The following is a 72,089-nucleotide window of genomic DNA, read 5'->3' on the forward strand; positions in this document are numbered from 1 at the left end:
ACTTAACAAAACAGGAAATTACCATTTCATTCACTGACGATGAAGAAATGCTGCCAAATGTTAAGTAAACACGCACATACACACACACACACACACACTTTTTAATAATACATTCTAAACATGTTTACTTTTGAAATAAAAACAACAAAAGTGCTACAAGCATAAAAACGTTAAAGGCAGACTCTTTTCATATAACTACCAGAAAGGCCAATTCAAAACTGTACATGTACAATGTTTATGCCTCATCAGAAGAAAACCCCTGCAGACCCAGAAGCTAATGTACAGGTTCTGCACAAATGTTGACAGCCTGAGTCTCAGTTGAGCTCATTTAGCTTAACAAGTCTCTAGTTACAGTTCACAGTCAGAAGCAAAGATCAATAAAAGCTCCATAATGTTTTTCCATTAGTCTCCAGGCTTTCTTTGCACAAAATGATACAGGATGAACAAGGGTCAATAGTGTGGTAGACATAACCCATGCCTGCCTGCTCATTAGAGCTCACTACAGTTACCAAGGCAGGCAGCACTTTTTGGGGGGGTTCTATGTTTTTCTGAGGTTGTTTTAAGAGAGATTTTTTTCCTCCCTTGGTTTGTTACCAACCCCTTGATATGAAAGAGTCCTTTAAAACTTCTTGGCTTAACTTCCTGTCAGCATATTTTGCAAGAACCTTTCCTATGAAGTTCTTAGAAGATGTAAATATGGCAATCATCCAGATAGAGATGAAGACAAACTTTCAAGACTTCTCTCTGACAGAGTAACATTATCTGGCTCCCTGGCCTATTCCTCATGTGACATGACGATTGTTTCAAATGAACCCTTTAAAACAAAGGAATCTAAAACAGCTTTGAAGGGAGCCAAGACTGCTCAAATAATTAATTTACCACCACAAAAATAAAAGCTCCATGAAGAGAGGAAGTCAGCCTGTGTTTGCCACCACTGTATGCCACAGCCAGCACAGCTGGACATAAGGGCTCAATAAATGTGCCTGGATAAATTAGTCAATAAGTGAGACTCAATTTGTAGCTATAATACCATTTTTGTAACTTTCCAGAATTACTCTAAATAATATTTTCTATTGCTGAGCATCCCATGAGGCTGCAAAGACACAAGTTTTGGCTTCAGATCATAAGCAACTGTGTGTTGTACCTAAAATACTTGACAGTGATACCAAGGGAACACTTCAAAATAGCAGAAAAAACTAAAAGTATGTTAAGCCATAGATGTAAATATGATACATTAATTGTTAGTGTTGTGAAATTCTTTGAATTTTTACTTTTAGTTGAACCCTAACAAAGCTCTCTCTATATACAAACATGAAATTTACTCAGAAAGCAAATTGGAACCTTAGCTAACTCATTTAATCTTGGATTGTAACTTTACTAGTTAAAATCTTTCACTATCAACTTCACTGTTAAAGAAGAAAAGTAATAACCACTGAGCACATGTTATGTGCAAGGCAATTGAAAAGGCTCCTTTGCAAGCATCAATCTTATTTATCACATTTAAGAGGCACTATATCCAGGTAGCCTAGATATCTAGATCTCCATTGAAATCAAGAGGAAGCCAATCTGGTAATTTGTGTATTAAATTTAAATTAAACAATGTAACAGCTATAAAGTTGAGAGAAATCTCTGACACCTAACACAAGCCTTCATACATGTGTTAAGTGACTAAAATTGGAGAAAATAAACATTGACTTCAGTAGATAGGAGTGGGAAGGGTATTTCCACGTCTAGTCGGGAATACTATTTGAAGTAACTGAAGAGTGACATTTCAAAGGACATTGAGTATTTCCTCATGGACAAAAGTCAATCAAAAGGACTGCAAGTGACTTTTTGGTAGGTTACAGGGAGGGTAAGGATGGTCATGCCACCCTTTGCAGAAGGTCAGGAAGTCTAAACCCTCCCCCAAAGTACAAAGAGGGCTCAAATAAGAGTGTAATGCTTACCAGAATGGTTAAAAAGCAGAGTAGCACGTGAGCTCATCTGCCACTAAATACTCACTGCCATCTCTTATTCTCTCGTCTGTCTCTCTCCCTAGCTAAGCAACTTCTTATTCCTCTTTTTATTCTGAAGGAGAAAGATCTGTTTTCATCTCTTCTGGTCTTTTGATGTCCCATATTCTTCTTTCTTCTTCCTTTTGCTTCCTCTTTCTCCCTCCTAGTGACCATAATGAAGAATACAAGTCCTCAATTTTATATAGTTCTTGATTAGAAAATTCAATAGTTCTCTCTCAAGAATTTCTTAGCTTTTGTATATGCTTCAGTCTGGCTTAAAACTTCCAAATGTTATAATAAATAAAATTGTCTTGAAATCTGCTATGTGCAGTAAATCTTTCTCTAGGCCTTCCTGAAAGATGACAGTAAGATAGACTCATGAAAAGCATGCATTTCACAGACCTGTGAAAGGAGCACACACTGCAAGAGGGATGTATCCAGGAATGCATGGCCACTTGTAAAGCCAATCACTGAATTTAAAAAAGACACTATAAAAGAAAAATCTCTAGAAAATTTGGTGCAGATAAAATATACTACCATTGAGCTGTAACGTGACTCTTTCCTCAGGCTGATATATTGTTTCAGCATAAAGAACAAAAACATAAGGAAGAAAAAGCATTTTTAAATAAAAAAATTTGTCTTAATATAGAACATTTTTCGAAGGTAAACAGAAATTTCATCCAGAGTAATCATTTTGTTTCAGCTACTGATCTATCTGTTAATTGCTCCTTCTGTTGTTAATATTGATTTCAGAATCAGAAAGAGGGCTTACCATTTCTTCATTCGTTTATCCCTCAAATGCCTGTGGGGAAACAGAAAACCAAATATCACATGTTCTCATTTATAAGTGAGAGCTAAATCTTGGGTTCACATGGACATAAAGATGGGAACAACAAACACTGGAGACTCCAAAAGGAGAGGAAGGGGGACAAGGGCTGACAAACTGCCTGTTGGGTACCATGTTCACTATGTGGGTGAACATGGTACCCAATAGAAGCCCAAATCTGAACACCACACAATATACCCTTGTAGCAAATCTGAACATATAACCCCTGAATCTAAAAAAAAAGAAATTAAAATAAATAAATAATTAAAATGATAAGTCATTTTTTAAATGCCTGTGGGGAATAGGGGCTGATGGGGGAGAAGGAAAGGATAGTATCTGCTTGTCCCTGCAGCTTCTAAACTGAAAGACAGCCAAATGTCTCAAAACAAAGGACTTAAATGTTGATGTACTGCTGACTGAAACTACTTGCCCTGCTTATAACTGTCAGAGAACAGAAGCTGTGCTCCAAGGTTCCTTCCAGCTTCAGGGTCACTATCAGATCCTGCTATGGTTCCAAATTCACAATTTAGTTAATTGATTCTCAAAATTAAGTCCTTTATTGCTAAATCCCATAAGAGCAACTCCCGCTCTGTTCTTCTGAAACTTTAAATAGTCTTAGTCCTCAGAAGGACTTAAACTCACGTTGTCATTCTTACAGCCTACAAAGACCTCTCAAAGATACTTCTCAGCATGCCTTCCACTAAATTGTGTTGCATCCAAACAGCCACTGCGGAAAAATAGCTTTCACCTTGAAAATTGAAAGCCACAACCTTGGAATTGATCAGATATTATTTGCTAACGGTTTGAGGAAAATGCCTACGTAACTTATTCCTCAAAATTGCATCTCAATTTTCTTAACAACAGCAGTGATCTAATTCCTTTCAAGAAGCTATGTGCCTACTTGAAACTAAGATTAAAAATTAAACCCTTCCAATTTTTATTTAATTTTCTCCTGAATTAAATTTGGATACTTACTATGGAAATACAGTTTCATGACAAAAGCCTTCCTTTCTACTATCTGCTACCTCTCAGAAACTTTTAAATAGAAATGTGAAATCACTCTATTTCCTCCAAATAAACTGAATTATCAGTGTTAACGGGAGACAGGAATAAGGTGAAATAAAGCTCAAGTAATTAAATTATTTTATTGTAAATATTCATGTTACCTCCTAACTAATTTTTACTAGAGGTGCTGGCAAATTCAAAACACATGAAAAATTAGTTTCAGATTACTTCTTATTCACTAGCTAGGTGACTTCCTAACCAATCAACTTGCTCATTCTCACATCAAATTCAGAATTCAAGCTTGTGTCTCAGCAAAATTACAAATTTAACGGACCTCTACAAGGCTTTAAATATAGTGGAACCACAAATGTTACATCCATGTGTGCCAAGAATTTATTTCAAGGGCTTCATCACTTAATGATGATGTCATTGGTTTGACTCTCAGACAACCGATAGGATAGTAAATATGTAGTTAACATTAGTTCAACTCACACCTCATCTGAAAGATCTTTTGTTTCACTCCCATTTTAGAAGTTCTCTGCCCCTCTACCTATATTTCCTACAGGTTTTAACCTGGCTCCCATAAGGAACACGTCTGGGGGTATTCAGTTATTTCTTTTTTAACCATTTATAATAGAAAATGTTATGGGTCTTGAGTCCAGGCAGCCATCATCATTTGCCCAGTTCAGATCTAAAACGTTTCAGTCAACCACAGCAGCTCCTGCAGGCACAATGTCTGATACCCTTGATAATAAGCATCTCTCTTCTTGCACCTCCTGTTTTCAGCATCAAGAAATTCTCAATAGGCCTCATTTTCTCCTGTGAATGAGAGTTGCATAATCAGTAACATCTAGCCAGTATAGCACCCACCTCTTGGTCCATTTGGTTGCCTCACTTTGACAATGCCTTTCTGCTTTATAAGTGTTCTCAGTAAATGCTAGTTACCCTTACCCTCCACTCCTTTCAATCATGGTAATTTAACACCAGTTTCACCCCCTCAGGAGTTTCTCTATTAAGCACCTTGTCAGATGTTTAACTGGATGCTCAATCTAAATCCTGAAGCACAGACCACATCCTAGGAAGTGTTATCTCATTAAAGAGATCCCTACCTTTGAAGCACAAGTGGAAAAGGGAGTTTAGAAAGTTTGCTACATCTGCCGGGCGCGGTGGCTCAAGCCTGTAATCCCAGCACTTTGGGAGGCCGAGGCGGGCGGATCACGAGGTCAGGAGATCGAGACCATCCTGGCTAACATGGTGAAACCCCGTCTCTACTAAAAATACAAAAAACTAGCCGGGCGTGGTGGCGGGCGCCTGTAGTCCCAGCTACTCGGAGGCTGAGGCAGGAGAATGGCCTGAACCTGGGAGGCGGAGCTTGCAGTGAGCCGAGATCCCGCCACTGCACTCCAGCCTGGGTGACACAGCGCAAGACTCCGTCTCAAAAAAAAAAAAAAAAAAAAAAAAAAAAAGAAAGTTTGCTACATCTTTAGCTTCATCTTTGGGAGTCTGACCTTAACTTTCACTAAGTCAAGATTCTGGTATATTCATGTCAATGCCATTGATATGTGGCATGGAGATAATTCTTAAGTCTCCTTTTCAAACACTTAGCTAATTTAGAAGTTAAAGGAAAAAAGTACATTTCCTAACTGAAAGCCTTTTTTCAGCCATAAAAAAGGTGGATGATATGACAATATACATTTTTATATGATCCAATAAAAATCACTTAGTTCCACCCCCTTTTTTTCTCTGTATCTTTGTCATGTCTTTCTTGGCTTAAAGGCTTTTAGAATTAATGCATCACTGGGAGAAATGTTGAATTGTGGTCAAATTTTATATTTGACATTGACTGCATATCTTTGGCTATGTCAGTTAACCTTCTTGGCTTTAATATATTATCCATAAGTTACCATTCTTATTAAATGGCATTAATATATGTTGTTTTCTTAATGGAATGCTGTAATAAAGAGGAGATGATACTGTCAACTTTCTGTAGACATGAAAGATATTTTTTGAACTCGCCTTGATAAGTACAAAGATTGCCAACCACAATTCAAGACACTAATGCCGATACCAAGCTTGGTACAATGGATGCAGGGTTCACCAAGACGTACTTCCTGGACACCACTAAGCTTCATTTACATTTGGGGTTTTAAAAAACTTTTAACAAAAGAAGTGCAAGACTTGTACACGGAAAACGACAAAATACTATTGAAAAAGATAATAAAGAAGATCTAAATAAATGGAAAGCCCTCCCATGTTCATGGATCAGAACATGTAATATTGTTAAGGTGGCATAATCCTCAAATTAATCTATAAATTAGATCTGTATTAAAGGATAGTAATACCTATCAAAATTCCTGCTACCTTTTTCACAGAAACTGACAAGATGATCCTAAAATTTATATGAAAATGCAAAAAAGAAAAAACTGCCAAAACAAGATTTAAAAAGAAGAACAAAATGGAGGATCAACACTACCAAATTTCAAAACTTATTAGAGTAAAGCTATAGTAATCAAAACAGTGTGGTACTGGAATAAGGCTAGATAGATCGATAGATCGATGAAATAGAATTCAGTACCCAGAAATAATTCCCTACATTTATGGTCGATTGATTTTGGTAAGGGTACTAAGACAATTCAATGGAGAAAGAACAGTGTTTTCAACAAACAGTGTTGGAACAGTTTGATATCCTCATGCAAAAGAATGAATTTGAATACCTACCTGACACCATGCACAAGACAACTGAAAACGGATCACACATCTAAATGTAAGAGCTAAAACTCTAAAATTCCTAGATGGAAACTAGAGGAAAATCTCTATAACTTGGGGTTCGGTGATAGTGTCTTACATAAACACCAAATTCATAACAGACCAAAGAAAAAAAGAGATAAGTTAGACTTCATCAAAATTAACAACTTGTGTGTTTCAAAGGACACCATCAAGAAAGTGAAGACAGACCATAAGATGGGAGAAACTCTTTGCAAATCATATATCTGACAAGGGACTTGTAACCAGAGTATATTTTAAAAACTCTTACAAACCTAGGTAATACCATTCAGGACATAGGCATGGGCAAGGACTTCATGTCTAAAACACCAAAAGCAATGGCAACAAAAGCCAAAATTGACAAATGGGATCTAATTAAACTAAAGAGCTTCTGCACAGCAAAAGAAACTACCATCAGAGTGAACAGGCAACCTATAGAATGGGAGAACATTTTTGCAATCTACTCATCTGACAAAGGCCTAATATCCAGAACGTACAAAGAACTCAAACAAATTTACAAGAAAAAAACAAACAACCCCATCAAAAAGTGGGCAAAGGATATGTACAGACATTTCTCAAAAGACAACATTTATGCAGCCAACAGACACATGAAAAAATGCTCATTATCACTGGCCATCAGAGAAATGCAAATCAAAACCACAATGAGATACCATCTCACACCAGTTACAATGGCGATCATTCAAAAGTCAGGAAACAACAGGTGCTGGAGAGGATGTGGAGAAATAGGAACACTTTTACACTGTTGGTGGGATTGTAAACTAGTTCAACCATTATGGAAAACAGTATGGCGATTCCTCAAGGATCTAGAAGTACCATATGACCCAGCCATCCCATTACTGGGTATGTACCCAAAGGATTATAAATCATGCTGCTACAAAGACACATGCACACGTATGTTTATTGCGGCACTATTCACAATAGCAAAGACTTGGAATCAACCCAAATGTCCATCAGTGACAGACTGGATTAAGAAAATGTGGCACATATACACCATGGAATACTATACAGCCATAAAAAAGGATGAGTTCATGTCCTTTGTAGGGACATGGATGCAGCTGGAAACCATCATTCTCAGCAAACTATCACAAGAACAGAAAACCAAACACCGCATGTTCTCTCTCATAGGTGGGAACTGAACAATGAGATCACTTGGACTCGGGAAGGGGAACATCACATACCGGGGCCTACCATGGGGTGGGGGGAGGGGGGAGGGATGGCATTGGGAGTTATACCTGATGTAAATGACGAGTCAATGGGTGCTGACGAGTTGATGGGTGCAGCACACCAACATGGCACAAGTATACATATGTAACAAACCTGCACGTTATGCACATGTACCCTAGAACTTAAAGTATAACAACAACAACAAAAAAAAAACTCTTACAACTCAACATAAAAAGACAAATATTCCAATTTAAAAATGGGTAAATAATTTGAATAGGCATTTCTCCAAAGATGTATAAATGACCTATAAACACATGGAAAGATGCTAAATATAATTATTAATTAGAAAAGTATAAATGAAAACCACAATGAGATACCACTTCACATCCATCAGAATGGCTAAAATCACAAACAATAACAAGCATTGGTCAGGATGTGAAGAAGTGGGAACCTCATACATTATAGGTAGGAATGTAAAATGGTGCAACCACCTTGAAAAATAACTTGGCAGTACCTCAAAGTTAACACAGAGTTATTATATGACCCAGCCATTCCACTATCATTTCTCATATACCTAAGAGAAATGAAAACATACGTCCACACAAACTGTTCTTAGCCAGATTACTCATAATCACCCCAAAGGGAAAACAGCCCAAATGTCCATCAACTGATGAAATGGATAAACAAAATGTAGGTTAGCCACACAATAGAATACGATTCAGCAATAAAAAGGAATGAAGTACTAATACATGTTACAACATGAATGAACAGAGTAGGGAATGGATCCACTCACCTCCCAACTCCAAGCATGAAGGTATAAATGTTTCCATTTCTTATTCTTCATTCTGTAAATATTTTTTGACCACCCACTATGTGCCAGGTGCCCTCCTCAACAGTGAGCAGAAAATATTATGCTAAGTAAAATAAAACAGTCACAAAAGGCAACATATTGTATGATTTCATTTATATAATATGTCCAGAATAGACAAATATGTAGAGACAGCAAATAGATTAATGACTGCCTAGGATTGACAGTGGGGGTGGAGGAATGAGAAGTGACTGCTAAGAAGTATGGGGCTTCTTTTTCAGGTCAAGAAAATGTTGTAGACTTAGATAGTGATGATGGTTGCGCAACTCTGTGAATGTACTTAAACCCAGTGAATTCTGTGGTATATGAATTATGTCTCAGTAACGCTATTTTTAAAACACCTGGTAGAAGAGTATGACAACTATTTACAAAATAAAAAAGCTGGCAATTAATATAAACTTTGAGTTGCTAGTTGTGGTGAGATTCTATTTTAAATTACATAGATGATGGCATGTTGTGAGCTCCCGGGTTTTTAAAAGTCTAGTCCAGCTGGGAAAAACTTCTTAGGTTATTATTATGTGGCTTGTGAGATGCTTCTCTAACCTCCCCAATGCCTCCCACCAAGTCATGATATAAATTTAACGTACACATCACTAGATGAGATGAAGACTGGGACAGAATTATCCATGAAAGACCATGGTTTTACTTCCAGTTGCCACTCTGTTTCCATGGGCTTCTTTTCCTGTTGTTGAATCTTGACATCTGAATTGTCTTGTTGCCTTGTTTTCTTACTTCTTACTTTCATTCCAGATTTGCTCTTTTCAGCCCTAATAGCAACCCTGACCTGAAAGTTTAATTTGACAGGAATTAAAATAATACCTTCACAATGAATGCCAAATTCTCCACCACAAAATGTCACTACACTAGAGTTGCTATGAATTTTCATAATATATAAGAGAGAAAGATGTTTTGCTGGAGGTGAGTGACAACTCACCCAGTGGAAATATAAAATGATGGGGTGGCTTCCTCTCCATCTCATTACACAGCTACTCATCATAGCTGAAGAGTCTTACTCCAAGTGATTCAAGATAAGAAAACTAGTTAGGGAAGATGGTTGCTAAATCAAAAGCCTTCAATGAAGCAATAAATCTCTCAGCAAGGACAGGCAAAGTAAGTTTGTTCTGGGCAGAGACGTGGTCACATGTCAAAAGCAAAGTAAGATGGTTGGATCATCAAAAATGTGGCTCAATCTGTAGTTCAAATATAGAGAGTTCTATCATTATCATTAATCTCTCTCTTTTTCATAAATTGGGATGTTTTTTCTTTTTAAACTAATCTCTACTTTCAAAACCTTAAGTTCTTTTTTAACAACCACTGTTTTAGTAAAAAGTCTTTTAACGAGATGGGGGAAATGCAGTGTTCTCCTCTGACTATGTGATGTTGAAGTAAATGTATTTTCTGTTGGTCTGAAACATTAGGGTAAATAAATGGATTTCCATGAAAAATAGCTCATAGAAAATACAATTGCAGACTGGGCCCAGTGACTCATGCCGGTAATCCCAATACTTTGGGAGGCCAGAGGCAGGTAGATTACATGAGGTCAGGAGTTTGAGACAAGCCTTCCAACATGATGAAACCCTGTCTCTACTAAAAATACAAAAATTAGGTGGGTGTATTGGTGCACACCTGTAATCCCAGTTACTTGGGAGGCTGAGGCACAAGAATCACTTGAACCCAGGAGGCAGAAGTTGCAGTGAGCTGAGATTGTGCCACTGACTCTAGCCTGGGAGACAGAACAAGACTCCGTCTCAAACACACACACACACACACACACACACACACACACACACACACACGTCATAGCCACTTGTCACAAAAGGGAGGTAGGAAAGACAAAAGAAAGAGAGAAGGGGGAAAAGGGAGCGACAGAGTGAAGGGGAGAGGGAAGGAAGAAGATGCTGATTGCATTCCTGAAAAACTACTTTAAAACTATTTATTATATAAATAAAACATATTTAAAAGTAAAGAGATGCATTAAGCATTTTCTAGGGGTCAGATACTGCCCTAAGTGCTTTACAGATGTTATTATCTGAAACTCTCAAAACAATAGTAGTGAACACTTACAGGGCATTTACTCAACGCCAGCTACTCTTCTAAATGCCTTCGGTAAATGAACTACAATAATTCAACACTGGTTTTATCCTTCACAGAAGATAAAGAAACTGAGGCTGAGGAGAGTTTAAGTAAGTTGTCCTCATTCATACAGCTAAGTGATAAAGCTAGGATTTAAATCTGGTAGGTCTGGCTCCAACATCTATTCTTTTAACTAGCACAGCACAACTATCTTCTCTGAGAAAAATATCAGGAGAAGTGATGCATGAGCAGTCATGGAGAAATCATTTAAAGTGAGTTAACAGAGTAAAGGGTAAAAAAACAGAAAAAAAAAAAAAAAACAAACTCAGGCTTTGGTATCCAACTCGTAAAGTTGTATCACTTTAGAAGGGTTATAACCTCTCTGATTCTTGGCCTACAAAATGAGATAAAAAGCTCCTACCCTCCAAACTTGCTGTAAGATTATTTGTGAAAATTTTGTGATAAAAGCTTAATAACTGATGTCATTATCATCATTATTATTATCTACATCAATATTATTCATCTTCTTTTGAGCCTGACAGAGTTCAAACACTCAAGCCCCTACCAATTTCCTGTTTTGTTTCTTTTTTCTTTTTCTTTTTTTTTTTTGAGATGGAGTTTCAGTCTTGTTGCCCTGCCTGGAGTGCAATGGCGTGATCTCAGCTCACCACAACCTCCATCTCCCAGGTTCAAGCAATTCTTCTGTCTCAGCCTCCCAAATAGCTGGGATTACAAGCATGCGCCACCACATCCAGCTAATTTTGTATTTTTAGTAGAGACGGGATTTCTCCATGTGGTCAGGCTGGTCTTGAACTCCCATAGTGATCCACCCATCTTGGCCTCCCAAAGTGCTGGGTTACAGGCGTGAGCCACTGCACCCCACCTGTTTTGTTTCCTTTAATCTAACGGGAATAATTAATGAAGAAAATAAAATTCTATTTTGATACAGGAAAATTAAAGCAAAAGAATTGATAGTAATGGGGGATATCATATGCATCTTTGTAACAATATAGCAATGAAGGGAAAAATATTTTCCGTTTTACAGAGAAACAATTGCCCACTTATTTTGAGGAAAATAAAAAGATAACTATCAGATTATTAATGGGGCTTTCCTTATACCATCCAGAAGGAAAGTGAGATTGGTTCCTTTATTGATAAATATATTCCAGTAATTTACTCAAGATCTTAGGTTTAACCATTATATGGTCCAATTATGTAGGTACCTGGAACAACCTCTAGCTCCAGGCAACCAATTCATTCACTGATGCATCACTGAGCATAAGAGTGCAACATAATGCACAACAATAGATGAATGGACAAGCAAAATGTCGTATACATATAATGGAATATTGGCCTTAAAAAGGAAGGAAATTCTGACATAGGCTATAACAATGGTCCCTAACATTTTTGGCACAAGGAATCTGTTTCACGGAAGACAAATTTTCCTCAGACAGCGAGGTGGGTAGGGGAGGAATGGTTTCAGGATGAAACTGTTTCACCTCGGACCATCAGGCATTAGTTAGAGTCTCATAAGGAGACATTCTACACATTCTAGATCCCTCACATGCGCAGTTCACAGTAGAGTTTACTCTGATGATAATCGAATGCTCCTGATGATCTGATGGGAGGCAGAGCTCCAGTGATAATGCTCACCCACCATTCACCTCCAGCTGTGCAGCCCAGTTCCTAACAGGCCACAGACAGGTACTGGTCCAGGGCCAGTGATTGGGGACCCCTGTGCTACAACATGGACAGACTTTGAGAACAACTTTCTAGTAAAATAACCAGCCACAAAAAGACAAATACCGTATGATTACACTTATATGAAACAGTTAGAATAGTTAAAATCATGGAGACAGAAAGTAGAATAGGTGGAGGCAGGGGCTGCATGGAGGGAGGAATGGGAGGTTGTTGTTTAATGGGTACAGAATTTCAGTTTTATAAGATGAAAATAATTATTGAGAGAGGTGGTGGTAATGGTTGCAGAATGTTATGAATGTATTTAATACCACTGCACTGGCCATTTAAAAATGGTTAGGAAGTTAGCTAATGTACCTGAGGTGCATAGCTGCTTGCTGTTAGAGCACGTAAACTCCATTAACACATGACAATTCCTTCAAATACCCTTCAAATTCTACCGAATGTTATGAAGAGTTCTACTCTGGGGGAGTACTAGTATCTTTATGGCATCAAAATAAATAAATAAATAGTCTTAATATAACAAGGTTTAAAAGAAATAAGCAAGGGTTAATCTGCACCTTATGAAAGCAAACCAAAAAAAAAAGTAAAAAAACATTGCTTCAATTTCTGTTTATACTTTCAAATATCCTCATGGATTACTCATTTTATTTCTTTTTTCCCCTCTGAAAATGAGATCAATAATAAAGGATAAGAGTTGCTAAGTAGGGATATCACCTAATATGATTAAGTGGAGCCTCACTCTTGTCTCTTGACTTTCCATTATCTTCTTTGTCTTCCCCAAATAGATATAGCTACACCAAAATGGATGCTGTATGTAATCATAATGTAATATAGAAATAATGTTTTAGGTTGTGCCCAAGATGGCCGAATAGGAATAGCTCCAACCTCCAGCTACAGTGTGAGTGACACAGAAAACAGGTGATTTCTGCATTTTCAACAGAGGTACCAGGTTCATCTCACTGGGGAGTGCTGGACAATCGGTGCTGGTCAGCTGGTGCAGCCCGACCAGCAAGAGCTGAAGCAGGGCGAGGCATCGCCTCACCTGGGAAGAGCAAGGGGGAAGGGAATCCCTTTTCCTAGCCAAAGGAAACTGAGACACACTACACCTGGAAAATCGGGTAACTCCCACCCTAATACTGCACTTTACCAAGGGTCTTAGCAAATGGCACACCAGGATATTATATCCCACACCTGGCCGGGAGGGTCCCACGCCCACAGAGCCTCCCTCATTGCTAGCACAGCAGTCTGAGATCTAACTGCAAGGCAGCAGCAAGGCTGGGGGAGGGGTACCTGCCATTGCTGAGGCTTAAGTGAGTAAACAAAGCCACCGGGAAGCTTGAATTGGGCGGAGCCCACCACAGCTCAAGGAGGCCGGCCTGCCTCTGTAGACTCCTCTTCTGGGGACAGGGCATAGCTAAACAAAAAGCAGCAGAAACCTCGGCAGAGTTAAATGCCCCTGTCTGATAGCTTTGAAGAGAGAAGTGGATCTCCCAGCATGAAGGTTGAGATCTGAGAACGGACAGACTGCCTGCTCAAGTGGGTCCCTGAACCCTGAGTAGCCTAACTGGGAGACATCCCCTACTAGGTGCAGATTGACACCTTACACCTCACACGGTGGGGTACACCCCTGAGACGAAGCTTCCAGAGCAAGAATCAGACAGCAACACTCGCTGTTCAGCAATATTCTATCTTCTGCAGCCTCTGCTGCTGATACTCAGGCAAACAGGGTCTGGAGTGGACTTCAAGCAAACTCCAACAGACCTATAGCTGAGGGTCCTGACTGTTAGAAGGAAAACTAACAAATAGAAAGGACACCCACACCAAAACCACATCAGTACGTCACCATCATCAAAGACCAAAGGCAGATAAAACCACAAAGATGGGGGAAAAGCAGTGCAGAAAAGCTGGAAATTCAAAAAATCAGAATGCATCTCCCCCTCCAAAGGAAGGCAGCTCATCGCCAGCAACAGAACAAAGCTGGGCAGAGAATGACTTTGACAAGTTGAGAGAAGGATTCAGTCAATCAAACTTCTCAGAGCTAAAGGAGGAGCTACGTAACCAGCACAAAGAAACTAAAAACCTTGAAAAAAGAATGGATGAAAGGATAACTAGAATAATCAATGCAGAGAAGACCTTAAAAGAACTGATAGAAATGAAAACCACAACACGAGAACTACGTGACAAATGCACAAGCTTAAGTAACCGATTCAATCAACTGGAAGAAAGAGTATCGACGATTGAAGATCAAATGAATGAAATGAAGTGAGAAGAGAAGTGTGGAGAAAAAAGAGTAAAAAGAAATGAACAAACCCTCCAAGAAGTAGGGGATTATGTGAAAACACCAAATCTATGTCTGATTGGTATGCCTGAAAGGGACAGGGAAAATGGAACCAAGTTGGAAAACACTCTGCAGGATATTATCCAGGAGAACTTCCCCAACCTAGTAAGGCAGGTCAACATTCAAATTCAGGAAATACAGAGAACGCCACAAAGATACTCCTCGAGAAGAGCAAGTACAAGACACATAATTCTCAGATTCACCAAAGTTGAAATGAAGGAAAAAATGTTAAGGGCAGCCAGAGAGAAAGGTCGAGTTACCAACAAAGGGAAGACTGTCAGACTAACAGCGGATCTCTTGACAGAAACTCTACAAGCCAGAAGAGAGTAGGGGCCAATATTCAACATTCTGAAAGCAAAGAATTTTCAACCCAGAATTGAACATCCAGCCAAACTAAGCTTCATAAGTGAAGGAGAAATAAAATCCTTTACAGACAAGCAAATGCTGAGACACTTTGTCACCACCAGGCCTGCCCTACAAGAGCTCCTGAAGGAAGCACTAAACATGGAAAGGAACAACCAATACCAGCCACTGCAAAAACAAGCTAAATTGTAAAGACCATCAATGCTAGGAAGAAACGGCATCAACTAACAAGCAAAATAACCAGCTAACATGGTAATGACAGGATCAAATTCACACATAACAATATTAACCTAAAATGTAAATGGACTTAATGGTCCAATTAAAAGATACAGATTGGCAAACTGGATAAAGAGTCAAGACCCATCAGTTTGCTGTATGCAGGAGACCCATCTCACATGCAGTGACAATCATAGGTTTAAAATAAACGGATGGAGGAAGATCTACCATGCAAATGGAAAACAAAAAAAAAAGCAGGGGTTGCAATCCTAGTCTCTGATACAACAGACTTTAAACCATCAAAGATCAAAAGAGACAAAGAAGGCCATTACATAATGGTAAAGGGATCAATTCAACAGGAAGAGCTAACCATCCTAAATATATATGCCCCCAATACAGGAGCACCTAGATTCATAAAGCAAGTCCTTAGAGACTTACAAAGAGACTTAGACTCCCATACATTAATAATGGGAGACTTCAACACCCCACTGTCAACATTAGACAGATCAACGAGACAGAAAGTTAACAAGGATATCCAGGAATTGAACTCAACTCTGCACCAAGTGGACCTAATAGACATCTACAGAACTCTCCACCCCAAATCAACAGAATATACATTCTACTCAGCACCACATTGCACTTATTCCAAAATTGACCACATAGTTGGAAGTAAAGCACTCCTCAGCAAATGTACAAGATTAGAAATTATAACAAACTGTCTCTCAGACCACAGTGCAATCAAACTAGAACTCAGGATTAAGAAACTCACTCAAAACTGCTCAGTTACATGGAAACTGAACAACCTGCTCCTGAATGACTACTGGGTACATAACAAAATGAAGGCAGAAATAAAGATGTTCTTTGAAACCAATGAGAACAAAGATACAACATACCAGAATCTCTGGGACACATTTAAAGCAGTGTGTCGAGGGAAATTTATAGTACTAAATGCCCACAAGAGAAAGCAGGAAAGATCTAAAATTGACACTCTAACATCACAATTGAAAGAACTAGAGAAGCAAGAGCAAACACATTCAAAAGCCAGTAGAAGGCAAGAAATAACTAAGATCAGAGCAGAACTGAAAGAGATAGAGACACAAAAAACCCTTCAAAAAATCAATGAATCCAGGAGCTGGTTTTTTGAAAAGATCAACAGAATTAATAGACTGCTAACAAGACTAATAAAGAAGAAAAGAGAGAAGAATCAAATAGACACAATAAAAAATGATAAAGGGGATATCACCACTGACCCCACAGGAATACAAACTACCATCAGAGAATACTATAAACACCTCTATGCAAATAAACTAGGAAATCTAGAAGAAATAGATAATTTCCTGGACACTTACACTCTCCCAAGACTAAACCAGGAAGAAGTTGATTCCCTGAATAGACCAATAGCAGGCTCTGAAATTGAGGCAATAATTAATACCCTACCAACCAAAAAAAGTCCAGGACCAGAAGGAGTCACAGCTGAATTCTACCAGAGGTACAAAGAGGAGTTGTTACCATTCCTTCTGAAACTATTCCAATCAATAGAAAAAGAGGGAATCCTCCCTAACTCATTTTATGAGGCCAATATCATCCTGATACCAAAGCCTGACAGAGACGCAACAAAAAAAAGAGAATTTTAGACCAATATCCCTGATGAACATCAATGCAAAAATCCTCAATAAAATACTGGCAAACCGAATCCAGCAGCACATCAAAACACTTATCCACCATGATCAAGTGGGCTTCATCCCTGGGATGCAAGGCTGGTTCAACATATGCAAATCAATAAACATAATCCAGCCTATAAACAGAACCAAAGACAAAAACCACATGATTATCTCAATAGATGCAGACAAGGCCTTTGACAAAATTCAACAGCCCTTCATGCTAAAAACTCTCAATAAATTCGATATTGATGGAACGTATCTCAAAACAATAAGAGCTATTTATGACAAACCCACAGCCAATATCATGCGGAATGGGCAAAAACTGGAAGCATTCCCCTTGAAAACTGGCACAAGACAGGGATGCCCTCTCTCACCGCTCCTATTCAACATAGTGTTGGAGGTTCTGGCTAGGGCAATCAGGCAAGAGAAAGAAATCAAGGGTATTCAGTTAGGAAAAGAAGAGGTCAAATGGTCCCTGTTTGCAGATGACATGACTGTATATTTAGAAAACCCCATTGTCTCAGCCCCAAATCTCCTTAAGCTGATAAGCAATTTCGGCAAAATCTCAGGATACAAAATCAATGTGCAAAAATCACAAGCATTCTTATACACCAGTAACAGACAAACACAGAGCCAAATCATGAGTGAACTCCCATTCACAATAGCTTCAAAGAGAATAAAATACCTAGGAATCCAACTTACAAGAGACGTAAAGGACCTCTTCAAGGAGAACGACAAACCACTGCTCAGTGAAAGAGGACACAAATAAATGGAAGAACATACCATGCTCATGGATAGGAAGAATCAATATTGCGAAAATGGCCATACTGCCCAAGGTAATTTATAGATTCAATGCCATCCCCATTAAGCTACCAATGACTTCCTTCAAAGAATTGGAAAAAACTGCTTTAAAGTTCATATGCAACCAAAGAAGACCCCACATTGCCAAGACAATCCTAAGCCAAAAGAACAAAGCTGGAGGCATCATGTTACCTGACTTCAAACTATACTACAAGGCTACAGTAACCAAAACAGCATGATACTGGTACAAAAACAGAGATATAGGCCAATGGAACAAAACCAAGCCCTAAGAAATAATACCACACATCTATAGCCATCTGATCTTTGACAAATCTGACAAAAACAAGAAATGGGGAAAGGATTCCCTATTTAATAAATGGTGCTGGGAAAATAGGCTAACCATAAGTAGAAAGCTGGAACTGGATCGTTTCCTTACTCCTTATACAAAAATTAATTCAAGATGGATTAGAGACTTAAATGTTAGACCTAAAACCATAAAAACCCTAGAAGAAAACCTAGGCAATACCATTCAGGACATGGGCATGGGCAAGGACTTCATGTCTAAAACACCAAAAGCAACAGCAGCAAAAGCCAAAATTGACAAATGGGATCTCATTAAACTAAAGAGCTTCTGCACAGCAAAAGAAACTACCATCAGAGTGAACAGGCAACCTACAGAATGGGAGAACATTTTTGCAATCTACTCATCTGACAAAGGGCTAATATCCAGAACCTATAAAGAACTCAATCAAATTTACAAGAAAAAAACAAACAACCCCATCAAAAAGTGGGCAAAGAATATGAACAGACATTTCTCAAAAGAAGACATTCATACAGCCAACAGACACATGAAAAAATGCTCATCATCACTGGCCATCAGAGAAATGCAAATCAAAACTACAATGAGATACCATCTCACACCAGTTAGAATGGCGATCATTAAAAAGTCAGGAAACAACAGGTGCTGAAGAGGATGTGGAGAAATAGGAACACTTTTACACTGTCAGTGGGACTCTAGACTAGTTCAACCATTGTGGAAAACAGTGTGACGATTCCTTAAGGATCTAGAACTAGAAATACCATTGACCTAGCCATCCTATTACTGGGTATATACCCAAAGGATTATAAGTCATGCTGCTATAAAGACACATGCACATGTATGTTTATTGCAACAAAGACTTGGAATCAACCGAAATGTCCATCAGTGATAGACTGGATTAAGAAAATGTGGCACATATACACCATGGAATACTATGTAGCCATAAAAAAGGATGAGTTCGTGTCCTTTGTAGGGACATGGATGCAGCTGGAATCCATCATTCTCAGCAAACTATCGTAAGAACAGAAAACCAAATACCGCATGTTCTCACTCATAGGTGGGAATTGAACAATGAGATCACCTGGATGCAGGAAGGGGAGCATCACACACAGGTTCCTATTGTGGGGAGGGGGTAGGGGTGAGGGATAGCATTAGGAGATATACCTAATGTAAACGACGAGTTAATGGGTGCAGCATACCAACATGGCACATGTATACATATGTAACAAATCTGCACGTTGTGCACATGTACCCTAGAACTTAAAAAAATAATAATAATACTGTTTTTAAAAGACTGCTTTAGAATAAATGATGCAGAAAATCTTTTGTTAAACTGGTCTTATTGCTACTCCTCAGCTCTCTAGTGGTAGACGGGAATAGGCTTGTTAAGGCCAAAACTCTTGCCTATTCTGATAAATCTCTTATTTTTGTTAGTGCTAATGGGGACATCAACATTAAGTTCCTTAATGGAATGCTGTTTTTCCAAATTTTAGAATAAACTACTGACTGTCATTATGGATCATTATTAACATGATCTTTATTCTAATATTACATTTTACAGTGTTTCAAGGTTAGGGTCTTTCCCCAGTGAAGGACTTCAGTCTAAGCGTGTGCATACATGTTAAACAAGAATCAGTGAGTTGGGGAATGTCAGTCTTGCATAGTTTCTTAAGAACTCAAAAATTGTGGTAAGTAAAAATAAAGGGGAAGCAGGCAGGAAGGAAGGAAAGAAAGAAGAAGCAGGCCTCATTTTTGCCATTTACACCTTGTAAAAGAGGGGTTATGTTATTTTTAGATTTAAGAGGATCTTTCCAAAGCATCCCAAGGGTACTCAGTAATGATGCTTGGGTTTCTCTGATTGCTGGTAAGTTATGGAGTAGGTGCATGGTTCACTGAAAGGAAGGGAAGAAGGATAGCATCCCAGTGACAAAATGGAAGAAATGTCAATGGCCAGAAGCGAAGTTACTAAAAGATGGCATTTAGGAAAGGCAGAATGGGGTTTGGGGTTCAGCAGGAACCATATGATGAGTGCTTTGTAAATGGCATTTCATTTAATTTTCAGAAGAACCTTATGAAGTCAGTATTTTTCCTACTTTATCATTGGGAAAACCAAGTATACAGATACTAGCTAATGGTCTCAGACTACAGAACTGATTAGTAGAAAGAGCTAGGACTTGAATCCAGAGCTGTTTTTCTTCAAAGTCCGTATTCTCTTTACCATGGTAGGGTTTGGAAGCTTTAGAAAAACTCACATTTTATCCTTGAATTTTAATCTGCTAAATCTAAGATCACTCTCAGCCAACGCATACAAGATTGCGTAGCTGACTATGGGTCATTTTAAGTGGATTCTCCTGTCAACTCCTTTCTTCTTCCTGATATTGTAGACTCCAGAGACATCCCAAAAAAGCCTAAACACAGTTTTACAAAGTGGACCCATTCCTTTCCAAATAATATCTGTCTCTAAACATCTCAGGTTACCTAAGGGCATACACACTAGTGATGATTACTTTGGAAAATTTTCTACTCCAGCAGTGTGTTTTTCAGTTATGCAATAGAAACTTTATGATACTGATGATGAAACACCTGGTTCAAAATGTTCAGTTGATACAGTTATCATTACTTTATGTTCTTACACTATTATAGTGTTAACAATTCTGCCTGGTTCTTCAAATTTCATTCACCTCTGCACAAACTGTAGTGCTAGCTAATTATTATCTCACAAGTTCCAATAATCAGAGCAAAAGAAGATTCCATCTCATGGGCAAAAAAAAATCAATTGAGGTGCTTTCTAAACTTTTTATTATCTTCCTTACCTGTGGTTATATGCCATCTTTCTTTCCTAATGTCATCTGTATCTTCTCTGATTCTTGATCTTTTCTAGATTTATTTCTTGATCTTTCCAGAGAACACATTTTTTTCTTTTATTGATCAAGTCTCCTTTTTCATTTTTGTTTTTGCTTTTTCAGTTTCCTACTTTATTATTTTCTGCTGTTAGCTTTATTAGTTAACATAATTATTTCATAATTTTTTTCTAAATCTCTTTGTACATTGTTTTGCAATAAAGACATTTAGTGTATAATTTCATAGAATATTTGGCTTTTCTATATTCTCTCTATTTTATTATGTAGGATTTTTGTTTTTCTTCTGTTCCTAAAGAGTTTGTAATTTTTCCATTTGTGCTTTTTTATACAGATTCAAAGCATCTTTAAATTTCCATAGTATATCAATCAGGATAAATGTTTGTTGTTAATCTTATCCTTATTGTATTTTGATGGATGATGTGGTCTGTATGATTTCTGCCTTTTAAAATGTGTTGACCTAAGCCTGGGCAACAAAATGAGACCCCATCTCTACAAGGAATTTAGAAAATAGCTGGGTGTGGTGGCACGTGCCTGTAGTCTCACCTACACAGGAGGCTGAGGTGGGAGGATCACTTGAGCTCCGGAGGCTGAGATTGTAGTGAACTGTGACCATGCCTCTGCACTCCAATCTGGGTGACAGAGTGAGCCAGGTCTCCAATATAAAAATAAAAATAAGAGTGTTGACCTATAGTTTGTGATCTAGTTAAGTTTCGAGAATATTCTATAGCTATATGGAAAACATGGAATATTTATTCTCCATTTGGAGGTGCTAAGATATTCATAAAAGTGTTCCTGTGTGTGGTTATAATACGTGTGTGTTATTTAAGATTATTTTTAATGGTCTGAATACATCTGCCAGCTGTACCAGTTTCCCCCAACCTCCAGTTGGAGTAGTTGCAAGGTCTCACATCCATTTCACAAACCTTTGCCAACAAGGTCTATTTCTATATTTCCACAAATGTGCAATCACAGTGTGGAGGGTGGAGTGTCACAACCAAGGGAGGGAAAATAGATAATGAAAAATAAGATTTACCAGTGTAAATAGAATTGGCGTCACTACAGACGGACTTGGTAGCCCTGGCAAAGTCGTTTCTTAGGGTTTCTATTTCCTGATCTACATGCCCTGAGTGGTCATATCTACCCTGCCAGCATTGCAAGGTGTGTCGGGAGAAGCCAAGAGATAAGGAATGTGATAAAGAAATAAATAACACTAACAGTGGTTGCTGCTATTTAGACACGGGAGCAGAAGGAAATGATAACTATGTAAAATGGCTAACAGGGACTCCAAGCAGGTGCTCTGTTTCTATTGGTTCCCTTCCCTGCCCCCATCTACCTTTAGCTTCCTCTGGGGACATCCTCCCTCCTGCATGGAGATACCACCGCCCAATAACGTTTGAGCCTCCCTCTTCGTAGCCCTGGCAGTGTGGAATCCGCTGAAAGCGCGTTGAGGATGAGCAGAGACCTGCTAGCAGCCAAAATTCGCGCTTTAGCACTATCAGCCCTGGCCGAGCATGTGCAGTGTCTCCTCCTTCGGCAGTGGGGGCTGATGGGCAGATACTGCCCAAATGCTCATTCATCAGAAGAGGCTTTCGCTCCCGGTCTCCCCTGGGCCTCGAGCAGAAAGCGTCTCCGCCACGGAGATACAGAGCTGGGAGCCTTCAAGGTCCTCCGCCACTCTCAGCAAGCCCTGCTCTCGATGGAGAGGAGATCGCTGGGTGATGGATGTGGGCTTCCAGGGAAGGTGCTCGCGCTGGTTCCGAGCCCTCCGGGGAAGATATTCGAGCGCGGAGCGTAAGCGCAGGGCACGCCAGCCCGGGGGCCGCGGAAGCAGGCGCTGCGCGTCTCTGCACCACCGGGCCGCCTCCCAGCCCTCTTTCCCCAGTTTGCCCTGCTGCCGCAGTCCGGGCCCAGATTAATTATCTGCACTTGTGAGTGGGCACACACACAAGTTCTCCGGACACGATCTTTTCATCTGTTTCCCCGGCGGAGTCCACCTTTTTAAAGATTAGCCTCCCAGCTACCGCGGGCAAGGGGGCAGGATGCGAGTGAGGCGGGGAGGGGCGTTTCACACGTTCAGAGGCACCAAAATTAGATGCCAGTGCTAAAAGGCTTTGTTTATTTCGGTTTTTGACAAACAAATGAGGTGGGATGCTTGCTTGGCCGCCCGCTGCCCCAGCCCCAGCCCTTGGCTCACTTAGCAGCCTGATGCCGACTTTCAGACGCAGTCCTGTTCTGCTTACACCAGGGCTTCTTCGCCCCCTTGCCGAAGTCTGCAGCCCGGTGGATGCTGGGCGCGGGCTTTCCCTGGGCGCTTTAACGCGGCTTAGGCTAAAGCCCCAGAGCTCCCACCTTCTCACCTCCTGTTTATCGGCCCGCCCCTCTACCACAGCCAAAGGACGTGCCCCTTCAGTAGTGTCGGGGATCCCAGCCCCAGCGCGGGGGAGGGCGCCTCCCTATCCCCTCCTCCCCGTCGCCGCCTCGGCTCGGGGTTTTACTGCAGCAGCCGGAGGTGACAGCGACGCCTCAGCCGCCTCTGTTGCTCTCGGAGCCCCTGCTTCCCCTGCACTGGGAAAGCGCCCCCTCCCGAGAGGCTTGTCTCTGGAGAAGTGCGAACGAGCTGCAGAAAACCAAATTTTAAAATGTAGAAGTCGTTGAGCTGCATTCCTCCAAGGACCAGTCTGATCGCCCAGGACTGAGAGTGGCAGCGTTTGAGAAGTTGGGACCATAGAGCAAGGGGGGGAGGGGAGTGTTGCAGCAGGCATTCTCTTCTGGAAGGAGTCGCTGGGAGCAGTGCGGTTGGACACAAGTTTGCGTAGGAGTGTTTTCCTTTTGTCAATAATTAATCACCGGAATTAGCCGGGTAGAATTTGAGTTTTAGCAATTGTCCTGAGGGCGGGGCCGAACACCTAACTCCGGGAGGCTCCCAGGCGCCCGGCACAGTGGGAAGCTCGCAGCAGCTGGGGAGGAGCCAAAGCCTCGGCGCTCACCTAAGCCGCAGGGAGATACACCCAACTAGGAGGTAAGCATCTTCCAAAATACCTACTTGAACTGTTAAGTAGCTTTAGTAGGATAGAATTCCTGTCTCTATAGGAGAAAAAATTAATATTGAGCTTTAATGCAATTTATCAGTTTATTATTTAACTGCATTACAATTTTCAGAATTGATGGATTTTTCCATTTACCTTTCACTGTGTGGGAAACTAAGATGTTTCACTCAATAGAAGCCAAACTTTAACACTGAAACTTTCCAAACTAAAAGAAGAGAAAATTACTTTGCTATTTTCACTATTTCCCTTTGTGTAGTCTATTAACTACTCAGGAAAATATCATTGGGATGTGCTTGGTTTCCTTCTTAAATATTCATCTTTACCTGGTTCCATGCTCTTATACAATCCCTCTCTGCCCATAAGCTACTTAAACTACTGTACTTTAGGCAATAGTACACACAAGTCACCTGCCAAAAAGTGAAGAATTTCCAACAAGGAATACATTTTAACATTCTCTTGTAAGTATTAAGCGGTATGTATTTTCTCAAAGATACTTAAGTGATCCTTTATAAGTAACCAAACTTCTTCACCAAAAGACAGCCAGCTAGAGTTAGCTGAATAGTTACCTTTGCCGTGGGGATGGTGAAGGTGGGGAAATGTTTAGAGAAGTGTTTTAAATATGAGTTGGACTCCAGATTTGTTTCAACTAAAGTGACATTCAGCTGGTTGGCAATTCACATATGAGCCCAGTGCATAATCAGATAAGGAGTTTGAAGAATTGTTAAATGTAAGACTTAGCCCCCAAAGTCCAAATAACTGCATCAGGGGAGTTGGGAAAGTTGGTTTTCAAAAATACTTTGTGGTGCAGTACTTATTTTGAATTAGACAAAAATTAGAAAATACATGGTCATTTTTGCTAGTGAAATTTTAAAATGTATACACAAAAGTGTTGAATTTTTAATAACTTGATTTCCACATCTGAATTATTCCTATGCTGTTTAAAACAGGTCATTTTGGTGACTTTTTCAATGACTGTGATGGCTTTATACACAGATAACTAGACCAAAACCAACAAGCTGTAGTATGAAATGCACTGTCACTCTCATTATTCAGATTTTTTTTACAACTGTTTAATGGCAATAAGTTAAAAATTATTGGTCAAAACATGGACATTCTAGAATTTGACTAGATTTGAAGTTGAAAGTCAATTTGAAGTTGAAAGTCAACCAGTCCTCAACTCTCATTGGTTTTCTTAATTCACTGTAAATTTGCAAATACTTTATAAAAACTACCCTTTGTAATTATACAGCAATTCTATCTCTACTATGCTAATTATAAAGAGAGTTTTACCACTATTTTACCACCAAGTATAAAAGAAACAAAATATTCATTTCATAAAAAATGATCCAAACGGGACTCACTTCCAGAATGGTGATATGAAGAGCTTTACAAATCCACTCCCTAAAAACAACAATAACTAGTGAAAATTATAGATAAATAACCATTTAAAGTTCCTGGAAATTGTCCTGAGAACATATAGCATGAAGAAAATATATATTCAAGACAATCTCTTATATTTCAGTAAGAACTGCAAACAATTGTGACGCTTGAACCACAATATGTTTCCCCGCCCTCTCCCGTTGAGTGTGATGATGTTCCACTGTGGATGGGTGCAGCCAATAACACAGGGCCCCCTCTCAACCTAGACTCTCGTCTACAGTATACCCTGAGAGAAGGAGACTACCAGCATTACTCATCATCCCCAGCTTTGAGTTTCAGAGCTCTATTCTAGATGAGAGCAACTGAGAGGTCTGAGACTCTCTTCCTCCAACCATCCTCCACTCTTAAGGCAGAGAATGAAGAACTCAACAACAAAAACACAAATAACCCATTTTAAAAGGGACAAAAAATTTGAATAGACATTTCTCCAAAGAGCAGGTACAAACAGCCAATTTACACATGAGAAGGTGTTTACTAGCCATTAGTGGTTAGGGAAATGAAAATCAAATCAAAACCACAATACGATCCCACTTCACACCAACCAGAATGGCTATCACCAAAAAACAAACAAACAAACAAACAAATAAAAATAGATAATAGCAAGTGTTAGTAAGATGTAGGGAAAATTGAACTGTCACATATTGCTGGTATTGTTGGTGGGGATGTAAAATGGTGCAATTGCTATGGAAGAGAGTTTGATTGTTCCTCAAAAAGTTGAAAATAGAGTTACCACATAATGAAACAATTCCACTCCTAGGCATATATTCAACAGAACTGAAAACTTATCTCCATTCAAGAACTGTACACAAATGTTCATAGCAGCATTACTCATAACACCCAAAGAAGTTGATTGAAACAACCCAAGTTGTCTACTGAATGATGAATGGATAAATAAAATGTAGTATGGAATGAAATGACAAAATATTATGCAGCAATGAAAATCATGTGGCTGATACACACTACAACATGGGTGAACATTGAAGAGATTATGTTAAGTGAAAGAAGACCACGTATTATATGATTTATTTACATAACATATCCACAATAGGCAAATCTACAGAGAAAGTAGATTAGTTGTTTCCTGAGACTGGAGTAGAAGGTAAGATTAGGGAGAAAAGGGGAGTGACTAAAGGGTACAGGGTGTCTTCTTGGAGTGATGCAAATAGTCTAAAATTGACTGTCATGATGGTTGCAATACTGTAAATATACTAAAAACTGTTGAATTGTGTACTTTAAGTAGGTAAATTGTCAATATCTCAATAAAGTATCTCAATAAAGCTGGTTTTAAAAAATTTTCCAGAGTGTTAAAAGAACAAATGGGTTTAAAACTTAGAGTTGATGAGTCCCCATGTACCATTTGACCAATAGTTTATGTGACGCTTTTCCCCCAATGACCACGTTAAAATATACGAAATATTTAAGAATTTCACAGGTGTCACACAACTATGTGATTCACATATGTTTACCTGCCTGCCCAAACTTTTCTCCATTTAGAATTAAGTCAGATGTCATTAGTACAGTCCTACAAAGAACTCACTTGCAATGCTCTATCTTTTTGAACTCATCCACTCGTTATATTAACCCAGGACCTGTGAGGCCACTTGTTCCTCCTACTTCTAGATATGTCTAGTCCTTTATCAGTGATTCAGGCCAGCGGTTGAGTTTGTTCAGGCCCACACTGGGTGACAGAGGAAGGTACCCGGATCTCAGCCAAAAGTGTACTTGCCTTCTACTCAGATTAGCCCAGTTCTGCCTACACTAGATTGGCCCTAAAAGCCAGAGAGTCTTGGGAAGAGGAAAAACTGGAGCAGCCACTGAAGTCTTCACAGCATACTAACATGTCATTGTCAGAAAGCATCTGCTGTGATTATGTCAACCTCAAATGCAGGAGACACTCCCAAATAATTAATATGTTCCTCTATTCATCTTTTATGTTTTGAGTTCCCACAAGCTGCCTGATCCTGTACTAAGAACCACGAAATCAAATGATAATGTTTTGTACAGAAATAGAAATATAAAACTAGTGAGCCTCAGAGTGTCATGGGGGTGGCAAGCAGCCTCAGCCTTGCTGCCAGACAGTTATAAGTTCATTGAAACAAACCGTACCCTTAGCTTTAGGGATTCAAGTCTACTGGCTTCAGGAAACCTCAGGATTTTCCATTCTCACCAGCACAGGCTTATTCTTCCATGTGTATGTTTTTGAGGAGCATATCATGCTGATTCGTGTGGGTTTTGACTATCAAAGCTTTTGTAGAAGTCCACTGTAATATTTTGTCTAATTACAAGATTTATATAAAATAATTTTTAATGTTCAGCAACTTACTTTATTTTTATTTATTTATTTATTTTTAGACAGAGTTTCACTCTTTTTGCCCAGGCTGGAGTGCAATGGTGTGATCTCAGCTCACTGTAACCTCCGCCTCCCAGGTTCAAGCGATTGTCCTGCCTCAGCCTCCCCAGTAGCTGGGATTGCAGGCGTCTGCCACCATGCCCGGCTAAATTTTTTTTTGTATTTTAGTAGAGATGGGCTTTCACTATGTTGGTCAGGCTGGTCTCAAACTCCTGCCATCAGGTGATCCACACACCTTGGCCTCCTAAAGTGCTAGGATTACAGGCATGAGCCACTGTGCCCAGCTCAGCCATTTGTTTATAAAATCAATACATGTATGAAAAAACTTGATTATAGTTACTTTTAAAATATTGCTTTCATCAGAATTAATAATTCATTTATCCAACAGATAAATGAACTATGGCACACCTACCCTGTACCAGGTTACTTCTAGGCCCTGGATAAGTAAAATGAAACAGACAAAAATTCCCAATATGTCAGACATTAATAATAGTAAGTAAATCACATAATGAAGTTAAGGGCTCTGAAGAAACATAAAATGGAGAAAAGAATGAGGTACAATTTTAAATAGTGGGATCAGGCTAGGAATTAAGATGATGCAATTAGAAAAATGTAAAATCACATACAAACCTGGCCACTGTAACTCGCCAAAAAGATTACTAGCTCCCAGTTAACTTCTCTCTTCCCTTGGGAAGCTTTGGTTTCCCCTTGCCATTAGCTTCAACCACCAACATTATTTTGCTGCCTATATTTGCTGTTGTTTCATCAGAAAAAATAGCACATTAGCACAAAGGCATTCCAAGCAGGCATAAGGAAGACATAACCCAACACCTGCTCTCGAGAATTACAACCTATGTAAATCACTGCATTATAATAACAAAAATTCTTGCTCAGAGAAATCATTAGCCTGTTCTTTCAGTTTACTTTTGGCCTCTTCCTCTAGTTTCGTCCTGGATTCTTACAGTCTTCCAGAGAAGTGTGTGGTAAATAATTAAGAACTAGTTCCCCAAAGTTAATACCATTTGAAGAGTGAAAGAGTTGGGGAGAAGTGAGGTAAGAGAAATTTCCAGGCCATCATGCCCAGGTAAATGGAGAACAAGTCTTTCAGAACTATGGAAAGTGAGCAGAGCATCAAATCCCACAGACCAACTGAAAAAAAGAGGGAAAAAGCAACCAGTCTCTGCTTTACCAGATTGTCCCAGAATTCCTACTTCAGGGCACTTGGTTTAAAAGAGACCTGGGGAGGTCTCTTTCTAGTGAAATATTATGGGTGCAGCAGCTTTCTTGGACTAGAGCTTTTAGTAATGGCTTAAAAAGGAGCAGAGACTTGAATTCGCAAGTCAAAAGGATACATTTATTTCAGACTTAGAGGAAAAGTGTTTAAGAATATTCAGAATAAAGATAAAGTTGGAAATAAGTCAAAAGACCCCCTGTCACAATGGAGTTATTATGGAGCATTAGAATTCTCATTCATTCATTCAACAAATTTTCATTGACCAGCTACTATGCGGCAGGCCCTCAGGTAACAAGACAGAAGAGGACCTTATTTCAAAGACCTTTCCCTCTGAGGATATGTTATATGCCTTTTGTGACAAAATGTCTGAGAACACAGGAATAAGGACAACTTTCTGATCTGCCGACCTGACACCTCCTCCAGACTAGCTTAGAGTCTTCTTCTATGCCCCTGAGTACCTTACACTTCCCTATCATAGCATAAACCACACTGGGTGTGGGTGCTTGCTTAATTGTTCCTCCTCTTCTCTAGAAAGCAGCCCAAGGACAGTGACCGTGTCTATCTTATTGACAGTTTATATCCCTCCTACATCCTTGCTAAATACTTGACTCAGTGGCTAGCTGGCTGGAAGGATGGATAAATGATTTGCCAGGTTATGATCAGAACTCCTTATATAGAGAGGCAGCCTGAGAGAGTGGTTAAGAGTGTGTGCTCTGCATTCACCATGAGACTTTGGGCCAGTTTTAAAATTTCCCAGTGCCCCAATTTCCTCATTGGTAAAACAGGTATAGAAGTAGTGCATCTGTTATACTGTTGTTAAGTGAATTGCATAAAGAAATTCATTTAAAGTGCTTACCAAACTTCTGAAACATAAGTTGCTCAATAAATATCTACTACTGTTACCAGTATAAAATGGCAGTTTCCAGGTGACACTTTGCTATTTAAGTATTGCATCCCTACTCTTTCAGCTCCATTATAAGATCAAAGGATGTCAATTAGTAATTCCAAGCTAAAGTTATCACTTTGAGTTCAATATCTATAAAAATATTAAAAAGATAATTTGGGAATAAATGTAAGTACCCTATTGAAAAAGAAAGTTAAAATGATTCAAAAAAAAGAAAGAGGGAAAAAAGCTCAAGATGTCATGTCCACAGCAACTTTTCTGGGGTAATAATACCACACTTACATTCCCCATAGATAGCCAAAATATTAGTTTATGTTTGTCCTGGAACATTCTAATTGTGTCTCATAGAAATAAGCATCAATGAATGTTCACTGATGAAGAAGTAGAAAACAAAGCAAAAATAATTAAAAAATATATATATATATGGCTGTATCCTATTTGAAGTTTAGTCTTATCTAAACCTAAGGGTGTTGTATTTTCTTTTTGTTTCTGTTGAAAATCTAATGCTTTTTTCTATGCGTGACCTTTAATCAAAATTAGCATAGTGCCTCCTCGTATGGAGTTATCTATTACCATCTAAATGACATGAAAAGCTAACCTGTGACCAACATATGGAAACCCAGTAACTTTGCTGCTTTCTTCTACTTCTATCTGAGAGAATATGCTTGGGCTGTTCCCCTACCAAAGGGATCCTCATAGGAAATTTCAAATCTCACTCAAAAACATTTTTATTTTAATTACTTAGATAGGGACCTTTGATGACTGTGGGATCTCTGAATTCGGAGCCATCACACATGAAGGAAAGCATGTCAATATCCAGGTGCTGCCTGGCGCACATGCCCAGGCCCACTGAAAATAGAAGCTGTCCAGGCTGATCCACTGAAAATAGATCAACTATCCAGGCAGAACTTTCTTTTAGTCTCAAAATATTTCTGGCATTATTACTAGGCTATGACTGCTGTATATCTGTTTAGATAGAGAAATTTTAAAAAAAAAAGTAGTTTAAGTTTAATAGATTTAAACCTGCCACAGGATCTACACAAACATATACACATATTTTTTTACTGCCTTGGCTGATAATCAGCAACCTAATGAAAAACTGAAATATTTAACACTAGGATAGTAATAGCACTGAATTAGAGATTTTATGGATTTTTTTTTCATATACCATCTATACATCCTGTGTCATTTTCCCATAGAATGCACAGGGGTGGAAGTTTTTGTAAAGTACCTAAAACAATGCTAAGCTTATAGTAGTGGCCAATAAATGTTTGTGGTACGAATGGAATAAATCTTGAGGTACCTTGAAATTTAGCCTAATGCAATCATTAGAAAGATGATTAGAAAACTGTGTAAAGATATTTGAAAATCCCTTTGAGCAAAATTAGTTGAAAAAATCAGAATACAGAATTAAATACATATTTTGATTACAACCAAGTGTGAAAGAAAAACATGCATAGAAAAAAAATCCAAAGTGTTAACAATATACAAAGTTTTTTTAAAATGGTAAAATTATGGGTGTCTACATTTTTCATAATATTTTATAATTTTTATTGTGATATTTCAGGGGATATTTTATGTCTATAAGAGCAGGTATGGTTTTAACAGTGGTTAAAACTATAAATAAACAAAGAAATTATTCTTTGTGATTAAAAACCAAAATCTATTAGCATAGCAACAATATTTCTCTTAAAGTTGTCAACGAAGTCTTCTGACTTAGCTACGTTCTTTATCTGATCTACCTTCACTAACATTGAATTTAATGTACCAAAGTCAGTATTTGTCACTCAACAAGTCAAGAAAATCTGATTAACTGTACTATTTCTAGAGACAGTTTTAAAATATATTACACTATTGATGGAGAAGCATTATTTGTCACATAACATAGAACCTTATCTCTCTAGTGAGGTTAAGAGTTAAAGAAATGTTTTCCTAAAAAGTTTACCTTTGGTCTTCTCTAAAATCTTTTAAGCTAAACATAATGGAACCAACATAATGGAAATGAAATTTAGAAATAAATAACCTTCTGATGTAATATTTAGCAACTGTAAACTCTTAAGAACATAATTGACACCTTATTTTAAAATGATAAAATAAATTAATTTGGTTACTTTTAAATTTAAAAATGATATACAAACATATTAGTTGATATAAATATATATATTTGAAAATAATGCAAAGAAATAATACAAAAATATATTTATAAATATACATTTATACATATTATTATTGCTATCATATTGTATAATGCTGCAACAGAAAAATTCAACAACTTCTTATAAATGTTGTCTAATTGTCTCTACCTTTGTAATCAAACATAATATCACTACTACTCACTAAATTAGATACTGTAGAAAGTGCTTACTCAAGTTTCATGGGCTTTATGAATAATATATGTTAAATAGGCCCAGTTTCTCTAACAATCCTTTAAATAAGTTATTTCACAGTCTGGTCATGCAGCTTTTTAATCTAATTATTTGTCATCATAAACAAGGCAACTGTTTAAGCAATAACAAGCTGTACCTTGATCATTCCCACTCTCACAGTTATCAGTTTTGATTAGCTATAGATTCTAATTTGTTTCTTGTTTATAGAATCAAAAAAATGAATTCTCATATTTGGCAGGGAAAAAGTCGAGAATAGTTAATGCTGTGGAGTACAAATTTGATTTTTAGAAGGAAAAGCAAAAAGTAGTTAAGAAACAAAGTGAACAACTTAAAAAATTTGATGTGAACTCTTTACCAAAGGACTGTCACGGGGAGGTGGAGTCGCAGTACATTTGTCCCTTAGTTCAATGCATTTGAAGTGGAAGATTCTTACTTAATATTTAGCAATATGCTTGAGAGAACAGGATCTCATGTGTTTGATCTTTTTCTAAGAATAGTAAACTGCTTCTCCTTTATCAACTCAACCATTGAAGAGTAATTTTAAGTAAAATTGATTTAGGTTCACTTTATTGATAGAAAAATTAGACATAGAAACATACATAACTGAGCCCAATAGTTCAGTTACTAACCCTTCTTACCCCTGGAGGCTGCAGATATCATGTCTACTCTGCGATGGAGAGCTTGGGCCTTTAAAATTTTAATAGGTTGTTTTATTGCCTAAAACTTTGAACAAAGAAAAAATAAATCAATCAGGTTGGCCTAGTTCTGGTTTTGATGGGCAGGAAAATCAGGTTATAATTTAGAACAACAGCAAAGAAAAGCTGTTCCACAAGTTGCCTCTGTTTAGTAGGAAACAAGCATCAATGCAAACACAAAACAGATGACTCAGTACGTCTGCGATCTGCCAGTTTCCTTCAGGGTGAATTCTTTCTACCAGACTCATGGGAATTATCATTTCACCCACTTATATCATATGTCCCTGAAGGATTCAGTAGAATCACCTAAAAGGAATCTGTTAGATAAGAGGAAATAAAATGCATGTAGAAAATAGAAGGAACAAATAATAATTGTGACAAAAGTTACTATCTTTGAGCCCTTGCTAAGACAAGTCATTACTAAGGATCTTTCACCAATGTTGTGTTGTTTAATCTCCACAATAATGCAGAAATAATTGATAATATCCATGTTACTGATGACATAACTAATGTTCAAAGAGGTTAAACAATATCCAAATACCATTCAATAGCAAACTCCAGTTTGCCAATTTCAAAATCCACACTTTTTTTTTAATATGACAAAAACATTTTTAAAAAAGTAAATAATTCTCTAGTGGAGTATTTAATTCTACTGTAGAAATACTATCTCAGAATCAGTGACATTTTAGTAATATCTTCTTCAAACCTGCCTCGTGACTCATAGCAACCCTTACAAGGTGTTGTCTAGCCTCCGCTTGAACAATTTTCCTAATGGAGCTCTCACTGCCTCACCACATAACCCATTCCCCTTTAGACAGCTCTTATTGTTTAAAGTTATTCCTAAGATTCACCCCTGAAAACAATACAATAGTTCCAAATCTTCTCCTCCACGACAGTCTATAACACCCTTTAATCCCTTTTAGATCTCTTAAGACCTCCATGACACATTCCTCCCCCAAAATCTTCTCTCAGCAGTTCCCAGAGGAAACTTTCCAGGACTTCTCCATCTAGCTTTGTATGGATATGCTTAGCTTGCTGGAGTGACCATTTTAACAACTAGAGGAAGAGTGCTAATCAAGTCCAGAAGCCATATCCCCTTTTTCTCATCTGTGACACTGTATTTCTATAGATATGAAAGAATATTGGACCGCTTATTTATTTATTTGGCAGTCATGTCACAATACTATTGGTTTAAAATGAATTTGAAGCCAGTAAAAAATACTTAGTATTTTTACCTGAACTCCTTATAAGCAAAATCTTCTCCAATCTTATCCTTACCAATTATCTTTTTGTATGGAAGAACAGGACCTTTTTAGTCCCCCATTTTACTCTCAGAATCTGCAATCTGCTAAGTCTGTTATCCCTCACCCCATAACATGGGAACATCTGGAAATTTGATCATACATACATTCTATAACTTAATTCATATGGACAAAAAAGCTACAAATGGTCAGGGCAAAGTGCCAAAACCTGGGGCTAACTACTGAAGACACACTAACCATCTTTATGATGCTTCACAAATTACAAGACATTTTCGCAGATATTTTCTCATTTAATTCTCACAACTAATCTATGCATAAGACAATATCATTGTTCTATATGTGAGGAAAAACACTGAGAAAGACTGTATAACATGCCTGATGTGACACATCAAATAAATGATACAATAAGATATAAGCCTTAGTGCTTCTGACTATATCTAATGTGATTTTAAAGACAGATTTTTTATAGATAGTGATTAATCTAATCTCTTCCCCGTGCCCCTCATGGATATTAAGATAGACTAATAAAGTTAAGAAATATTTTCTACAAACAAAATCTCACCCAGAAACTGAATTAGAGAGCAGACCAAAAGCAGTCTGCTCCAACAGAAGTGAAGTGGGGTGTTCTTAGCCCCTCCCTTTGCTCCTCCTTGGGCCTCCCCTCAGCCCTGGTACCTGTGGCACTTTATAATCCTCAGAGTACAATTGGGGAATCACTAGCCAATGGCACGTCTTCAAACTGTGACCTTTTCTAAAAATAATTTTTCAAACAAGGATGGCTTGTTGGGCCTTGTTTCTTTTTTTTTAATTTTATTTTATTTTTATTATACTTTAAGTTCTGGGGTACATGTGCACAACGTGCAGGTTTGTTACATATATATACTTGTGCCATGTTGGGGCGTGACACCCATTAACTCATCATTTACATTAGGTATATCTCCTAATACTATCCCTTCCCCCTGCCCCCTCCCCACAACAGGCCCAGGTGTGTGATGTTCCCCTTCCTGTGTCCAAGTGATCTTACTGTTCAATTCCCACCTATGAGTGAGAACATGCGGTGTTTGGTTTTCTGTCCTTGCCACAGTTTGCTGAGAATGATGGTTTCCAGCTTCATCCATGCCCCTAAAAAGGACATGAACTCATCCTTTTTTATGGCTGCATAGTATTCCATGGTGTATATGTGCCACATTTTCTTAATCTAGTCTATCATTGATGGACATTGGGGTTGGTTCCAAGTCTTTGCTATTGTGAATAGTGCCACAATAAACATACATGTGCATGTGTCTTTATAGCAGCATGATTTATAATCCTTTGGGTATATACCCAGTAATGGGATGGCTGAGTCAAATGGTATTTCTAGTTCTAGATCCTTGAGGAATCGCCACACTGTCTTCCACAATACTTGAACTAGTTTACAATCCCACCAACAGTGTAAAAGTGTTTCTATTTCTCCACATCCTCTCCAGCACCTGTTGTTTCCTGACTTTTTAATGATCGCCATTCTAACTGGTGTGAGATGATATCTCATTTTGGTTTTGATTTGCATTTCTCTGATGGCAAGTGATGATGAGCATTTTTTTCATGTGTCTGTTGGCTGCATAAATGTTGTTGTTTAAGAAGTGTCTGTTCATATCCTTTGCCCACTTTTTGATGGGGTTATTTGTTCTTTCCTTGTAAATTCCTTTGAGTTCTTTGTAGATTCTGGATATTAGTCATTTGTCAGATGAGTAGATTGCAAAATTTTTCTCCCATTCTGTAGGTTGCCTGTTCACTCTGATGGTAGTTTCTTCTGCTGTGCAGAAGCTCTTTAGTTTAATGAGATCCCATTTGTCGATTTTGGCTTTTGTTGCCATTGCTTTTGGTGTTTTAGACATGAAGTCCTTGCCCATGCCTATGTCCTGAATGGTATTGCCTAGGTTTTCTTCTAGGGTTTTTATAGTTTTAGGTCTAACATTTAAGTCCTTTATCCATCTTGAATTAATTTTAGTATAAGGTGTAAGGAAAGGACCCAGTTTCAACTTTTTAACTATGGCTAGCCAGTTTTCCCAGGACCTTTTATTAAATAGGGAATCCTTTCCCCATTTCCTGTTTTTGTCAGATTTGTCAAAGATCAGATGGTTGTAGATGTGTTGTATTATTTCTGGGGCCTCTGTTCTCTTCCACTGGTCTATAACTCTGTTTTTGTACCAGTATCATGCTGTTTTGGTTACTGTAGCCTTGTAGTATAGTTTGAAGTCAGGTAGCATGATGCCTCCAGCTTTGTTCTTTTGGCTTAGGATTGTCTTGGCAATGTGGGCTCTTTTTTGGTTCCATATGAACTTTAAAGTTGTTTTTTCTCAATTCTGTGAAGAAGGTCATTGGTAGCTTGATGGGTATGGCATTGAATCTATAAATTACCTTGGGCAGTATGGCCATTTTTTTCATGATATTGATTCTTCCTATCTATAAGGATGGAATGTTCTTCCATTTGTTTGTGTCCTCTTTTATTTCGTTGAGCAGTGGTTTGTAGTTCTCCTTGAAGAGGTCCTTCACATCCCTTGGAAGTTGGATTCCTGGGTATTTTATTCTCTTTGAAGCTATTGTGAATGGGAGTTCACTCATGATTTGACTCTGTGTTTGTCTGTTATTGGTGTATAAGAATGCTTGTGATTTTTGCACATTGATTTTGTATCCTGAGATTTTGCTGAAATTGCTTATCAGCTTAAGGAGATTTGGGGCTGAGACAATGGGGTTTTCTAAATATACAGTCATGTCATCTGCAAACAGGGACCATTTGACTTCTTCTTTTCCTAACTGAATACCCTTGATTTCTTTCTCTTGCCTGATTGCCCTAGCCAGAACCTCCAACACTATGTTGAATAGGAGCGGTGAGAGAGGGCATCCCTGTCTTGTGCCAGTTTTCAAGGGGAATGCTTCCAGTTTTTGCCCATTCCGCATGATATTGGCTGTGGGTTTGTCATAAATAGCTCTTATTGTTTTGAGTACGTTCCATCAATATCGAATTTATTGAGTTTTTAGCATGAAGGGCTGTTGAATTTTGTCAAAGGCCTTGTCTGCATCTATTGAGATAATCATGTGGTTTTTGTCTTTGGTTCTGTTTATAGGCTGGATTACGTTTATTGATTTGCATATGTTGAACCAGCCTTGCATCCCAGGGATGAAGCCCACTTGATCATGGTGGATAAGTGTTTTGATGTGCTGCTGGATTCAGTTTGCCAGTATTTTATTGAGGATTTTTGCATCGATGTTCATCAGGGATATTGGTCTAAAATTCTCTCTTTTTTTGTTGTGTCTCTGCCAGGCTTAGGTATCAGGATGATACTGGCCTCATAAAATGAGTTAGGGAGGGTTCCCTCTTTTTCTATTGATTGGAATAGTTTCAGAAGGAATGGTACCAGCTCCTCCTTGTACCTCTGGTAGAATTCGGCTGTGAATCTGTCTGGTTCTGGACTTTTTTTGGTTGGTAGGCTATTAATTATTGCCTCAATTTCAGAACCTGTCATTGGTATATTTAGGGATTCAACTTCTTCCAGGTTTAGTCTTGGGAGCGTGTATGTGTCCAAGAATTTATCCATTTCTTCCAGATTTTCTAGTTTATTTGCGTAGAGGTGTTTATAGTATTCTCTGATGGTAGTTTGTATTTCTGTGGGATTGGTGGTGATATCCTCTTTATCATTTTTTATTGCATCTATTTGATTTTCTCTCTTTTCTTCTTTATTAGTCTTGCTAGCAGTATATCAATTTTGTTGATCTTTTCCAAAAACAAACTCCTGGATTCATTGACTTTTTGAAGGGTTTTTTGTGTCTCTATCTCCTTCAGTTCTGCTCTGATCTTAGTTATTTCTTGCCTTCTGCTAGCTTTTGAATGTGTTTGCTCTTGCTTCTCTAGTTCTTTTAATTGTGATGTTAGGGTGTCAATTTTAGATCTTTCCTGCTTTCTCTTGTGGGCATTTAGTGTTATAAATTTCCCTCTACACACTGCGTTAAATGTGTCCCAGAGATTCTGGTATGTTGTGTCTTTGTTCTCATTGGTTTCAAAGAACATCTTTGTTTCTGCCTTCATTTTGTTATGTACCCAGTAGTCATTCAGGAGCAGGTTGTTCAGTTTCCATGTAGTTGAGTGGTTTTGAGTGAGTTTCTTAATCCTGAGTTCTAGTTTGATTGCACTGTGGTCTGAGACACAGTTTGTTATAATTTCTGTTATTTTACATTTGCTGAGGAGTGCTTTATTTCCAATTATGTGGTCAATTTTGGAATAAGTGTGGTGTGGTGCTGAGTAGAATGTATATTCTGTTGATTTGGGGTGGAGAGTTCTGTAGATGTCTATTAGGTCTGCTTGGTACAGAACTGACTTCAATTCCTGGATATCTTTTTTAACTTTCTGTCTCATTGATCTGTCTAATGTTGACAGTGGGGTGTGAAACTCTCCCATTATTATTGTGTGGGAGTCTAAGTTTCTTTGTAGATCTCTAAGGACTTGCTTTATGAATCTGGGTGCTCCTGTATTCGGTGCATATATATTTAGGATAGTTAGCTCTTCTTGTTGAATTAATCCCTTTACCAATATGCCTTCTTTGTCTCTTTTGATCTTTGTTGGTTTAAAGTTTCTTTTATCTGAGACTAGAATGGCAACCCCTGCCTTTTTTCGTTTTCCATTTGCTTGGTAGATCGTCCTCCATCCCTTTATTTGAAGCCTTTGTTTGTCTCTGCACATGAGATGATTCTCTTGAATACAGCACACTGATGGGTCTTGACTCTTTATCCAATTTGCCAGTCTGTGTCTTTTAATTGGAGCATTTAGCCCATTTACATTTAAGGTTAATATTGTTACGTGTGAATTTGATCCTGTTATTTTGCTTGTTAGTTGATGCCATTTCTTCCTAGCATCAGTGGTCTTCACAATGTGGCATGTTTTTGAGTGGCTGGTGCCGGTTGTTCCTTTCCATGTTTAGTGCTTCCTTCAGGAGCTCTTGTAGGGCAGGCCTGGTGGTGACAAAATCTCTCAGCATATGTTTGCCTGTAAAGGATTTCATTTCTCCTTCACTTAGGAAGCTTAGTTTGGCTGGATATGAAATTCTGGGTTGAAAATTCTTTGCTTTAAGAATGTTGAATATTGGCTCCCACTCACTTCTGGCTTGTAGAGTTTCTGTCAAGAGATCCGCTGTTAGTCTGACAGTCTTCCCATTGTGGGTAACCCGACCTTTCTCTCTGGCTGCCCTTAACATTTTTTCCTTCATTTCAACTTTGGTGAATCTGACAATTATGTGTCTTGTACTTGCTCTTCTCTAGGAGTATCTTTGTGGCGTTCTCTGGATTTCCTAAATTTGAATGTTGGCCTGCCTTGCTAGGTTGGGGAAGTTTGTTTTTATAACACATTCTAGACTTGTGAGAGTTTATCCATCTAAGTGGTTTAATGACCTTTTACATGGGACAGAATGGTTTTAAAATTTGAAGACATCTTTTGGTTTGTTTATTTATTTATTTATTTATTTATTTATTTTGAGACGGAGTCTCGCTCTGTCGCCCAGGCTGGAGTGCAGTGGCGCAATCTCGGCTCACTGCAAGCTCCGCCTCCAGGGTTCATGCCATTCTCCGGCCTCAGCCTCCCGAGTAGCTGGGACTACAGGCGCCCGCCACTGCTCCCGGCTAATTTTTTCTATTTTTAGTAGAGACTGGGTTTCACCATGGTCTCGATCTCCTGACCTTGTGATCCGCCCACCTCGGCCTTCCAAAGTGCTGGGATTACAGGCGTGAGCCACCGCGCCCGGCCATCTTTTGGTTTATTTAATTCAAATCTTTATTTTGCAGATGAGGAAACAGCAACCCAGAGAGGAGAAGTAACCCACACTGGATCATTTCGTGAAGGAGCAAGGCTGAAGACCCAGACCTGGACTTTCTTAGGCAAGTAAATTCTGATTATATCATGGAGGCTTCCTTTGAGAAGTCTGCCCCTTTTCACTGTGAGATGGTGTCATTAACACAATGAAGCTTCTAGTTCTCTCCTAAGCAGCCAGCAATCATTTATTATACACTGGATACTATATTGGCATTTGAGATGATACAAGGGAATAAAATGGGGCAATTAGCTTTAGTGATTTGGTGGTCTCAGCTTACGGATATTCCAAGCTCCTTTGAAACGTGTGCCGAAAAATGTTTATACAAAATTTGCATACATTGCAAAGGGTCCATAGGACCCTCCCCGCAAGTCCTTGACCTCCAGGTTAAGAACTCCTGCCTAGAAAAGGCCAATCCCAGCACCAGTGCCAGTGTTAGAATTGCATAGCACCAGCTACTGTCTTATTTATGGGTCTAGTGATTAAAGGCTGCTTGTGTTTCAATGAAGGGGCTGCTTGTGTTTCGACATCCTTCATCTTTTATTTAAATGGAGCAGCATCTTATCCTTGAAGACCTTTGGTACAAGAGAGGAATATATATTCTAATAAGCATTTAATTAACCAGATCAGACAAATTCAGAGAAAAATATGGTAAAATGAAAACATTATTTTCAAAAAATATTAACAATTAAAATGAAGATACCTAATGTTTATAATAGAACATTAATTTTCTTTCTGGTTCCTTTATTTTTAATAAAGAAAGAAAAGGAAATAGAATTACAAAAAAAACCTAGATACTACTAGCTGCCTGTCCACTTTTATTCAATTATAATGAGTGACCTGTAGTAAAAGTAACCTATCAGCCAAGGGTAGGGGACGTGGACAAAAAGAAATAGATTTATCTTATGAATGATTGTTTCCTAATCCTTCCCTTTTGCTACAGTGTTTTCGGAGATTTGTAACTCTGAAATGGTTGGCAATAGTTTCTTCATTTAAAAATATTTGTGAAAGCTCAACATTACCTTAACATTATTGATAACAAGCCTCGATTTTACTAATTCAAAAATACTTGTAGGACGCCTGGCATTTGTAAAACACTGTAAGGTATTCAAGAAAGAACAGGTGCCATTGAGGTTGCTGAAGCCTGTTTGTCTCCTTTATGACAGCCACACCAAAATTGAATAAACATTCTGAAGAATAACCTCTCTAAAACTGGCTTTGAATTTAGTAACCAATAAAAGTCACATGCCCTGCCTTAAAAATGATCCCATTCTCTTTCATTCTTTGCCTGGTAGTCATAATCTAGCAACAGCATATTAGCATAGTGTGGTAATAATCATAATAGCTAGCATTCACTTAGCTCTTCCTATGTGTTATTCTAAATATTTTATACTTTTTAATCATCCCAGCATTTGCATGAATTAAGTTATCTTATTCCTATTCTCCAGTTAGAGAAACTGAGGGTCAGAGTGATTGAGTAACTTGGCCAGGGTCACAAAATTAGTAAGAATAGAGTTGGGATTCAAACCCAGACAGGACCAGAGCCCAAGCTTGTAACCACTTCACTATAACACCTGTCAGCAGGATTCCCAGCCAGCTCTCCACATGGCCTCATGAACCTGAGTTTCTTCATCTTCAAAACAGGGATAATTTAAGTTAGGCATCTAGCCATTGCCTACCACACTGGTACTGAAAACTGCTGTTTCTGCCAGGGGTCGGGGGGCAGTGGTGCAAGCCTATATTCCTACCTATTTGGGAAGCTGAAGTCAGGAGGATCACTTGACTCCAGGAGTTTCAGATCAGCCTGGACAACATAGGAAAACTCAATCCCAAAAAAAAAAAAAAAAAAAAAAAAGTTTCTGTTCCCTGCAAACAGTTCACATTATAAGATTCTACCATTTCTAAGGAAGATATCTGTATTTGCTTCCTAGGGCTCTTGTAAAAATTCACCACAGATTTAGCAGCTTAAAACAACAGAAGTTTGCTCTCTGATTGTCCCAAAGGCTAGAAGTCTGCAATCAAAGTGTTGGCAGGGCTGTGCTCCCTCCAAGGGCTCTAGGGAGAATTCTTCCTCACCTTTTCCAGCTCTGGTGGCTTTGGGCATATTTTTTTTGGCTTGTGGCTACATAACTCTGATCTAGCCTCTGTCTTCTCAGGGCCTTCTCTGTGTCTCTCTTTTAAAAACACTTGTCCTTAGATTTAAGGCTAATCTGGGTAATACAGGATGCTCTTTTTTCAAGATCCTTAACTTAATTGAGCTACAAAGACTTCTTCCAAAAAGGTCATATTCACTGCTTCCAAGACATGGACATAGCTTTTGGGCAGCTAATATCTGACTTACTACAATATCCCAATATAAGTATTTTTATGTTTTGGAAGATTCCCTCTGGCATTCGTCCTGACAACAAGCCAGCTTTATTCAGAGGCAGTAAATCATTTTATCTCACCACTCCTCTGCTTTGCACTGGAAGCATGTAGGTAGCCATATGGCTGGGAGCAGGTGAAGGAGGATGAAGCCAACAGTAATATCTCCACACTGTTCTCAGGAGAATCAGAAATCCGCTTGGCTAAATTGTCAGTGAGAGTTTTTTCTTTTAGTATATCATTGCAGTAACTCACTTCTAAGTATAAGATTATAAAATCTAAGTAATTTAGGTGCCTAAAGCAACATGTTTTGACTGAATACTCATGAATTTGACTATAAACTCCTACTTTCCCTTCTCACTTCCCCTCCGTCTCTGTCCCTGAAACCATCTGACCTGGAATACATCAGTATAACTAACCAAGCAGGGAAATGTCCCTTGATTCAGGGATTGGCAGAGAGAGCACCTTATCAATGCTATGCCTGTCTCTATGGCCTGATCCGCCTAGTTCTCCACTCTTTTCTTTTCCTTTTTTTTTTTTTTTTTTCTTCTTTTTGAGACAGAGTCTTACCCTGTTGTCCAGGCTGAAGTGCAGTGGCATGACAACAGCTCACTGCAGCCTCAACATCCTGGGCTCAAGAGATCCTCCCACCTCAGCCCCTCAAAGTGTGGGGATTACCACTCCCAGCATCTACTCTTTTCTGTAAAAGCACTAATAACTGAGATACAGAAGCAGGTCAACTGAGGACAATGAAAGGGCAGCAAGCTAGATTACTACTGTCACAAAATCACATCTATGAAAGTTCAATGTTGTCAGTCACCAAAATAGGAAAAACACTGACCTCATTGCCACAGCTTTCCAGACAACGTAATAAGAAATAAAGAATAAGTAGAAGTGGGAAAGACAAATAAATACATTTTATAAAAAGTTGTATAAACATGTCTATTCAATGTTACCCAAAACAGTGCAAAGGAAACGGACAATTAATGCTAGAAAACACTATTGGAAAGGTCTCGGCTAAGCAGCTCCTTATACAACCAGATTTGCTTCAGCAGAACTCTGAGAACGTGTCCTGACAGATCAATACTGTAGTAACGCACCTTTTTCACCCTCAAATTATTCACTGGATAAAGGTCTTCAGTTGCTGAAGATTCATAAAATGTAATAACAGTAGGTAGGGAAGAGAAAAAGGCTTAATTGTTCATTGTCAGGCTTCTAGCTCTTAAGAAAAACAAAGGCCTTAGAAAAAAAAAATCAAGCCTTTCCTAAGGCAGTTAAGCATATCATAGAATTCACAATTCCCACAAGTACTGTAGAAGATTAAGCTATTAGAATTTCACCAATGCCAAGAGCATACCTAAATATATCAGCTCTCTTTTCAAGAAGGTTCTTGGGGGTTTGGCTCTTCCGAGTTTTCCCCTTCTATTTTGACAACCAAGAAGGGAACCCCAATTGGGACCTCACAATTATTATTTGAAGGCCTTTGCGGTTGCTTATTCACCTTTGCTAGGCTGGTAATGCGCCATTCCAACTTGAGACTCTCATTGACTTTTAATAACTTTTTAAAAATATTGTTCAGACTGTTTTAAAGTTTATTTTAAAATTTCAGTCCTTCATAATTTTTAGGGTTACTCATTGATTTCTTAAAATGTTTAATTGTGGTAAACTATTTGACATCCTAGCCATTTTTAAGAGTACAGTTAAGTGGCGTTAAGTATATTTACATTGTTCTTCAACCAATCTCTAGAACTGTCTCATCTTGCAAAACTGAAACTCTACACCCATTAAACAACAACTCTGTATTTCTGCATCTCCCCAGCCCCTGATAACCATCATTTTTCTGTTTCTATGGTTTGACTACTCTAGAAAACTCATGTAAGTGAAATCATACAGTTTTTGTGACTGGCTTATTTCTCTTCAACAAGAAAGGCTCATCCATGTTGCAGCATGTGCCAGAATTTCCTTCTATTCTAAAGCTGAATAATATTCCATTGTATGTATACACCACATCTTATGTTTCCATCCATTTGTCCATGGACATTTGGATTGCTTCCACCTTTTGACTATTGTGAATAATGCTTCTATGAATGTGGATACACTTTTAATGACTTAGAAAACAACTTTTAGTGGCTTTAATGCCATTGTTAATGTTGCAGTTTGTTCACTTTTTGCTTCTAAAAACAAGCTGGCAGCCCTTGGCAACAATATATTCGAAAGGAAAAAGCCATTCGGAAGCTATATATTTTCCCTTTTCCTTCTTTAGATAACAACAAAGTTTCTTTTCTTCTTGAATAACATAGTTATAAAGAAGCTCATCCTAAGAAATAACATTGTAGCTAAACCTTGACCTAGAAGCCATACTCTCCCTTCCAGTATTGCCAGAAATAAACAGGGATCCTTGTCCTGTTTCTATGTTAGGAAGTGAAAGGACATCAGGAGCAAGACAAGATAGACCATTCCCTTGTTACAAATTTCTCTTCCTACTCCTAGTATCTACTCAGCATCAATGTATGTGGCACTCTTTTTATTTTCTAAATATGTATCTTCTTTTTGATAGCCACACAATATTGAGATTAATCTAATCTGAATTTAGTATTTTCTATATTATCATGAGAATTTTTGTTAAAGTCAAATTCTGAATTTTCTTTCCCAGCCAGAAGTTTCTCATTCATAAATTCCTCTGTAATCTATTAGAAGATGACCAAAAAAAGGACTGCCTTGAAATTGCAGTTACTCAACACATGTCATGTTGCACAATGACTTCAATTGATAGTTGGACTAGAAATACATGTTTCTGTTGTTGTTGTTGTTGTTGTTTTGCTTTTGTTAGTGTTAATACAAATGGAAGGCAATAAAATTGGTGCAGGCCAGGCCTGGTGGCTGACACCTGTAATCCCATCACTATGGGAAGTCAAGGTGGAAAGATTGCTTGAAGCCAGGAGTCCAAGACCAGCTTGGGCAACAAAGTACAAACTGGCCGCTACAAAACTGTTTTTTAAGGATTAGCCAGGCGTGATGGCATGCGCCAATAGTCCCAGCTACTTGGGAGGCTGAGGCAGGAGGATATCTTGAGCCCCGGAGTTCAAGGTTGCAATGACTGTGATCATGCCACTGCACTCCAGCCTAAGTGACAGAGCGAGACCTTGTCTCAATAAATAAATACATAAATAAAATAAGGTGAGTTCAGGTAGCCACAAAACACTCTGTTCTTGTATATAACACAAAACACTGTATCAACAAAAACTTGACTAAACTGTTAGAGAGACTTTTTCCTTCTAGTAAATGATTTCAGTAAACTTCCAAGTATAAGATTATAAAATTTAATTAGAGTAACTTTGCTGCCTAAACCAATAATGTGCTTTGACTTACAATTGTTTGTTTCTTACTCTCTAGAGGGTCTATAAAATTATCCAACTAATGAATGTGTAGAGAAAGTTCCTTAATTGCCCTGTAGTTGTTCAATTTTCTTCCCTAGCTTTGATTCATCATAAACTTTTAAGTTGTTTTTTTCAGCTTTCTCTAAAAACTTGGACTCCAAATCCTCACCTCTAGTCTGACTTCTGGTATGCACTCTGCTGTCAACATGAGGAATTGGTTGCCAAAGGAAGGCTGGGGAGTATTCTAAGATGAAAAGGAAATTCTCCCCTAAAAGTTTAAACAAGGATCGAATTTACAGTGGGGCACAGAAAACATTGGGGTCACCCACATAGAATGTAGAGCAAAATATCTGGAAACTGAGCAGCCAATAAAATGTGTTTATGTCTAATTCTTACACAGAAGCAATATGGGGTTTTGGCATTAATCAGATGAACTTAAACCACATTCATGTCTCTGATACAATAAGAAATTGCATGTCTTTGTATCTCTGTGAATCTAATTGTGCTCACATGAAGATGCAGCTTGTGATTAGGCCCCTGAGACAAGAGCCATCACATTGGTTGTGCAGTGCACAGCCCACACAATAGTGTGCGGTGGCCCTGCCCAAAAAAAATTGGACCATTTGTTTAGAGGTTCCAATACCTTTCAACTAGTGGCTTGCAATCATGGCTACATACACGTGTGTATTTATTTATTTATTTTAAGGTACTAGGCAATTCAATTAGCGAACATAAATAAGGGGTAGTTTTTTCCCCATCAAATATACAAATCACTCCATTGTTGAAGTAACTGCTATATTCCACAAAGACTCTTTGAGTCTATAATTTCATGAAAACTTACAAGTGGTTTAAAGTTTTACCCATCCACAAGTAATGACAAGACACTGCAGTTGCTGTGAATATTACTATTACATCTAAAGAGCTAAAACCCATTCCACCTCTCCTTACTACATCACTCAAACAGGCTTAGAGACAATTATCAATTATCCTAGTTTTACACATGGAGAAACTGTGACACAAGAAGATTTTGGAATTTACCCAAAGACACAAATAAAATAAATAAATAGAAAGAGAGGAAAAGAGCTGCAATAGAATTCAAGTCTTCAAGTGTCCAGGTGTTCCCATCCTGGAATTTTTCCCATTAGAACCACTTTTCTACCTACCAATCTTAAATTATTACTCACCTAGAGTAAGCACTTCTAAGAGCCATTTTAATAGGATTTAAAACTAATTCATAAGTCTTTCTTATTCACCTGCAAAGTCCATTAACTTTTAGCATTATAAGAAAGTTAAAAAGCACTTGTTATACATTTTTTAAAAATTTAGCACCAGAACCCTTCTATGCTTCAAAAAAATAAAAAAAATAAAAACAGATTGCAGTGAATTATCACAAAACAATCTGTCTAAAACTCACTGCCTGAAAGCAGACAATGATAATTCAGAAGCACCTTTTATGATCCCCACATTGTGCTGTGGAAATATTAAGTAAGTTTGAGTGGGCTTCCTGCCCTCAACCAACTTACAACTGAATCCATCAGTCAGCCAACAGGCCAGCTCACCAACCAGGCACTGGGGATAAAAAGATGAATGCCGTACATTCCCAGTACCCAAAGCCCTCATAGTCTTGTGGGGAAACAGACTGTGCATAACTAAAAATGTTGCTATAATGGTAACACATAAAAGAAAGTAATAATATTTTCCTTTGCAAGAGAGGGGTCTTCTGAGAATGTTTCAAAGAAGAAAGGACATAGAAGATAGGCCTTAAAATAACTTCTTTAAGTAATAGCTTAAAATAGGAGTTTATCTAGCAGAGAAGGGGCACAAGAAAACTTCAAGAAAAGAAAAGAGCATGAATGAAAACATAGAAGCTTTAGAATGAATGGCATTTAGCAGAAAGGTTGAGAGATTTAACTGGAGAGGTGAAGAAATGAAACTGTGAAGGGCCTTAAACGAAGACTTTATTTCATAGGAAATGGAGAGCCATTGAAGGCTTTCAAGAAGAGAAATGAATCTGTTAAGTTTGGACGGTTAATTCTAGCAGCAGTTTAGAAGATTATAAGGTAAAAAAGAGACAAGTAGTTAGGCTATTTCATTAGTGCAAGCAACAGATGGAGAGAGTCCACAGCACTATCCAACAAAATATTCTGCAATGTTGAAAATATTCTATATCTCTGCTCTCCAATATGGTAGTCACTAGCCATATGTGGCTATTAAACACTAGACATTTAAATTGTCATGTGTGACTAGTGGCTGCCATATTGGGCAGTATAGAGACATCTTAGAGAAGCGAACACTTAAGCCTTAAAGTAGGATTTTTCCAACTGCAGGTTGCAATTAGTAGGTTAAGAAATCAATGTAGTAAATCACAATCAGGATGTTTTTAATGAAAGAAGAGAATAACAAAATAAGGTAGAATTAACTAGAATAGAAAAGAATAAATATAATGAAACAGAATAGAATAAAAAATATCAGCATGCCCTGCAAAGTATTCTTTTGAGAGATGTTCGTTTCAGTTATATGACTCTCTCTCTCTCTCTCTCTCTGTGTGTGTGTGTGTGTGTGTGTGTGTATGTATACACCATGGATCACAATGTAAGATGTATTTTTCCTCTCTGTTGTGTTTAACAAATTTTAAAAGCCAGTGTCTTATACAAGGATATTACTCATCTATGTACATAGTGGGAAAAGTTTTCCAGATAGGAAATAAAACATCAGCAAAGTTCACTGGAGTTTAGAATAGGGATAAATCTGGACCTTAGAAGGTTTTCCTAATTAATCTTTTCTCTTTTGGATAGACTTCATTGTTTAGGCAGTTGTAGATTTACAGCAAAATCAAGAAGACAATACAGGGAGTTCCCATATACTCTACATCCAGTGTCCCCTTTAAGATCTTACATTAGTATAACATATTCATTATAATTAATGAACCAATATTGATACATTACTATTAACTAAAGTTCTTACTTTACTCCTGTGTCCTTAATTATTACTTAATGTCCCTTTTCAGGGACATTTAATGTTTCAGGATTCTATCTGGGATAGCACATTACAATTAGTCATAATGCCTCCTTTAGCCTCCTTCGGCTATAACAATTTTTCACATTTTGCTTGTTTTTGATGACCTTGGGGGTTTTGGGGAGTACTGGTCGGGTATCTTGTAGAATGCCCCTCTATTGCAATTTGTCAGATACCTTTCTTTGGGTATCAGACATTAGGCTTTAGGTATTAGATTAGGCTGGAGCTATGGGTTACTACGAAGAAGACTACAGAGGTAAAGTGTCTTTTTTGACTTCATATCATGAAGACCTATTATCAACATGATTAATAATGATCAATGTTGGCCTTGATGATCTGCCTGAAGCAGGGCTTATCAGTTTTCTCCACTGTAAAGTTACTCATTTTTATCCCCCTTTCCATACTGTGTTCTTTGGAAGGAAATCGCTGTATTCCTAATTTTTTGAATAAATGAATTACTTAGTTAAAGCAAGGCTTGTACTTGAGTAAGTCATATTAAGCTGTTTCCAAAGAAAGCTACTGTGAGTACAGAAAGAGTCTCTTTTTAGATACAGCATCTCTCTCTCTGAAACTGGCAGGACGCTTTTATCACTTCTCAGATTTTCAGGTTCCAAATATGAAGCACAAAAAAAAAAAAAAAAAATGAAGCTGAGTGATTGATGTAGAGTTCCAAAGTGAGTTGAGAAGGAGTTAACCCAAAAATCAACTTTAGGCCCTTCTGACTATTTAGTCCCTTATTCTGATATTCTAGAAGTAAATTTAAACCAAAATGTACTAAGTCTTTATTTTCCCCAGGAGAATAGCTACCTTTAGAATAAGAAATTCCTTAATGAGAAAATCCAATAACTTGGGGTATTTTTTTTTTTGGCAGGGGAGGGCTACAGATCACATCTTCTGCAATATTTCCAAGGTAAATGCCACTGTACCAAATCACCTGCTATGCCTCTTTCATTGCCGTTACCTGACTTCCTACCAGTGCTGTTCCCCAAAACAGAAAACAACAACGAAGAGCTCCCTGAGCAAGCCCAGCCAATACTTTTCCTGCAAGCTCCCCTCAACAGTGTTCACATGCCATGACTCATACAGCAATGTTCATGTTACCACATGTGGTTTTTTTCTTAATTGTTACATTTATTCACTTTCTTCTGCATCCAAGCCAGAACAAAGTACTGCCCCTGCATAAGATGAGTCATAAGTCTCAAATCTTCTCCCTCTCTGTCTGAGAGAGGAGGTATAACTTTTATCTCCTTCTCTACTGCACACAAATCTAATGAGAGGAAAATCATCACCCATTGATAAAAGAGTAGCAACAATCAGAAATAAGAAATAATCATTTTCTCTGCATTCTCAGCTATGAAATAACCTTTTAGTGGACTTCCAACACAGAAACATTCAGTCTACAGCAGGTATTATCACAGTCTCAGCGTGTCAGAGTCAAACTGTACCCAGGCCACTGTATCCCTGCCTGAAGACACATCACAGTCTGCCTAGGAGTGCCACTTTTGAATACACAATCTCATGAAAGATCTAAGAACATTTTTAAAGTCATCAAGTTTAGAGGAAGCTTAAAAAAAATAATAAATAAATAAACTACTCTCTCCTTCTTTTCCATATATCGAAAGTCATCTTTTCAAAAGCACATAACTGAAAACAGGAGATGCATGGTGTGCCTGAATAAAGTAAGCATTTCAAGTTATTGGTTTAGCTTTGCTGAGATGTAGCACTAGGTCTCTAAGGAAGTGGATAGATTAAGATCACATTTCATTGTGAAAATTTAGAACTTTAAAATGTTTGCTGTCATCTAGTTCTAGGTTATCTCTGGATAATTAATTTCACGATATTTCTATCATCTTATTTCCTCAAATGCAGCCTCTTTTTCTAGCTTTCTTCTTAGCATTTTTCCATGTCCTTTACTCCCACTTAGTGCTCATTCCTGGGCCCTTGATCACTGCATGTTTGTTACATGGTCCAGTTTGCTGCTTCCTGGAAGACCATCTCCTGCCTGTAATGCCTCTGAGAATAAAGTCTTTCCAAAGCCGTTAATATTCAGAAGGAGCCACATAGTAGTACTCAAAATGTATTCATTCAATGAATGAATGAATTCTCCTAACCACATTACTCATCAAATTGTCTAAAGTGGTTTTTTTCCTTTTAATCTTGTATATAGTCCCATAGGAGATAAGAAAGTTGACTCACAGAAGGTAGAAATATATTACCTAAGCAAATCTAGAACCTAAAAATAGGGTGCATTCTAACAATAGATTGTAGCAGATGGTTCACCAATAATAACCAACTCTCGCTCTTCTCACCTTCACATAATAAGAAATGACACACAAACTGTCTTTAAAATTGCTTATCATCAATAAGGGGAAAATGAATCAAAGAAAAAGAGACAATCAGTGCTTTCAAGAGACACTTCACATGTCAGTTCTAGCTACTTAGAGGGCTGAGATTGTGGAAACTGGCAAAAAAAATTTTTTAATCTTAACCGCTTAAATGGTTAGCAGTGCAAAAGTATATTTAAAACAGCCAGATTTAAAGTCATTGCAGATTTAGGGTATTTGTGATCAAGATCTTACCATGTATCCACTGTTGGTGTTATACAGGTTGGTGTGCTTTTTATCTGCTGTTTCTTTTATTCAGTGATTGATTGATTGATTTTTAGCAGTTTAAAACAATAGACATTAATTATCTTGAAGTTTCTATGGCTCAGGAATCTGGATACAGATTAGCTGGGTGCCTCTGGCTCAGGGTCTTTCTCAAGGCCATCATTAAGGTGTTGGCTAGGGCTGCCCAAGCAAGGAATTCTAATTTTAATAGAGAATGCAATAGCCAGGAAATTAATCAATGCATTAAAAAAAAAAATTAGAGTGTTTTGTTTTGTTTTGTTTTTGCCAGGATCTCACTACGTTTCTCAGGCTGGACTTGAAGTCCTAGGCCAAAGGGATCCTTCCCCTGGCCTCAGCCTCTCTAGCACCTGAGACTATTGTCCTGCCCCACCAGGCCTAGCTTAATTAGTGCAGTTTGTTTGTTTGTTTGTTTGTTTGTTTGTTGAGACAGAATTTTTGCCCAGGCTGGAGTGCAATGGCGAGATCTCGACTCACTGCAGCCTTTGCCTCCCAGGTTCAAGTGAGTCTCCTGCCTCAGCCTCCCCAGCAACTGGGATTACAGGTGCCCACCACCATGCTCAGCTAACTTTTTGTATTTTTAGTAGAGACAGGGTTTCGCCATGTAAGCCAGGCTGGTCTCAAACTCCAGAACTCAGGTGATCTGCCTGCCTTGGCCTCCCAAAGTTTTGGGATTACAGGCGTGAGCCACCGAGCCCGGCAATTAGTGCAGTTGTAAAAACCACAACAAGGCCAGGTGCAGTGGCTTATGCCTGTAATCCCAGCACTTTGAGAGGCAGAGGCGGGCAGATCACCTGAGGTCAGGAGTTCGAGACCAGCCTGGCCAACATGGTGAAACCCTATCTCTACTAAAAATACAAAAAAAAAAAAAAAAAATTAGCTAGGCATGATGGCGCATGCCTGTAATCCCAACTACTCAGGAGGTTGAGGCAGGAGAATCTCTTGAACCTGGGAGGTAGAAGTTGTAGTGAGCGAAGATTATGCCACTACATTCTAGCCTAAGTGACAGAGTGAGACTCTGTCTCAAAAACAAATAAATAAATAAATTAATTAATTAAATAATAAAAATCCATGACATATAGACAAAAGTTAATAATATTTCTAAATAAGCAATATTATCTCATTTGTAAAAGTGAAGAGTATTAAGAATATTTTAAACAAGTTCTCAGTACACTGTTCATTCCAAAACAGTAATGCCCAAGGGAAGAGTAGAGGTACAGATTTTCTGAAATAATTGGGCTCCAAAGTCATTTCAACTCTACTCCAGAATGCAGCGTTATCACATGAACTTAACCCCTCCTCCTCTCAAACCCACCACAGCATTGCCCTAACTCAGAGGTTGAAGATAAAACAGTTAACCTATCCAACTAGCCCCTATAGCTCCTGCCCTCACTCTGGCCATTCCCACCTCTTCAGTGTCATCACACTCCCTGCTCCCTCGGTGGCCCCTCGAAACCAACCTACGTCTTCCCACCTACAACCTTTGCACATACTGTTCCCTCTGTCTTGGCTGTTCTCCCCACTTCACTGCCTATTCTATCTATTTGACTCATAATGATCCCTCGGACCTTATCTCAAAAGTTTCTTCCTCAGAGCTGTGCTTAGGTTTCCCACAGCCCCTTATACACGGTATTTTTCCTTTAGGGCACTTAAAGCCTGTATAAAAGAAGGCTTTCCACAGAGTCAGCCTTTTGCCCTTCCATCCCTTCTGCTGTGTGATGTACATAGCATTCTTAGAAGCAGAGATGGAGCAGTGTCCTCACCTGACACCAAAACTGCTGGGCCCTTGATCTTGAACTTCCACCCTGCAGAACTGGGAAATAAATCTCTATTATCTATAAATTTCCCAGTCTAGGGTATTTTGTAATAACAGCACAAACGGACTAAGACACTCTCCTTCTGTCATTCATTTCCTCCAAGACCTAACCCTATTGACTTTTGCTGTTTCTGTGAAGCCAGAGCTGGGGGAAAGAACATTGGAGGTAACTTCTCACTGAAGTTACCAACTTAAATTTCATAATTTAAATTATTGAGGTAATTTAAATCAAATTATTTAGTTTTTACTCTGGCTTCTAGGAAAGACGGGAGGCTGACTTTTCATTCCATAAGAAAGTCAGAATGCTTCAGTTTTGTATTATCTATTTGTCTGGATTATCTTAGCCATTATTACAGATAATTGTGACCTGGTCACACAGGGCCTTTCCATTTTAAGTTTTTGTGAAAATGATGCTTGTCAAAATGGATCACTTCTTATGAGAGCCAAGCTGTATGAAAATCAACAATAGCTAACTGTATTCTACTTACGTTGATACTATGAGTGCTCTATAATTATTTTTTTAAGTTGGTTACCTGTTATTCATTCATCCACTCATTCCTTCAGCAAATACTTACTGATGACCATCTTTGTGCCATGCATTGTCCTAGCGTCCAGTATACAAAGATCAATGAGGGTTTCCCCATAGCCTAAGGAGTCCACAGTCTTATAGAACAAATGCATCTTGCTTATACTCAAAAGAAAAAAGAGACATTTTCAGATCAGAAGATAGAAATTATCTTTAAAAATCCTCACTGTGCTTTGAATAGTAAAAGTTATCAAAGTGAACTTTGATGATGTGACACCATCTTATTCTTAGGAGTAAGCAAAAGAGGCACAAAGATGAGCCTGTATTTTCAGAGACACCCACCACTATGCCTATGAAAGTATGCAATATCTCCCAGGAAGGCTTTTTTTTTTCCCCCCCTCTCCTTGAGACAGAGTCTCCCTCTGTCTCCCAGGCGGGAGTGCAGTGGCACAATCTCAGCTCACTGCAATCTCCGCCTCCCATGCTCAAGTCATCCTCCCACATCAGCGCCCCCACTTCCCCTCCCCCTAGTAGCTGGGATTACAGGCGCAAGCCACTACACTCAGCTAATGTTTGTATTTTTTTAGTAGATATGGGGTTTTGCCATGTAGCCTCAAACTCTTGGCCTCAAGTGACCTTCCCACCTCAGCCTCCCAAAGTGCTAGGATTACAGGTATGAACCACTGTGCCCAGCCCCCAGGAAGCTTTCTAAGAAATGACTTCTTTCAGGGAAGTTTTACTTGTGGTTGTAACTGTGGTCCTATCTGAAGACTAATGAAACACTAACGAGGTTTTTATAAGTTCTTTACTACAAAACCAAATGACCACCCAAAGGTACGCTTAGGGCTTCCCATTTGTTTTGGGGATCCCTAAGACCACCCACATGTCCAGTGATTCACCAGAAGGACTTGTGGGAGTCAACATATATTTATCCACAGAGTATCTATTCATGAGCGCATCAGAAGCATGTACATGAATTTCTCCAGATTCTGGAGCATTATCCACCTAAGAGTTCCTTTCTCTACCAGCAAAAACTGCAGTAATGTATGTACAGCTTCTGCCTGGGGAGACCGATTAGAAAGAAATTCAGCATCCAAAGTTTATATTGGGGCTGGTCCTGTGGGCACACTTTGCTTGGCAATTAAAAATTCCAGACTACCAGAATACAGTAGATATTCACTATAAATTATATTGCTTGTACGGATTAGGCACAGTGAATCTTCCTTATCTGTTAGGAAATGGAGAGAACATTCCAAAGGCCACGTTCTCAGATGCCAGTCAAGGACTAAATTTGCAAGCATGTCCTTCTTAAGAGTAGTAGCCTTGGGCTTGCTATATTATTTCTTCTCTGCACACCGTGTTTTAAATCTTCTGTTAGAATATATGCTGTAGGAAATAGAAAAGTTAACTTTTATTTCTCTTTGTATACATGGCTCAGGAAGATGAGGCTAACCTCAATTTTTAGGTACTGTTATCATGAAAGTTATTTCTAACAATTATCATGTTTAGATAGATATTACCGTTACTAATAGTATTATTGCTGCCAATTTTAGTAGTAATTATTAGTAGTGGTGACAATACTATTAATTTTTATAGTTAATATAGTATATATTATTTTACAGAATATTCATACGTTAGTAATATATTCACTGATCTTTAACAAATCTTTGAAAGATTTTAACATGCTGAGATCATGAAAATTTAAAGAGATTCTTTGTTTGGTTCCTTGTCCTCTAATATGTTACATTTTTTAACAGGACAAACTTACTGCAACTTGAAGGAGCCAACCATGGATTTGAGGCGCGTGAAGGAATATTTCTCCTGGCTTTACTATCAATACCAAATCATTAGCTGCTGTGCTGTTTTAGAGCCCTGGGAGCGATCTATGTTTAACACCATCTTGCTAACCATTATTGCTATGGTGGTATACACTGCCTATGTCTTTATTCCAATCCACATTCGCCTGGCTTGGGAATTTTTCTCAAAAATATGTGGATATCACAGTACCATTTCTAATTGATCTTGTTCACGTTCAGTGAAATGGCATTGCATATTTATATATTGCTTACAACTTATTGATTTAGGTAACTATTGTATCTTCCTTCACTATCTGACCTGAAAAGCACTCTCTTCTCTATGCACTCTTATATTCTGCCTTCCTGCCTGGAGTTTGAAATAGATGTCTCTTTAGTTTCTTTCGCACATGCTACATTGTGCATCAGACCATAGATAATACAATGACTTTACCTCACAAATCAAATTCTCTCAACACAAATCTATGAATTTAGTTTATTTAAAATCAGAACAATTTCCTACAAAATTTTTTTTGGAAAATAAGCTCATAACAGACCTACCAGAATCATACTTAAAGTACTCCCTTGACACTTATTCTATACTGAAGAGTAAATTTTTAAAATTCTTTTTAGGCTACTGTCAGAAGTATCCTGTCTTTGTTTATGATGTATAAAAAGATGTGAATAAATTATATGGAACCCCTAAGTCTTATTTTCTAGTAAACTGATGATACTGGAAATTCTTTTACTTCAAATACAAAAGAATAAGCTGGAGGCAATTATTTCCTTTCATACACAGTTCATGAATTGTTTTAAATGCTTCTTAAAGCCTGGCTTTATAACTGTTTAAAATCAACAATGTTGATTTTAGATAACCAAGTAAGTATTATAATACAAAATAATTTTAAGTGTAGGAAACTAAAGTATAATCAAAGTAAATTCAGATATTGTGATTTGTGGTATTGCCTTGCCTTGCGTAATGCTGGGGGGAAAAGAGAAAGGAAATTGTTTTCTTTTTGTGCTTTTATTCAGCGGAGGGGAAAAAAGCATGTATTGGGCCACAGGAAGAAAAGCTAATAAGTAGGCTGGAAGTAATATTCTACCAGCAGGAACTCAACAGCTCCAGTTAAGTGCTTTGATATAGTGGCTCTTTTGCAGAGCCAAAACAAGATTTATTAAATTTCCTTCAAAGTATTTATCTTTAAAACAAATATAAGGTTTTAATTATACTGCTGAAGTGAATGTGAATGCCAAAGACTAAGTTTTACAGTTTTGCTTTCCTCCCAATAAATATTAATGTATGTAATTCTAGAGGGTAAAAATGTAAATAGGTTTGAACAATATTTGCACCCTTGTTTGTGTTATGAAAAAACTTTTTCCAAGGCGAGCTGGAGAGAAAGATGTTTGGCATGCCAAATTAACTTGCATGTTTGTTAAAAAAACAAACACATGTTTTGAAGAGAAACCAGATCTGAACATGTATTTGTTGAGTTTTGCAAAATAAAATTAATTTTGTAAGTAAATATCTACTTCCAGATTTACTTTTTTTTTTCATATTGCACTAAAAATCTAGACGGTACATTGCATATTTCTCCCTAGCATATCATTTTTTACTAATCCATTGTGGTAACGGGTCTTAAAATGGTAACAAAAACCTAACATTTATCAAGGGACTTCTCCATGCTGGACACATTTTCCATGTTGGAGTAGGTTCAAAGATCTCCTACTTACAGGTAAAGAGCCTGAAACTTGAAAAGGTTACATTTCTTATTCAAGGTGGATTAGCTACCAGTAGCATAGCAAGGATGCAAATCCAGGTCAGGACCACACCAGGCCCTGAAAATATTTTGTACACGAAAGCCCAGGGGAGGACAAAATGAACAAATGAAAGTTGATGGGATGAGTGTCACCAACATTTGAAAGTATAACTCCATCAAATAAAAAGAAGAGCATTAGGAGACAGCCAAGGTTGGAGGAATGATAAGCCGAGGTCCCAGCTGTCACTTGTTTTACTGTACCTAGGATGCTGTGTTCACCCATTTCTATGCTTCCAAGGCCCACGTGCCTATTTTGAAAGATTGCTTTCACTTCTAAATATTTAAAGAGAATTCTCAGTTAAGCATGAACTTGGATGCATTCCCAGTTCATAATGATTCAACACCCTTATATACATGGACCCCTGCTAAGCACTCTTGGAATTCAATCACAAAGATACGGCATTGACCTTCTCAAAAAATCCTCCGTCTAAAAATAAGAGAGTTAAAATAAACATGAATAGACACAGCAAAGCTTAATAAAAGATTATTGCACAACACCACCCCAGGATGTCACTTCGAAGGTGTTTCTTATGAGCAGTCAAAATAATAATACAGCATCCAAAAAACATAATCAAAAATAGTTTGGGGGAAAAAAAACCTATCAGCGTGTAGTGGGAAAGAAGAGTAAGCATTACTTTCCCTGCCTGCTAAGTTTATTTTCTAGACATGGCAGAGACATTCTTTACCTTGACCACAGTTTGCCTAGATTAGAAACACTTTTCGTGTGTCTTTCCTTTGCTTCCATTACTTAGATATTTCAATGATGTGTACAGAACTTTAAAAACAAGAAAGGCCAAAGGTTCCATGGTCCCAGTGAACTTGCATTTGTTACTCACCAAACGAGAAATTGTAAAATGTTCTTTCTCTGGCATTGGCCAAGTCAACAATTACTTTTATCTGCTTGTGCAACAAAAAACACAAAATGTCAACATATCAGGCAGTTTAAATATCAAGATAGGACTAACCAATCTTCATTAAGTTATTTGCGGGAAAAAAAAAATCACTCATCCGCATTTTCTGTTTTTTTCTTCTTCCATCACAAATATATTTAGATCCTCTTACTGGAGTGATCCCCAGTAAGATTTGTCCTTATTTCTGAATCTGCTGATACAGAGCTTAGCAAACTCCCACCCAAGAGGACATTATGTAGCTCCTTCTACCCTGTGACCACACAAAAACAAAGAAGCTCAGTGTTTGTATTGGGCCAACCTCAAGATGGACAGCTCCTGGCTATGGACCAAAAGAGTAACACTCATTCATTCATTCAATAAATTTATTAAAAGTCAACCATGTATTGATGGATAGATAGAAGGATAGAAAAATGAAAACATATGTGATGAAGAACATATAACAATAGAAACTAGATGCTAGGTATACAGGCATTCATTGCAAAATTCTGTTAACATTGTGTTTGAAGTTTTTTACTTAAAAACATAGGGAATAAAATCCTACCACGTGCTAGTCTTTGGGCTTCGTACTAGAAAATGAGAATGAATGAGACAGAAGCAGAAACATCTCTGGATTTATTAATGATACTATCTGGTAGGCAAGATAACAACAACAAAAAAAATTCAAGCAAGCAAAATATTTATGAATTGTGATAAAGTTAAAAAAAAAAAAAACACTAGTGTGCTAGAAAGACAGCGACAGGTGGCTGGGGATGATGAAACCCTTGGGGCAAAGGGAACATAGTTCTTCCAGCTGCAGTAGAGCAGGATTCAAACTTCTCTAATTGAGGGACTATAAGCAGGGGGATGATGTGGAAGGAATGTGATGTCATTTATACTGTAAGATGATGGCACTGGCTGTGGTGTAAGAGTGGATGGGACAGAGGCATGATTTACCACCATAACCTGTTTCAGACCATGATCCAAGTCCCCCATTCTTTCTGGAACCTCAAGATGGCATATAAGCATCTGTACCCACTTCGGGGTGTTGGGGTAATCATTCTATGATTCTTCTCCATGCACATTAATAAATTTGTCTGCCATTTCTCCTATTAATCTGCCTTTTGTCAGTTGATTTTTCAGTGAATCTTCAGAGGCCAAAAGGGATGTTTTCCCTTGGCCTTTACGCTGTCAAAATGTAACCCCCTGAAACCCTGCTTATCTCTCGCACCTTACCACGCAAATGCAATACCTTCCTCCCAGTCTTGAGTTATATTTACCTGGGCCAGAGAAGGTACCCGGCTTCAAAGAGGGAAAAGAGAAGTTCATCACCCACATAGCATATTCTGTACCTTTCAGGTGTTGGTTGCCTCAGAATTATGCAAGTGTTCCTTCTGAAGAGCACAGAGAACCACAGCACATGGTTTTTTGCACCACATATTCTCATAAAAACTCACTAAACGAATGGATTGATGAACAAATTAAGCCCTTTTACAACTCCAGAGTAGAGGCATTGAGTCATATTCCAGACATGATTTGTCACTAGCATTTTTATGAAGTCACTCACCTAAGGTGAGTTTTTAAACATCTGGTGAAGGTTTTGAGAGACCTTTGTCCCTCTCTTGTATTCTCCTACCCATTATTCCTTCTCTCCTGCTCCTATTTATTCTCACAGCAATCCCCACATGAGCATTTTTTTAAAAGGGAGGACTTTTTTAAAAAGTTCATTGATGCATCTGTAAAGATCTGCAACTGTTTTCTCCTCAAGTACTGGACCATTTGTTCTCAGCTCTGGTTGTACATTAGAATCGTCTGGGAGCTTTAAAAACTACCAATGCCTGGCCCTGACCAGAGAAACTAAATCGAAACCCCCAGAAGGGAGCGCCCAACATAGTAGTTTTAAAAACTCCCCAGATAATTCTAATACTTGGCCAAGATTGAGAACCACTTTAACAGACTTTTAGTGAATGCTGATTAAATCACTAAAATCCAGCATCAAGCTGGATGCTCCTCTGTACCCTCCCACTTGCCAGGCTTGTCGAACATGTCTGTAATATGATTAAGGCACTACTCTTTCTCTAGATACGGTCTTGATCATAACAAACAGCGCTTCCTTACTGTTTTTCAGTAAAAGTACTCAACACTCCCATAGAAGCTTGAAGTGCTTAATAGTTAGCATCATGCTCCCCGCTACATTTTGTTCCACTTAATGATGTCTTCAATCATTTCATCATGCATCATTTAAAAGCAGTAAAATATCACAAATTATGCTTACAGGCATGAAGCTCTAAAGAACACTCAGTCTGCTGCTGATGAGCTTGGTGGAGCACTTTCATTTACAACCTGAGTACAAGATCATGTCACAATAATTTGGTTAAGTCAGATAGATAGTACCATCAGCACCGCTGCGGAGCATGCAAATCTGTGCATTTCACAATAATATCACAATAGGGCACCTCATGGATGAATGAGTGTACCTTGCTTCCTTTTGTTTTTAATTACTTGCAGTTATATGTATTTATTTCAACAAACCTATTTGGACCCAGACTTGGCTCCAGAACGGGTGTGGGTTTTTTGTTGTTGTTGTTGTTGTTGTTGTTTGTTTGTTTAAGATTTAGGGGGTACATGTGCAGGTTGGTTACACGGACATGCGGATGTAATGAATATATCGCATAATGTGCTGAGGTTTGTGCTTGTATTGAACCCATCACCCAAACAGTGAACATAGTACCCAAACGGTAGTTTTTCAACCCTTGCCCTCCTCCCTCCTTCCCTTCTTTTGAAGTCTCCTGTGTCTATTGTTTCTCTCTTTATATCTGTGTATACCCCTTGTTTAGCTCCCACAGATAAGTGACAACATGTGGTATTTTATTTTCTGTTCCTGCATTAATTCGTTTAGGATAATGGCCTCCAACTGCATTCGTGTTACTGCAAAGGACATAATTTCATTACTTTTTATGGCTTTGTAGTATTTCATGGTGCATAGGTACCACATCTTCTTTATCCAGTCTACCATTGATGGGTATCTAGGTTGATTCTATGACTTTGTCATTGTGAATAGTGCTGCAATAAATACACAAGTACATGTGTCTTTTTGGTAGAATGATTCATTTTCCTTTGGGTACATACCCAGTAATGGGATTGCTGGATCAAATGGCAGTTTTATTTTTAGGTCTTTGAGAATACTCCAATCTGTATTCCACAGAGGCTGAACTAATTTACATTCCAACCAACAATGTGTAAACATTCTCTTTTCTCCTTATCCTGACCAACATCTGTCATTTTTTGAGTTTTTAATAATAGCCATTCCAACTAGTGTGAGATGGTATCTTATTGTGTTTTAATCCACATTTCTCTGATGATTAGTGGTGATGAGCATTTTTTCATATTTTTGTTGGTCACTTGTAGGTCTTCTTTTGAGAAATGTCTGTTCATGTCATTGCCCACTTGTTAATGGGTTTTTTTTTTCTTGTTGAATTGTTTAAGTTCCTTAGAGATTCTATATATTAGACTTTTGTCAGGTGAATAGTTTGCAAATGTTTGTGGCAGAAAATTTTAGTTAGAAACTAAGATAAACAAGTGATATGGATAATGAAAAGATAATCACCCCTCAGAGAGTAGAATGACCTGAGTTCTTCTTGCTCTGCCTACCTGTGTGTGCCCTTGGACAAGGGACTTCACTTCTCTGGGATCCAGTTTCTCTGCTGTGAAAAGAATGACTCCTCTGGGAATAGCATATGTGTTTTTCTCTTATTGGTTCTTGTGATCACTGGCAGGGCCACCCTAGAAGGTCATGCTGTTAAGAACTTTGAAGCTATACCTGCTCATTGGAAAGAATGCCATTATGAACATATCAGTGTCTATCATGAGATCAGTATACCTGCTCATTGGAAAGAATGCCATTATGAACATATCAGTGTCTATCATGAGATCAGTAGAAAGGAAGTGGACTTTAAGTTCTACTGGGTCAAAAACCATAGAATTACTTTCCTAACCCAGTGCAGTGGCTGGAAACCTGTGGCCATAAAACGAAAACACCTACTTACAACACTGTAACAGGTAATCTTTACAGCCACATAGAAATGTGTACACACATACTGGCAGCTTGTCTCTATATACTCAGGTACACTTATTCTTCAACTTCAGTTCAAATTCTACCTCTTCTATTAGGCCAACTACATGCCATAACATTAAATAGCTAATATTTATAAGGCAGGTACTATGCATCTGCTCTTCTAAGCATTTTGCATATGTAATTAATTTAACTCTCACAGCAATCCTGTTAAGTAGATATCATTATATTCATTCTACAGATAGGGAAAGCTGAGGCACAGATTGTTTAAGTGACTTGCTCAAGGTTACACAGTTAGTAAAGGAGCTGAGATTTGAACTGAGGCTGCAGACGTGACGTGTTTAACCACTGGACGAAATGGCACCTTCTACATGTCCACATAAACCATCACTATACCACACTTTTTTCTGCATTCTATCATTCACTGATTCTGTGTGATTATAGGACATCTATCAATGTAGTAAGCACTTTGAGATTTAGACAGAACGTTATATAGGATGACCACAGATTCTGGTTTGCCTACCTAGTGCTTTGGGGTGGGGATGAGGAAATTCAGAGAAGTCTTTCTACATAAAGCGATGCCCGAGTTACATCTTAGAGGATGAACAGCAATTAGTCACAATAAAATTAGCAATTAAAATCAGTTTATTCTCTAATATAAACATTCTCCCTTGCCAATTGGTTATATAACTTGGACTTCTAACTATATCTTTCAGTAAATAGAGTTAGCCATCCCTCCTCAAAACTCAAAGAAATCCTCACATTATATATAAGAATAAAGTTCAGTGCTATTATAATTAGAGGAACTTGCTTTTCATATGAAAGTCTTAATATGGAACTTCTAGATGATGTTCTTGGGCAGTTAGAGAAGTAAAGAAAAATTTAATAAAATTCTTGATTAGGGAAGGAGAAAATAATTCAGGACAAAAGAGGAAGAGAAATAGCTCCTTCTCACAGTCAAGAGCTTCAGACTTTCTAATAAATCAAAGGTAATGATCCACTAACTTCATGAAGGTGTGAAGAAATAGATGCCACATCTTCGTGAGTCCAGACAAATTAAAACTGGCTCTACTTATATACTCTGTGACCTAGTTTAAGGGTGGTTAGACCAACAGGAAAGCACAGTGACCAGATAGAATAAAAAAGGGCCATATTGGAATAGTATTTTTTTATAATTTTGTCTTTTATTTAATTTTACATTTTTCAGATTTGTTGTAATGATGAATAATTATTTAAGTTAACCATTATGGTGACTTTATATTGCAGTCATGCAAAGATACTAGCCTTGTAAGACACATTTACCTATAAGACCTGAAAACACTGAGAAGCTCAGAAAATGAAGGTCAGGGAAGACATGACTGCTTCTCATTTCTGCAAAGGTGCAACAGAATGACTCTGAGTTAATTAATTGCTGTAATAAGATGCTCAAACCAAGCTCAAAAATTATTCTACTCTAAAGACAATCATATAGCCTGGAAATTTGAAGTTACCCGCCTCCAAATGAGGGGCAGGGAAAAAAGTGATAAAACTTATCAAAATTATGAAAGCCTTGCCCTTCCCAGAAACCAACTTAGAAAAAAGAAACAGATCAAAGATGATTTCAATTTATCAGACTAAGTTAAGAACAGAGATCAGGGCCTGGATAAAAAAGAAAATGATCAGGAGCTTCAGATAACAGAAATAGGGTCTCAAGACCAAGTGAGAAACTCCAAAGGCTGCATTGAGAATGTTGTCTGGAAACTCTACGGTTTCTACCCCAGATAAGGAGAATCTGCAGATTCCAGATTCTTGGCTGCCCTTGGGGTTTAGGGTGGAGGAGGCATTTGGACAACCTAACCCAGTTTCCCAGGTTCAATGCTAAATTCCAGCTCCACCACTTTCAGAGCACACTCCTGGAACCATTCTGGACTTTGAAAAGGTTCATTTGTGAGTTGAAAGGCTCAAGAGAATAGCAGAACAAGTTTCCATCTGAAGTCACCTAAAGTCAGTGCCCACAATTAGAATGGCCTTAAGAGTTACAGCAAACCCAGAGTTCCCATTTACACACTTCTCTGTAAATGGGAATGTTTTGCATAAAGATGTTATGACCTTTCCACTATTAATTTATTTAGCAAGCCTTTCTTTTTTACAGGACAAAGGTGAACTTGAGCACAACCCTCTATGAATGATCACAAGTTCCATAATAGTATACTTTCTTCCTTTTGCAATTTTTCATGACGTGTGACATAATTTGCTTAACGTCAATAGTGACAAGAGGTTAGAGATTGTCTATTTTTGTCCACTATTTTGTCCTCATCAACTGAAACACTCTCTAGTACCAAGTAGGCTCTCCAAAAAAAATGTTTGCTGAAGAGATAATACCCACTCAAAAAGTTGTGAGGACTAACTGAGAAATATACATGAAATACCCATCACAGTGCCTGGCAACTGAAATCAGTATTTGTTGAATTGAGTGAATGAGTGGAGAAGATTCTACTTCACACACTCTCGGTGCCCCCTCCAGGTACCTTCCTACTTCTTGACTTTCTTTCATTACTATACTTTTCAAATGAGTACTCCATGCTTTCATTTCCTCTCTAGTGTCTCTATAATTCTTGACCTTTCCACTCCACTGAACTGATCCCCTCAAAATCCAAACAACTGGCAAACTCCTACTTCCTTGAAACTCTCTTCCATGTCTGTGGTTCCATGACTGCAGATTCTGTTGCAACTTTTCCAACACTTACTTCCTTTCTGTGAGTAACTTTTGACTTTCACTCTCTCGGGGTGAGTCTCAGCAGGACTACCTCTTGAACTTTTGCCTTTCTTCTTTTATTAAATTTTAACTTAGCTATACAAGGCTTCCACTACCATTTTTGGTTAATGACTCCTAAGTTTTCACATCTTCTGTATTTGTCTGACCTGTAGTCCCATATTCCCAACACTGGGAAAATTCTTAAAGCTTTTCATACTCCCTGTAATCCCAGCCTATATGCAACCCTCCATACAGTGTCTGTTTCCTCTCCAGCTCATTTAGGGTAAGAGCCACATCATGGGATTTAGTATCTCCAGCACCTAGCACAAGTCCTAGCACAAAGTAAGGAATAAATGTCTGCTAAACAAATAAAGAAAGAAATGTCCCTAGAACTATTACTAAAACTTTTTCATTTGAATCTCTTGCAATATCTCAAACTTCACACCAATATGATGTCCTTTCCCCCCACTCCACATTTTCTTGCCTCCTGAATTTCTTACAGTCAATGATACCACCATCCACCTGTCTGAGCTTAAAATCAAGTCCTCTTTGACTCTTCCTCATTTCCCTTATATTCATCAAATCTTGAACATTTCCTATAATATTTCATGTCCTATAACATTTCCTGTACTATTCATTCTCCATCCTCACTGTCAAAACACAAACTTAGCAAGGCCTCCGGTCCCATCTGGATGATCACAACAGTCTTCTCATTCTCAAGACATATAAAGACTCTCTCTTATCTGCTGCAGGCTTGTAGTCTAATAATCTTGACCTGGTTTTCAAGAATCCTCATAATCCAGTTTTCTCTCTTCCCACTACAAATCCAACCTCACATCAATATCCATGGCCCACTGTGTTCTTGCCATTGATCAGTCAAGTGATGATTTGTTCCTTCCCTATCTGGGAGATTCCCTGTCTGGAATTCTGCCTATGGAATTCTGCCCACGATTCAAGGCTGAGATCAAATAATTTCTTACATAGGAAACTTATTATGACCATTCTAGTCCTAAGTGTTTCTTTTATTTATTTACATTTTTATTTTGAAATAATTTTAGATTTGCCAAAAAGTTGTAGAAAAAAAGAGAGAGAGAGAGAGAGAGACTTTCCGTATGCCTTTCACCTAGCTTCTTCTAATATTTTTAATAACACGTTGTATAACCATAGTATATTATCAAAACCAGGAAATTAATATTGTCACAACACTATTGACTGAACTACAGCTCTTATTTGAATTTCTTCAGTCTTTCCCTGAATGTCCTTTTTCTATTGAAGAATCAGCTCAGGATCCCACATCACATTTGATTGTCTCCTTGGTCTGCTCCAGTCTGTGACAGTTCTCAGTCTTTCCTTGTCTTTCGTGACCTTGACACTTTTAATGAGGGTTCATCAGGTATTTTGTAGACTGACCCTCAATTTGGGTTTACCTAATGTTTTCTCATGATTAAATAGAGGCTTTATACCTTTTTGGAAAGATTATGGCAAAAATGATACTGTGTCTTTCCCAGTGAACACTATCAGCAGGTGTGTAATGTTGATATGTCTCAATACCAGTGACATTAACCTTGACCACTTGGTTACTGTGGTGTTATTGGGTTTCTCCCTTGCAAATGTATTATTCTTCCCTTTATAAGGGATAAGTGCTTTGGGAGAGATATTTTGAGACTATGCTAATGTCCTATTTCTCCTCAAACTTTTGCCCACTAATTTTATCTGTCACTGGATCTTGTCTGCAATAGTTACTACTGTGGTATTTCCCCAATGATGGTTTTTTATTCCCCCTCTTTTATTTTACATTTATTAATTGGAATTCTTCTGTAAGGCTGTGTTTCTTAATATACTGGGTTTTTGTTTTTATTTTTTATTTTTATGGGTACATGGTATGTGTAAATATTTATGGGGTACATGAGGTATTACAATGCATAGCAATCACATCAGGGTCACCTCAAGCATTTTTTATTTCTTTATGTTATACACATTCCAATTATACTCTTTTGGTTATTTTAAAATCTACAATAAATTATTGTTGACTTTTGTCACCCTGTTATGCTATCAAATACTACATTTTATTAATTCTAACTATATTTTTTGTGCTTATTAACCATCTCCACTTCTCTCCAGCCCCCACCTCCTACTCCTGCCCCACTACCCTTCCCAGCCTCTGTTAACTATCATCCTACTCTCAATATATTGTTGATTTATGTTTCTCAGCAGGTGCCTAGTGTGGGGAGTACAGTCCTGGGGGTCTGGGTATCCCTGTCCAGTCACAACTCTGCTTAAAGGATACCTGACAGAAAAAAGGAGACAGAGGAACAAGAGGAACTAAAGAAGGGAAGGAAGGAGGGAAAAAGTGTCTTTTCCTTTTTCTTAACTATCAGTTACTTTGGAAACGAATAGTATTTTAAGGGAACACTTTCCTTTCAGTGGATTCCCATGTTGAATCCCAAGGAAAGATCCAGAAACAGAAACACTTCTGGCGCTTATGCCAACTAGAATAATAAATTTATTATGCACCAGGGTAATGGATTCATGAGGACATTACATGCCATAGAACTTCCATTTTGGCTTTTTCTCTTCCCTTTTATAGTAAGTATATCTTAGGACAGGAAACAGGGGCTTCAAACCATAGTACAAACTAGGAGATGGGTAACATGGAAGGCTGACATCAATCCAGCAGAGTCTGGACATCCACAGAAAGAATGTAATCTAAGCCTGTCTGCAAAATGGAGAAATATCTCACTGGCCTGGGCACTGGGGAGATATAAAACCACACAGACTACAGCATCCCATTCTTAATTTGGCCAACTTCCTTGCCAGCAGCAGACAGAACCCTGTAAGAGTTTGAAGGTCAGTCTGTGTTCAATCCCTTTAGCAGCGTTCTCCTCCCACCCCCAATCCTATGGCCTCTGTGCCCCATGCAGAGAAGTAGAACGCAGTGCACAACAATTCTCAAACTGGGAACTTCTCACTTATCCAGAGCTGTGGTTGGGGTGGGGGTGGGGGACTATATCACAAACACCGTGAGATTATTTTAATTTTTTATTCTCATATGATTGATACTTTCTAAAAAACGTAGGCATATTCTGCATCAGTTGACCACCTAATACCCACAAAATGCAATCCCTGCATTTTGTACTGCTATTTTTAATCAGGTTATAACCAAGTGATGCTATGAAGGAATAGCATTTCATTTCTATGTATTCACATGCATAACTGAATGCACATGAGCCAGCACATCCTGGTATCTAAATGACAACATTCTGTATCTGCTATTGTACTTGTAATTTATTTTAACCAATTATATGACAAATCTTGAGATTTTCAATGATAGAATTATAAGACATTTTCATGGACTGAAACTTTAGTTTTTTAAGTTACTGAATAAACCGAGGTTTACATATGCTGTCATGAAAATGACGGGGCAGTAATATATACGAACAGGGGCAGCTAATGAGGAAGAAATTGAGGTGGATTCAGAATGGAAACAAGGCACCAACGTCCACTGGAGGCCAGATTGCCTCATTTTATACTATGCAAACAAAAGTTTACCAATAGTTCAAACAAGGAACAATTTGTGAGAGAACTGAGTCATTTTATACACAATAATTCAGATACAGTGGTATGGTAGTTAGTACCATTTGGGAAATGTTGATTCTTTGTATGTATCTACCTCTGTACTAATCAGATTGCAGAAGTTCATTACCAGAACTTACAGTTGTAGAAATACATGAAAAATATTTTTGGTAAATTGTTCTTTAAAAATGTTTCAGTATTGTTTGGGCATGCACTATTACATTGCTTTACTGCCTTTTGACTGGCCATAGGATAAAATGAGAGTACATATTTATTGTTTAAAAGCAAAAAAAAAAAAAAAAAAAAAGATAAAAATGGACTATCATGCTCCAAACAAAAGTCAACAAGTGAATAAAATGTCTTCCTATAATTAAACCCAAACATTGGCAATTTTATTTCAATTATATTAAACTGCATTGCATTAACATTGATGATTTAACTTTTATTTTTAAATTATGTTGTTTCTTAATTTATTCAGGTTTTGTAGTTATGTATAACTATAAAGACACCAGGAAGTTTCATACCTAAATATATATTTAGATATGTATCTATAGATGTGTAGATATATACCTGTATAATTTAAGCCACAGTATAATGAAATAATTCAAATCACTCTGGGAGGGAAGGGTCCAAAGTGAAAGGAAAAAAAAAATTACAAAGTAATAAGAAGTTAAAGGAAATTATTAACAAAATGACCCTATTTACAGTGGATATCCAGCAGAAACAGACCATGGGCAAGTTACTTTAATTTCTCTAAGTAATTAATTACTCTAAGTAATTTCTCTAAAGTAATTTCTTCTACTTTAATTTCATTTACCTTTTATGTAAGAATAGTTATATATGTACTAAGTTTGTAAATGCACAGGGGAAAAAGTATCTGGAAGAAGCCATGTCCCATTGTCAATAATGATAACTTTTGAGAAAAAAAAAAAAAAAAAAAGTGGTTTGAGAGACAGAGGTCAGAAGAACTGAATTGAACTTTTTACTCTATAATTTTACTCTGTAATTTCTGTAATGTTTGAATTGTATACAAGTATACTCGTCTAATAGAGTAAAACATAAAGTTATTGCATAAATAAAAGGTCAGTAGAACACTCAAGTAGTGAAAAGAGCATGGACTTTAGCTTCAGAAAACCTAGCACTAAAATTGATTCAGGTGATTCTTACGAGCTGTGAGACCTTGGGCAACTCACTTAATTTCTTTAAGCCTCAGTTTTCCTTATCTGAGAAGTATTAGTAATAATAGCTATGGAAATAATGTGAGGATTAAATAAGATTAAGCATGCAATTCAGACTTGAAATGATCAGGCTTCCCCAGGGTTGCTGGCTTCAGGGTTCTGTATCATTTCTTGTTGTTTTCCCTAGTCAGTAAGTGATCCTTTTCTTCAATGTTTCAAAGTACCCAGTTGGAGTGGAGCATCTGTTTCTTCCTAGACTCCCACATATTCACTGTTCCATAGTGTGGCTTCAGTGAGATGACCCAGCTCTACAGAGACAACTTCACTGTAGGAAACTTCCAGTGGAAATTTCTGCAAATTTCAACAAATCAACCTCGTGCTTAGGCAACATAGGGAGAAACTTATGTTGTGCCATTTCAGTGGGATGGAAAAAATCCCTCTCCTGCTGGTCTGAAATTCCACCACTGTGATAACTACAGTTCATTCACTGGTGGATATAAAAAATGAAAGTTTCTAATTACAGGTTGCAATTCCAAACTGCCCACTCAGAATTTGTCTGCAAAGGTAAAGGATAAAATTTTTGAAAATGTAATTTTCTCAATCCCTATTGTCAAGTTATTTCCTGCTTGTGAGTTGCTCATAAGTATGTCTTATACAGGCAACAGGGATCAGTGAGAATCAGCCTTCTGACCCTAACAGTAGCTGTAGCCTGGACCACTGCCCCTGCCTTTATTACAGCCTCTCATTCTGCTCCAAAAATGCCACTTCTGTGTTCAAAAACCTGTGATGGATACCCATTTTATTTAATAACCACTGCTTTCAACTTATCTTCTGCTGGGTACTGGTCTAAGCAATTTATAAATATGAATTCATTTAATCTTCACAATCCTCCTATGAAATCCATTTTTTTTTCCAGTTAAGGAAACTGAGACACAGATATGTTAGGTAAATAACCCCACGGTTACACAGCTAGTAAGTGGTAGGACTGGCAGTGGAACCCATATAGATAGTCTGGCTCCTAGTCTGTGCTTTTGATCACTCCAGTCTGAAGCTTCATTGTCTAACAAATTAGTACAAAGTTTTCACCAGACTTTGCATTTCTCGGCAGTACGGCCCCAACTAACCTTTTCCAGGGTTATCTCACGTCACCATGACATTATACCATCTACTCAGTATCCATTCATCCAAAAAAAAAGAAAATCTATTGAACACCTTGTGAAGCCACAGCCTAATGAAAAGACAGACATTAAGAAAGAATCGGCAGCTCAAGTGGCCAAGGCAAGATGGGTGAAAGTCAGAGTGGGGGTTATGGTCCTGGAGTTTGCAAGAAGGATGACAGGACAAGAAAAATAAATACAAACCTCCTGTATCAACTAGAGTGGAGAAGAAGAAAACACAGGGACTAGATGCTGCCAGCAAAGTGCCGATGAAAATTACTGAAGTTAGAGAGAATTGAAGACTGTCTTCTCATGGAGGAAGAATTCATTAGAAATCAGAAATAAATGAAACCATTAGAGGAAAAGCAACAGGAGAAAAGATTAAAAGTGGATGATCTGAAGGGGGACCCTAACAGTAGTAGGAACCCTGGAAGAGATCACAATCATACCATCATTCTACATCTGTGGGCTCAGAACACTACATCGGCATTCTTTCATTTATAGACAAGGATCTGCTGGAACCTGGCTGCTCGGTTCTGCTAAGCCACAAGGTGCATGCAGTGATAGGGGTGCTGATGGATGACATGGATCCCCTAGTCACAGTGATGAAGGTGGAAAAGACTCCCCAGGAGACCTATGCTGATACTGGGGGAAAGTTGGACAACCAAATTCAGGAAATTAAGGAATCTGTGGAGCCTCCTCTTACCCAACCTGAATATTATGAAGAGACGGGTATAAAGCCTCCTACCGGGTGGGGGGTCATTCTCTATGGTCCACCTAGCACAGGTAGAGCCTTGTAGCCAAAGCGGTAACAAACCAAACCTTAGTCACTTTCTTGAGAGTGGTTGGCTCTGAACTTATTCAGAAGTACCTGGGTGATGGGCTCAAACTCATACTGGAATTGTTTCAAGTTGCTGAAGAACACGCACCAACCATTGTGTTTATTGATGATATTAATGCCACTGGGACAAAAATATATGACTCAAATTCTGGTGGTGAGAGAGCAATTCAGTGAACAATGTTGGA

At 38.1% G+C, this 72,089-nt stretch overlaps 1 protein-coding gene and 1 pseudogene across 2 annotated transcripts; both read left to right on the top strand.

Moving 5' to 3' along the window:
- The first annotated feature begins 22,311 nt into the window (after nt 1–22,311).
- SPTSSB (serine palmitoyltransferase small subunit B) lies at nt 22,312–57,168 on the top strand. Of its 2 annotated transcripts, XM_025376527.1 has the most exons (4): nt 22,312–23,993; nt 40,102–40,194; nt 50,808–50,946; nt 55,610–57,168. In XM_025376527.1, the coding sequence occupies exon 4, from the start codon at nt 55,642–55,644 to the stop codon at nt 55,870–55,872; it is 231 nt and encodes a 76-aa protein (XP_025232312.1). In that variant the 5' UTR covers nt 22,312–23,993; nt 40,102–40,194; nt 50,808–50,946; nt 55,610–55,641; the 3' UTR covers nt 55,873–57,168. The 2 variants fall into 2 exon arrangements, with proteins under 2 accessions (XP_025232312.1, XP_025232311.1); XM_025376526.1 differs by lacking the exon at nt 50,808–50,946.
- A 14,021-nt stretch (nt 57,169–71,189) lies between these two features.
- The window catches only part of LOC112619039, a 1,293-nt pseudogene continuing 393 nt past the window's right edge, over nt 71,190–72,089 (top strand).

The sequence above is a fragment of the Theropithecus gelada genome, chromosome 2 (genome assembly GCF_003255815.1).
Source record: "Theropithecus gelada isolate Dixy chromosome 2, Tgel_1.0, whole genome shotgun sequence".
NCBI lineage: Eukaryota > Metazoa > Chordata > Mammalia > Primates > Cercopithecidae > Theropithecus > Theropithecus gelada.

Bases quoted from the DNA above. Each gene is read 5' to 3' on its own strand.
- SPTSSB (XM_025376527.1), top strand. From the start codon at position 55,642: ATGGATTTGAGGCGCGTGAAGGAATATTTCTCCTGGCTTTACTATCAA.